This window comes from Mytilus trossulus, chromosome 6 (genome assembly GCF_036588685.1).
Source record: "Mytilus trossulus isolate FHL-02 chromosome 6, PNRI_Mtr1.1.1.hap1, whole genome shotgun sequence".
Classification (NCBI taxonomy): domain Eukaryota; kingdom Metazoa; phylum Mollusca; class Bivalvia; order Mytilida; family Mytilidae; genus Mytilus; species Mytilus trossulus.
In genome coordinates, this window is record NC_086378.1 from 32093368 (window position 1) to 32165456 (window position 72089).

General features: G+C 33.1%; 5 protein-coding genes across 8 annotated transcripts in view; 1 reads left to right on the top strand and 4 right to left on the bottom strand.

Moving 5' to 3' along the window:
• The first annotated feature begins 3245 nt into the window (after positions 1-3245).
• Positions 3246-25478, top strand: LOC134721128 (iroquois-class homeodomain protein irx-5-like). 4 transcript variants are annotated; one of them, XM_063583888.1, is made up of 7 exons: positions 3246-3398; positions 3494-3540; positions 16688-16889; positions 21514-21723; positions 22932-23059; positions 23278-23651; positions 23980-25478. In XM_063583888.1, the coding sequence occupies exons 3-7, from the start codon at positions 16887-16889 to the stop codon at positions 24456-24458; spliced, it is 1194 nt and encodes a 397-aa protein (XP_063439958.1). In that variant the 5' UTR covers positions 3246-3398; positions 3494-3540; positions 16688-16886; the 3' UTR covers positions 24459-25478. The 4 variants fall into 4 exon arrangements, with proteins under 4 accessions (XP_063439958.1, XP_063439959.1, XP_063439957.1 ...); XM_063583889.1 differs by lacking the exon at positions 3494-3540 and having other exon boundaries at positions 3249-3398; XM_063583887.1 differs by lacking the exons at positions 3246-3398; positions 3494-3540; positions 16688-16889 and adding an exon at positions 19521-20088.
• Positions 13033-15180, bottom strand: LOC134721127 (sex peptide receptor-like). The gene has a single exon (XM_063583886.1). It carries the CDS (start codon positions 14968-14970, stop codon positions 13735-13737), a length of 1236 nt encoding a protein of 411 aa, XP_063439956.1. The 5' UTR covers positions 14971-15180; the 3' UTR covers positions 13033-13734.
• An 18899-nt stretch (positions 25479-44377) lies between the features above and the next one.
• Positions 44378-45151, bottom strand: LOC134722495 (uncharacterized). Its single transcript, XM_063586116.1, has one exon. The coding sequence runs from the start codon at positions 45149-45151 to the stop codon at positions 44378-44380; it is 774 nt and encodes a 257-aa protein (XP_063442186.1).
• Positions 45152-54836: 9685 nt separating this feature from the next.
• Positions 54837-57397, bottom strand: LOC134723326 (Iroquois homeobox protein 6a-like). The gene is made up of 5 exons (XM_063586946.1): positions 57234-57397; positions 56562-56843; positions 56061-56167; positions 55460-55782; positions 54837-55195 (listed from the first exon to the last, which is right to left on the bottom strand). Exons 1-5 carry the CDS (start codon positions 57264-57266, stop codon positions 54969-54971), a joined length of 972 nt encoding a protein of 323 aa, XP_063443016.1. The 5' UTR covers positions 57267-57397; the 3' UTR covers positions 54837-54968.
• Positions 57398-70770: 13373 nt separating this feature from the next.
• Positions 70771-72089, bottom strand: part of LOC134723327 (iroquois-class homeodomain protein irx-4-A-like) — a 3288-nt gene continuing 1969 nt past the window's right edge. The window contains exons 4-5 of the mRNA XM_063586947.1: positions 71784-72089; positions 70771-71338 (exon numbers count right to left, since the gene is read on the bottom strand). The exon at positions 71784-72089 is cut by the window's right edge and continues 17 nt beyond it. Of these exons, the coding sequence (XP_063443017.1) occupies positions 70941-71338; positions 71784-72089 (704 nt within the window). The 3' untranslated portion in view covers positions 70771-70940. The remainder of the gene's footprint in view (positions 71339-71783) is intronic.

The following is a 72089-nucleotide window of genomic DNA, read 5'->3' on the forward strand; positions in this document are numbered from 1 at the left end:
TAATTTTAATATTTTGGACTTCAAAGACGCTGTTGTTTTTTTTGTCGATTTCAAACATACCTTTAATTGGAATTGAATTCGAATCAAATTCGCTTATCGCGTTCACACACTCTTCGTTTTAATTCGAATTAAATAATTCGCATTAGAAATACGTTTTTGTTAATCCGAATTAAAAGTCAACTTTGTTAGGACAGTAAAGCGAATTCGACGCGCATTCCAAGTCGAATTAGAATTGACGTTAGGACGTTAAACGTTTCGAATGCGATTTAAACTAATTCGAATTAGTTAATGCGAATCGAATTCGAATCAGTTAATGCAAATCGAATTCGAATTACGTGTGAACTCAGCATAATACTAAGTTGCCAATTGAAACAGGAAGATGGCAAAACGTGATCAGAGAAAACCGCTTTTGCAGTCTATGTTACAAATTCGACAGATAGGTGACGAATATCATTATATATTTAAATGCAATTTCTTCCATCAAAAACGAAAAGAGTCTTTAACTGCATATTTTACAAAACGACAAAATACAGATAAATTCTCTGAAGTTATGTCAAGTACAAGAAAACCAGTTCTGAAGAAGCTTTGTTCCTTGATAAAAAATATTGATACTTGTGTTTGTACTCCTGTCTTGTAACTTTTCAATTTGTAACCTCTCTCGCTTGTTGTGTACATATTGTAAATGTTTATTGTCGTATTTGATTATAGCTCTTCATCTTTTATATAAGCTTTGGATTTCAAATATTTTGACTACGAGCATCACTGAAGAGACATGTTTTGTCGAAATGCGCATCTGGTGCAACAAAATTGGTACCGTTGATTTTATTATCTCTGTACCGATGTAATGCATTGGCTTTATGAGAATAAAGATACGAAGCAAAAAAAGAAACTACGGAGACAAATTTAACCAAACTTGATCACAAACGTCAATAGGGTATCTAGTTTTAAAAATGTGCTCATTGATAGAACACATATAAATAAAGACTTACTTGATAGTATGCATAGTTATTACTTGAATTTACTTTTCTTATGTACATCATAATCAACTTTAACCTTTGTAGACTTTGCAAACATTTTTTTTAATCGTTATTTAGCTACAAATTCGAGAATGATAACCTTTGAAGATTGTTTAGATGCTATCGATGCATTGTCATCGCAGCTTTATTCAATATTTACTTTGTAGAATGCTCGAATCTAGTTTTCCGGGGTAATGTCCCTTTGAGCTTAGCATGTTTGCCTTGCATATCACTTCCCCTGTTATCAGTTATCATACGATATAATTTTTAATTCTGAACTTAGTTTGATTTTTTGATAAATATGATGTTTATTAGAAATAAAGGAAAGGGAACATTTGTGATTAAGTAAAACATTTTTTTATTGGGAAAATTACTATTATGAAATCAGATCGAGTAAAATTTAATGGTCCCTAACAAAATGCATACCCCCTCTCCTTCATAAAATAATGGTCAGTACCTTTGTTGGCATTTTCACTTGTTATCTAAATTGACGATATAAGCTATACATATATTTATTTATTTTTTTCTCTGATTATTAATGGTGTCTTTACACCAAATTCGTTGGGTGTTGGATGTATAGTGACTGATATTTTAGTCTTATATGCATGATTTTTGTTGTGAGGAATGTATAAATTTCCAATCACGTCCGGTCTGTTTTTTTTCTGCTGGGTGTCGATCTGATGAGTTATTTACACCTTGTTTGACTGATTCTTAAAGTGTATAATTATGTGGTACTGTTTCACCACTTTCCCATGTTATGATTGAGAGGGTTTATGGCCAGCAATCATTCGAGCCACACCACTTTCTTTATATGCCTGTTCCAAACAGGAACCTCTCAACGAAATGCCTGTTCCAAGCAGACTTGAAACCTTCAACGAGATACCATATAACAATGGTTTAACAACTATACAAGTTAGCATAAGCACGCGGCCTTCAACAATGGACAGTCACAAAAATCATCAGCTATAAAAGGTCCCGAAATGATAAATAGTATACAATTCAAACGAGAAAATTAACGGCTTGATTTAAGTAAAAAAAAAACAACAATAAACGAAAAACAAACGTCGGATATACAACAAAAGACAACCACTGAATAACATGCTCATACATACTGTGACCGGTTTAACATGTAAGCGGGCGCACAACCCATCCTAACCTGAGACAGCGTTGTAACAGTACAACATATATGACTAAACTATATAATTAAACAGTTTAAAAGGGCTCGTCTCATCAGATCAATGACAGGACGGTTATTTTTAACATTCTTACAACAAAACAGATATTACATATAGATATAAGAGGATTCGCTGTTACTGACAACTTTAGTTCAAATCCAATAGCAACTACTAGACATTTATCTAAGACTAAAGTATCAATCTATACACATCCAACATCTAATGGATTTAGTGTAAAACTTAAGGCGTCATTAACAGTCAAGAAAAATATGAACTAATGCCATGCTTTTCTCTCTTTTTCTTTTGCTATTTCTAAAACTTGTTTATCGTTTATTGTTTTGCATATATATATAGTTAGAACTTGTGTTGTGCCGTTGCATCGCAGTCTCAAATTAGGGAGGGTTAGTGAATTCAAAAAAAGTTAATTCCCGCCACATTATATATGAGCTTGTAATTTAGTGTTGCATATCACATTTGATTTTCGTTTATTGTTTTGGACCTAGTTAATAAGGCCTTTATTTCTCTCTGGTCTGAAATGATTTACATTTGCCTGCTATTTTGGGGTATTTTATAGCTTCTATACGGTATGGGTTTTGCTAATGGTTGTATTGTGCTATACCGGTACCAGTTAATCTTTGGGTCATTTAGTCTCTTGTTGAGATTTGTCTAGTTGGCAATCATATCACATCTATTTATTTTTTTGTAGGCAATGGACACTATGCAAAATTCAGGATCTGTCAAAAAATATATATATGTTCACCTGGATTTTCTAGAAGCAGATGACCAAACGTTTAAGATATTTGACATTTTCAGTTGTTGTCTCATATTATAGGAAGTACTAAGCTACATTCGTCACGTGACGTCAATCGTCTTTGGATCTTCACTCTTATCAAGTCGAACTTTTGGGCTGTTTTGAATGGGTTTCCTCTTTCCTGTTCAAATTAAACAAAGGAAAAGGAAATGACATGTTGTTTTTCTGGATGTTTATTTTGTTCAGTGTAATATCTTGTCCGGATATGGAGGGAAAGAAGAGTGTACTTTTAAAAACAAACAAACATATTTCTTTTCGATGTGAGTCAAAGCTCCGTGTTGAAGGCCGTACCTTGACCTAAAATGGTTTACTTTTATATATTGTTACTTGGATGGAGAGTTGTCTCATTGGCCATCATACCACATCTTCCTATATCTATGTACCTTTAGCAGAATGGTAGGTCTGATATATATCATAAAACTTTAAAAATATGTAAATCTTATAGTAGAATAACCCATGCATTGTTTTGTAATTTCGTTCTATTTTCTCAGGTTAATCACGGCGTAATTTTCACCAAGCCGGGCTTCTGCTGATTCTGGTAAAACTGTATATATAAAGTGTGAAAACAGATTTGGCGAAAAAATTAAGGTTTTAAAAGTTAAACTGGAACCAGAAATCCCGTTTCTTCGGTCAAGTAATAGATTTCGCGCAAATTTTTTTTTCTTTCGCTGTTTTGTATATAATTCTAGAAGATAGTTTTGATATCATTCGTAAGTGTATGCTTTCTGATTAAGGAGAGTTCTAAAAAATATTTACCTGTTTACTGAAGCTTAATAAGGACCGAGATATCATAATTTGTTTTGAATTTTGTAATTCATTCCCTGACTAATTCAAATTGTTATTACGCATTTGAAAAAAAACGAAATTTTGAATGTGCAATGCTGCGTTGCGTGTGTGAGAGAGGGGTTTCGGCTATGTCTGGCTTCAACTTCAAAACTTAAATTTAAAAACAAAAAGATCATGGTATCCTCTTTCGGATGATACCAAGACCTTGTTGATAAATATTCCGTATACAAATTACAAATAATACACGATGGTCTTGAAGTCTATAATAACGTGTTATAGTGTTCTGATATTTGTCTTTGTAAATCAGTACTTCTTTTGTTTTGTCTATTGTTGTCAGTATCTATTCGACGTGGCTCGGTACTTATACATCCCATTATTGTGCTATGGTTAATTTTTGTAATGTTGTCCTTTGTTTTAGCTTATGTGCTTTGTCTATATGCTTTTTTGTTTTTCTTTGTTTTGTTTTGTTTGTTTTTTTTGGGTTTTTTTTGGGTTTTTTTTCTCTGCTTTATAATGATTAAAAATATAACACAGTCATGACAATGTTGACTGCTGTATACCTATACCGTCTGGTTTTTTTTTGTTCACACATCGTTGTCGATATAATAACCAAGTCAGGAATATGACTGTTATCAATTCCTTTGATGTGCTTGGACTTTTGATTTTGCCATTTGATTAAGAACTTTCCATTTTGATTTTTGCTATTTTACTTTTTTCATATACGAGATAAGTAGGATTGTTTTCAATAAAGATACTATATTTTTATTATGAAAGTAACTTGAAACTTGAAAATTCTAATGCAACAACGTTTGTAACGTTCATTTTGATTGGATAACGTCACTTATTTACATGGCATCAATTGACAATTGATGCTATGGGACGTACGCGCAAGCGCAGACGGCATATGACAGATTTTAAATACATGTTTAAACGTTGTTTTCTGTCAGTTTCATTAGAATGGAGATAACATTATTGTATTTTAAGCTCCGACGGCATCAATTGGGGATTTGATGGTTGCAAATACCCGTTTACTGTCTCCGCTAACGCGTCGCCAGTAAACTTAATTTGCAACCATCAAATCCCCAATTGATGCCGTCGGAGCTTAAAATACAATACAGTTATCTCCTAATTGTATGTCTTATCAAAGACCACAACTGGGTAGTGTGAATACTAACAAAACAAATTATGATGCATGGATTGTCAAATACAATTTATATAACTTTCATAAGACATGTAAGAGAATGACATAATTTTATAGGATTTCAACAAGTGCAAAAGTTAACATACATTGTTCTTTACTTGAAGTGTTAAGTATTAAATGTGGATGGCAAATCAGAAGTTGCTGATATTCTAGTGTATATACTGCTTTGTCTACAACAAATTAGCCTTGTCGTATTTTACTATTCTAACTTTTGCATTATTTTTTAGTAATTTTTGTTAAACGCTGCATATGGTTACATTATGGTATGATTACAATTTACAATGTTCGGGGTGTATATATACGCAGCCACGTCCAAACTAACTTGACTCCTAAATCGTTAAAGGAGTAAGTCCGGTAAGAACCGATTTTGGCCTCAAATTTCAGGTTCATCTGACGAAAGATTTTCACCACTTTTTAAAAATTTAAGTGTCTATTTCATTTGAATCAATTAGTTAAATGAAAGATTTTAACTGATTAAGTCATTAAAAGCGATCCGGTTCAAGCTCAAATATGAAAAATCTACCAAATATGCAAAAAAATGTCACTTTTCAGATGGTTTTTGTCAAAACGAAAGTGGCCGCATCCGTGTTCATCCTTAACCTTTATATAGGTTATGTTTTATCATAAAATACAACTTACATTTAAATATTAAGGATGAAAACGAATGCGGCCACTTTCGTTTTACACGGAAACCGTCTAAAATTTAACTAAAATGATTGAATTTTGAAGATTTCAGTAATTTAGCATGACTTAATGGTGCTACAACCCGATATATGTGCATTGTATTGTCAAAAACAGCCCATATTTATGTAGCAGAAGCATTCAACTGTCCAATTAATAACTAAAAGTTTACATTTTAACAATTTTGTAAAACTGTTATATTTTGGGGCCAACAAAGGGTCTTACCGGACCTACTCCTTTAACTAAAATGCTAGAATTGTGAAGATTTCAGTAATTTAGCATGACTTAATGGTCCTTGTACCCGATATATATGCATTGTATTGTCAAAAACAGCCCATATTTATGACGCAGAATCACGCTACTGTCCAATAAATAACTAAAAGTTTACATTTTAACTATTTTGTAAATCTGATATATTTGGGGGCCAAAAAGGGGTCTTACTGGACCTACTCCTTTCTCAATTGAATTGTTTCATATTTTTCATTTCGAAGCCTTTTATGTTTTTTCTCATTGTTGTAGGCCGTACGGTTGTATATAAATATACTATAACATAATATGTTTATAAATACATGCACAGACACGTGCTCATATTTAATAAATGTCCTTTTGAACCTACCCTTAAAGTAATGGATAAATATAAGATGGATGGATAGATGGAATGGTATTTAACGTCAAGTGACAAATACTTCAGACAAACTGTCAGGTCTTGAATTTTAAATATATTTAAACTGCACTATTTCACAAGGTCAGAGTCCACACGAAGCTATACACGGACACATTATCGGACTCCGACTTGACCGGTCTTGCTAATGCTCCGAGATGTCGTGAGTTCAGAGAACAAATATCAGGAGTAAATACGTTAGTTTTGCCGGTCGCTCATCGAACGACCTACCCTATTAGAGCGAATATATTGCGTAGATATATATTGCTCGGTAAATGTCATTCAATGCATGTACAGGTTTGTATGTTATCTGCCAATGTAGTCCATCAAATTCGTTTAGGTTTTTTTCGTTTTGCCTCAATGCTGTTCGGAGACACATCCCTTAGTTTACGATGTATAATACTTTATTAATCTAAATGTGCACGTTTTAATTAGAGGTGTGATTCATTTGTTGTTTTATAACTAGCATTAAAAATTTCAAATTCAATGTGCAAGACTTTATTGAAATATTAACTATATTTTTTGTTGTTGAATAATAATTGAATGTAGTTATACAAAAATGTGTAAAAATTCATTTGTTGTTTTAAAACTAGCATTTAAACAAATGTGCAAGACCATATTAACTATATTGTTTTGGTTGAATAATAATTGAACGTAATTATACAAAAATGTGTAAAAAATAGAATTACTAATAAGGAAAATTGATCTCTACTTAAGCATGATTTTTTTTGTTCTGAGGGAACATGTTGGATCGTATATATTTGTTGCCCACGTCGTCAGCAATTTTTAAAAGATGTCATGTTGTATTTTATAGTAGAACTTCAATTATTTTGGTCAACTGTACATGACTATTTTCACAACGGAACAGTTACGACAAGAATCAGTTCAAATATTAAAAAGGGTACTTCTGTGCCCCATAATTGCTTTTATAAAGGATACTTCTATAACTTTATTACAGTTTAAATGATTTGAGACTTACTTGGAAAAATCTAACTATTTAATTACAAATGGCAAATGGTTCTTTGGTTAACATTTTCACTGTATATAGATTAAAACATGAATTAATTTGTTATTTAACATGTTCGGTACGATGAAGCTGAGATAATTGTTTAAAATGTCTTTGTGAGAAATTGTGAAAAGTTAAAAAAAATAACATCATGTTACTTGATAAAAAAAAGTAGTGAATGGGTCAAAGCATGTCAAATAAGCTTCAATACAAATCGACATGAGCTTGCAATTAGCCTTTGATCTCTATTTTCTTCTTTTTTCTTTTCCTTTTTTTTTTTACAGATAAATTGTCAAAAACTAGAGAAAAGTAGCATGGAATATCAAATAAAACTTCTTGGATTTTCGAGACATATAAATATATTTATGTCATAATACACTATATGTTTTATAACCATTATGATTATATACAAACGGTATTTTTGCGGCTAAATTGAAAAGAGCATCCATTTGATATTCTTTGGCATTCAATGTTGATGTTAGTGTGTATTTTTGATTTCAAATTCTCAGTCCTGCACTAATGAAGGTTTTTTTTTCTTCATTTCACGTAAACCTAAACCATTTCTTTAAGCGATATTTTAACATTTATATTGACATTTCTTATTTGATAGAGGATGTCACACAGAATACATTCAAAGTTATGGCAAGCCTTTTTACTATTTATTCAAAGTTAAAGATATCTCATATAATATATGAGATATAATATATAAGATACTGTGGATTCATTTATTTTCGTGGGTACCAATTTTCGTGGATTGGTGAAAACTTGCATTTCCGTAAGTATTAGATTTCGTGGTTTTGCCTATCACTGCATACGAAGCCTATATAAATTTTGTTTTCGTTGAATAATTAAATTCGTGGTTCACCTATACTTACGAAACCCACGAAAATTGGCATTCAACGAATATTAATGAATTCACAGTATCTTATATAATTTAATTTTCATATGATATCTAATATGATTATAAGTATAAGATATCTTCTAAAGTTTATAAGATATAATCTAAAGTTTATAAGATATAAACTAAAGTTTATAAGATATAATCTAAAGTTTATTACTAGTATATATTTTATAAAATGCTTTGGACGCACCCAATGTGTATAGTGTTATTTTCGGTTTGTGATCTATGTCGGCCCGAAATCCATTTTTACAATTAAATATCTGATGATGTTGATACAACCCTCGCATGATCGGTATACAAATCTGGAGCACTCATTCTAACTTACATTAACATTTTATCGCATAAATGAATGCAAACAAATAGAAAAGCTGCGCTCAGACGTAAAACTATAATCTTCAAATGCGCTAACTGTTTTATGCTTAAATGTACCTAAATTAAAAGAGAATGTTCCGCTATTTACAGAATATAGTTATGTAGCAATTAACATCAAGCTTTTAAAAAGGTGTGGTTGTTCAAAGTATTGGAAAGTTCTGTGTTTTAAAGCAGATTCCATTGAGTGTGTAGCCAAAGGTAATATCTTTGGTTAGCTTGCTTGTTAGATTCAAACCGTGAAGTCATTGTTAGGTTATGTAAACTATCCTACTTTAAGAATAGAATAGTCTGACCGAAAACCGATCGATCTGTCGGTTGGACTATGCTACTTCGAAAGAAGGGTACTACACCTGACCTAATAATGACTTCACGGTTCAGCTAACAAGCAAGCTAACCAAATATATTACCTTTCGCTACACATTAAATGGAATCCGCTGTAAGCATGGCTGTCTTTTGACCTAATGGTAAGTATGATATGTTTGCATGTTTGAAATTTCGGCCGAAATTTCTGCATTATGTATGTCAATAGTTGGCTAACGGGAATCAAAGAGAGAACATGTACAGGATACGTTAAAAAAAATGTACTGCTATAATTTAAAATATTGCCTACCATAAAAAAAATATTCTTGTATATAATTTGGCAACAAGTTAAAGAAATCGAAATTTGAATGAAGTACATGTTATTTTTATATGAACATGCAATATCATTAATTCTTTTTGAAGGTTTTTATTTTATTGATTCATATATAATTGTACTTCAAAATTCTACATCAAGGGCTACACTATACAACCGAAAATCATTTTACCGGTCATTAAACATTTCTGTTTTAATATCTTTGAATATATATCTTTGTCAAACCGAGATAGTAAATTTTGTTTTTAATGCGTGTTAAGATTTTCTTTTCCGTTTCTTTTTCTGCATCGATACATCACTTTGTACAATAATTGTGTAATCTTCTAACATGCAAACTAAATACCATATCGGATTATTGCATATTAGGTTAATAATAGAAATATTAAGTATAATCGCATCCAAACTGACTCACTATAAAGAAACAATCTTTTAAATAAGAGTGTATACAAGGAATATATATTGATTTAAAAATGCATTCGGAGGTAGAGGTGGGTCTATTTCGTATATTTAATTTTGAGTAAAAATAAAATAAATTTCATAACCGTATAAATGTAATAACAAGTTATTAATAACTAAACAACTGTTGTGAGGTTTTTGTATTTAAAAAAAAAATGATAATTAGATACAAATTTACCAATAAGTAACCTGTTAAACGTGTAATTTTACAAATTGTTAATTATTCTTAATGCATAAAAAAAATTGTGGAGGATGCAATGTTTAAATTTATTCACGTGTAACAGTCCCATCTGTTACGCGTTAAAATGGTGTATACTCAGTTACATTGTAAAATCAATGTTTGACAGATGTTTGGATCTGACATTTGAACTTCCATTATGTGAAACATTGTCGAGAGTAGAAGGGTAAGTTGTTGGGTCTTTAATATTGTATTTTTTGTAAAACATGTAAGAAAATGTCGATTAAGATTTACTTGTTTTCTTACGTTTCTTCATAATTTAATCTGTGTCTATATGATCCTATATAAGTGTGTTTTGCTAGTAACTGATCAATACGCACGTGTTTGTCAAAGTATTTTTGGCTTCGAGGGTTTTTGGTACTGGTTTTAGCATCTGTTGTCGGTACGATAGGCTTCCATGGTATCAATCTGTAAGTTTGCTTTATTAATCTCATTGTCATAGAATGCACAGATAAATTTGGATATCGGAAGATTGATTGTTGAACGTTTCATCTAACGTTAATATATTTCTATTTCTATTTTTATGAACTGGTCGATAAAGCATGTGTTATCAAAGCAAAAAAGTGAGCTTTTTATATAAAAATTAGTTTGTAAACTTTTGATTATCGGCTTTTTCTATTCAAGCATTAAGCAAGCGATAATAGATCAGCTTATATATATTTACAAGTTCAAAACGCAGCTCTTGACATTGTTGGGTTGAATTCAAGGCATTACTGAACAATATTTTAATGAAACGTTCCAACTAATGTAATGCAAAAACAAAAAAATAAACTTTTTAGGGTATTCCTTCCTACCTTATTTATAACGTTTCAAACTTCCCACCAAAAAGTTCCAAATGGAAGTTTTGGTTGTAAATTGTGACATTTGTCATGTGGTGACTAAAAACTTTACTCAAGGTAATTTTATCGTAAAGGAAAAAAAGCGAACAAAAATATATACATACCTTCTTTATTATTGTAAAGGAGGAAACGATCCACACACTTTTTTTCCATGTTAAGCCTTATCATGTTTTGCAATGTAAGCACGTTTCGGCATTTTGTGTTATTTTCTATTACTATGATGCCTCAGTAGCATGTAAGTACTAAGATACGTTAGACAATCTTATTAAAATAAATTCTCATCACTTGCTCCTCGATTTTTTTTATGTCACCGTGTGAGCCCCGGCGACATAAAAAAAATCGAGGAGCAAGTGATGAGAACTTATTTTAATAAGATTGATACGTTAGATTACAGTATATTGATAATCAGTGAACTGGCTGTATTAGACTTGCAATGAGTGGTGATATTTTTGGCTTCGTGTTGAAAGCCACACTGTGACTTTGGGATGTAAAACAGTAACAAAAGCGCCATTCATTTGCTTTTTGTGTGTTTTTTTGCTTTGTATTGCTGTGTATGTTCAGGGCTGATTCTGTGTCATGAACGGATAGCCCAAATCTTTTGATTTTCTATTTCTTCAATGCAGTCTAATTGATACGAATACTAAGTCAACTGTTCCCTCATTTAAATAATTTTCTCACGAAGTATCATCAGCTTTTATTGAATTTGGCATCTTAATTTTTGTCTATGCTTGGTTGATAAAATAGACGATCACTGTTCTACATGCCAAAAGGTTTAGTATGCAACTGTGTGTGCAGTCTTTCAATCAATATTTTACGGTTCAGGGAAGAAATGCGCTATTTTTCTTGTTTACACTGAATTTAAATTTAATTTACAAAAAAGATAACAGTCTTAATGTATGGATATATTTCCTTGCATTCGATTAACCGTTGCACACAAATGATGAACTTCTATAAGATAAATAATCTATATATTAAATATGTTAAATATGTAAATAGACATTCAACATTTGTTACGACTATTTATAAAGACAGATGCATGGTATTTAATCCTAATTAGTTCACGTAGGAATTTATATGAACCTAATTATATGTTGACTAAAAAGGTAAGAAACTGCAGGTCTTTGTATTTTGGAATTATCAGATGAAATGTTCAGAAATATAAGATAAAAGTATTGCAACGTGAAAATATAAAGCTGTAGGTTTTTAGAAGGACTAAGATGTTCTCTTTAAAATATTTCTACTTTGATATTTTGTAAAATAAAAAACCCAATAAAACATACATTAATATTTTATAGCTGTCCTATTATTGTTCATGTCCTATTATCGTTTATGTCCTTTTCTGTCTATGTCTTTTTACTGTTCATGTCCTTTGCTTTTCAAACTTGGTAACGATACTCATTTATTAATGTTAATATACTATTTTGTATTTGTTTTTATATCTATGAGTTTTGCTTCAATATTTAAATTCAGAACTGAAAAGCATGTAGATATAATTGATCTAATGATTTATAGTTTAGTAATTATAAGGGATCAACATTTTTTTGCTAAAATATTAAAATTACTATTAGTAATCATTTTAGCGCCCGGTTTCTTTGCTAATTATTATAAAAATTAATTGATATTGGACGTTGTCGAACATACAACTTGATTCAATTTAGCACATATCTAAATAATCTTTGTAAAATGCCAGAACTAATCTAAGTGTATGTGTAGCATTGTAAAATGCAAGAATGACTCTTATGATATGTGTAATAAATTTTAATATCATAATAAATAAAACACAATTTTTTTTCTGACCGACTGATTATAATGCTAGTTTCTTTTATAATATTTACTTCTACGTCCTATGCACAACTATCTACAGTGTACCAATATTTTCTTCTTCAAAATGATAGACGTTTAACTTTAAATCATTTTTCATTCAATCAATCAATCTATCAAAATGATTGATTATACTTTTGACAAGGTAGTTCACTTCGAGTCGTTGACTGAAAGTTTTGCTTACAGAGATTCTCAGAATGTGGTCTATTGACGTCAACAAATTCAACCCGAGATTTATTTGAGGATATTTGCTTCTGAACTCCAAACTCTCAACTATTCTTGAATGAACCGTGAATATTAATTACTACGTTTTAGCCGAGACTACTATAACACATGGTATAGTAGTCTCAGGTTTGAGAGAGAAAAAAAATAACTGTTTACTGGTTTTATCATGGTTTTTTTCAATATCAAACACTTCACTGATCCTCATGTAATATTTATAGATTATCGTTGATCATCTCAACGAGAATGATTTTCTCGCTTGAGCTGGTACAGCGAAAGTGAGAAAAGCAAGCGAGTTGAGACGACCAATGATAATCTATTTATCGCTATTTTACCTATGACGACGTTGTCAATTTCATCATGTTCATGTCAATTTCGTTAGCAACGCCACGTGGCCTCCTTAGTTTCTAGTGATAATTATTCCATCTCAAGCGAGTAGCATGATATGAAAATTATCACAAAAAAAGATCAAACGAAAAATGCACAAAATAGCGATAATAATTATTATATATATTTACTGCTCAAATAACAACCAATACGGGGTAATATGCAAAGTAACTTACACAAAAAATCATCATCATGACAATTACATTAATATAAAATAATATATTACACAAACAACACAACAAACTTTTATTAGTCCTTAGTTAAAATCTAAGCTTCATTTATAAAACAGAAAAAGGAACTTCCTTATACCGTTTTATAAATGAAGCTTAGATTTTAATTGGTTGCATGTAGTTGGATTTAGAACATATTTCACACTAATCGTATTGTCAAAGAATCTTTACATTGCGATTTTAAATCATTTAAATGGGTTAAATCAATTTTTTACAATTTCTGCCCCTTTGTGTTTGTGAAAAAAGTTTGTATTCACAATTATAAAACCGTTTAAAAATAAAATAGTCTATATTTTGTCATTTCTTTGGTCTTTGCAATGGTTTAAATGAATCGGTTTCCGTTATGAAATTGCTCGAAATCATCGTTGTTCTCGTAGACGACGCAAACTGTCTTTTACGAACAGACGAACACGTGTCATAAAAAGCTGACCGGAACTGTGAACTCATCAGAAAGAAGATCCAAAAGTTACAATGGTAACTGAACAACGACAATAGATTTCCCCATGTATCCCAGTGATCGTCTTCGTCGGCAGTTAAAACTTCTCTTATTCTATCCGTTGCTAGTTCATAGGCATAAATGCAAAATGCAATAGTATCTTGCAATTCTGATACTAAAAATATTGTCAGAATAATAAATACAAGTCCATTAAGTCTTTTCATTTGAGCAGACGATCTATTTCTGTCATGCAAATCTGCAGCTATTCCTCGATTCCGGCGTTGTAGCTTTCTCGCGAGAAGTATTGTTGTTATAAATAGAACTATACAGGGCAAAAATCTGGCAACAAATCCGCTTATGATATAGCTCACCATTACTGATGTTTGCGTTACTCCATACCTCGTTCCCAATACACAACCTTCATAAAGAAAAGCACTTCCGTTCTTTATAGAAAACGGAACAATTTCCACTGAAACGGCTTCATATATATAGACGACGATACCGACTATCACAGAAACTAGTACCGCCATTATTGATGCTTTAATGGAACATAAAGATCTAGCACGGAAAGGATAGCAAATGCAGACAAAACGTTGAATGCCCAAAAGCGCTGTAATCCAGTTTGAAGAAGATCGCGCCATTTCTTCCATGATGTGAAGCACACGCTTTAAAATACACCATGTATATTCAACTGGGTCCCTGTAATGTTCCAGTAGATGGAAGTATATGTGATAGACCGCGACTGCCAAACATATCGCTGAATTAGAGCAAGCAAGCGATGATAGCAAAAATGTCGTCTGCGAACGCATCTTTTTCTTCGCAAATACGTAAATTACCATAATGTTTACTAAAATTGTCAAGAGCGATATTCCAGAATATAAATAAGCAAAAATAGGAACCTGCCATTTCTTTGTTACCATTTGATATGGCCGATCAAAGTAGTAGTAGTAGTAATAGTCGCCTGTTGTCTCGCTGTAATTCCCATCAAATTCTGTAGAGGTGTAATTCCCGCCAAATTCTGTAGATTTGTTTAAATGTAATATTTTTAGGAATGTTGAATTACTCTTCGGTTCATCAAATTGTATTTTCGAGTTCATTTTATTCCTCTACCCAATAAGTTATCACTTAAGTATGTCCTATAAGTGCTATTAGTTCCATTAAAAGAATAATGCATACCAATTTTTCGTCAGAGACAGCGAGACAACTACGAGATAAGTTATATCATGTATTCAGGTTACTTTACAACTGAAGTCAGGACATATATTTTTCAATTCGGATGGTTGAGGGTGTTATGAGTAGTAGCTTACTCAGCGAAATGTGTCATCAAAATACATTCGTATTCGGTGAATGTGGTCGTTTTATAAAATTATTCTGACATTTAAAGCCAATATTGAAATAGCAATTTTTCTAGTTTATTTGGGATCATGTTGATGATAAATGGGATATTTCAAGCACTGCTGAAATCTGACATTGCTTATTTGATCTTTTACTTTATTGTACTTGAAAGGTGTAGTATGACATTTTCTGTGTGTATCAACAACTATTAGCGGACGTGTCAGGAAATTGTCGTAATGACTTCTATCATCAAAACACTTAATAATCGGAAAATAAAAATGTTTCAATGATACTTATCGCTACTTATTAACGACGTAAAATATTGACAAAAGAAGAAAAACGAATTTTATCAATTAAGAACATTTCTACAGCTACGGTCATATGACGCATTCCCTTGGCCTGTTAAATTTACAGAATTGTATCCCTAAACCAAATTTTTAGACTAACTAAAAAAATTTGCGTTAATAAAAGCGTTATAACCGCAGATTAATAAATGTGAAATCTACGATAAAAATGCCATACCCGCAAAAATTATATCTCGATTTCAAAGTCGATCAGCCCTCCAGCGGGAAAATAATCAATCATATCAGGCAAGTCATTTAACTCGTAAAAGTCCATCCGAGGTGGGTGACGTTTTGTCATAATGATTTATACTGATTGTTAAAGTAGTTGTTTTACGTGCGGTGGTGGTTTTACTTTTTGCAGTAAATTTATTTACTGTAAATGATATCTTTGTTTTATTTACAATAAATTTTTAAGTCTTATTGTCTATTCTTCGTATATTAGTTTTAAATTTAAAATTAAATATGTTTGTCAATGTTGGTATTCTGTATATCATTTAAATTAGCGTTAGGTAGCCTAGGTTATTTCGACTGAATTTAATTTCACACGGGCCTGGTAGAATAAGTTCTTCTGTCTTTTTTTATTTATTTTTAGAAATTTTCAATATCACATTTTCATATTTGAGCTTTGTACAACACTCTGTTGTATTTCTAAATAGCTTTATCATAAACCCCTTAACAGCTGTTTTGAAGTTTGACCAAATTGGAGACCCCCTTTTTGTTCCTGAAAAGGTTTAATGATAAAGAAAACTTCAATCATATACACAACGATATTAAAGGTAGATATCTACTTTATTTCGGATAACCTATTTTACTTTATTGTTTATACGGTTGAGATTGTGACAATCGAGATGAACGTTTTAACAAAAAAAAAGACTTTTTTATATAAATACTAGTATATAAAAAAACAAATTTTCAATATGTTACCAAGATTTTCGTTATGAACAGAAATGAATAGGTGCTGCCTAATTAACATTCTGAATTTTGAATATATACTGATTCATAGATATACATAATTTGGTGAATCTGGTGATCTAAGGAGGGTGATCCTTTTGAGTACATTGAATTCGTGTTTGGATTCTGAACCCTTTGGTGAAACAAAATTATTTAAGTTACCAGACCTCTTTTCTTTTTTCAGGTTGAGGACTGAAGCATGATACTGGAAAACAGCTTCCACTTAGATCATTGATAACTATACGCATACATGTATATGCTGTTATCCAAGCAGTAGAAGATATTTGACGCAAATAAGTATAGTTAAACGGAACCGGTATCCAGTTTCTGAAAACTGATATACAGATTATTACCAGTTGGCCTGTACCTGTAGACATTTCCCTATGGTAAGTTAGAAAATTTATCAAATTCCCTTTAAGCCTTTCCTGGTTTGCCGACCTGGATTAAGAATGATCGTTCGTGAAAGTAGTTCAAGGGCCAGTGGCCTGTACAAGGCTATCTTTGACGTTCTTAGGGGACTTTTTTTTTAAAGTATGATCTATAAGTTTAGTTCCTGAAATGTTTTTTTCCATCAAATTATTAAAATTAAAAAGAAGTGCGTGTTGACTCCAAAATCTTTAGGGAAATTTCCCGAAAACAAAATGAAAGTAATAAAACAAACCACAAATCATATAAAAATGACGCAAAAATTTACATCTAAATATATACTTTGTTGACAATATATGATTTCCAGTGTATAGAGTTAAATTTACTTTCAACACATTGCATTTGCACAGCTTATAATTATGTGCATGTACAGGTGTTAAGTTTATTTGTAAATTACGCATCGTATTATAATGTTTAAGCCTGTTAATAATTCTAAAATTAAAATTAAAGAGGAATTTTAATCAGATATGGCGCAAAATGAAAAATATCGACTGCAATCCAAACGTGTATTTCGTCCAACTGGAATTATTTAATATTTTCATTGAGATTAAAAAAAAATGAAAATACTTCCCTATTTTTAATTTTATGCACATATCTTTCTTTTAAACAATTTGTTTACGAAAAAAATTAATGAAGTATATGGCTGGGAGTTGTTCTTCAAATATTTCCTTTCAAAGGTTTCTAAATTCTAAGTTGTAATTTACTTAGTACATGACATTTTCTCCAAATTGTTTTCTTAGCTACTTGCATGTACATTTTTCATAGGAACAGTTTTTTTTTAATATAAAAAGGCACATAGGAAAATTTAATAGTCATTGCGTTGTTACTTATTTGAATGAGTTCCACGACAGGTAGCACTAGTGGAATTGTCGATAGAAAAAATGCATCCCCCCCTTTTGCTAGTGTATCTCTGTAAGTCTCCATTAAAGTTGGATATGCACGTCGCAATCTTTTGATTTCCTTCCAATAGTTTGTGGTTCCTTGGTGGTCCATGTTTTCTGTTCTTTGGTATATGGTTTTGAGTTGACCTGTGTATCTTCTTACTTAATCGTTACATTCTTAAATTAGTCCTGTTTAAAAGTGATATTTTGGCATAACTACATAAAAACATGGCCAAATATATTTTGCTCAAATTAATATTAAGAACAAGGAGTAGCTGACTTACTCAGTGAATATCATGAAAGATGTCACCTGAGTAACTCAATCGGGAAGCCACAATCACCTTTACCCCCCCCCCCCCCCCCCCAAAAAAAATGAAATAAAGAAAAACATTACAATGCAATATTGCTAGAATTAATATTCCATTTCGTAATTATCTAGGCGTAAATTTGATTAAAGCAATGCGTTTAGATTTTCGTTCCGACGGTCGCTGTATATAAAGAAGCAGATGAAATTTACATATATGAATACGAGGCTAGCAACATACACATTTGAAAACAAATATAACCATACATAAATAAAACTTTTTATGGACATAAACGTAAACATTTTTTTTATAAGAGAATGGTGAATGGTAACGTTTAGATGACTCATATATGAGGGGGTATGGACGGGGTCCTTCGTGTCTGTATTGTTTAATAATTTTCCATCCTTCATAACTTTGTCTATGATTTTCTAGTGTTTATATTTCAGCCCTCGTTATTTTCTTTTCTCTATTTTTGTGGTCCATTTTTCTTCAGAATAGGTCCAATAAAATCTTTTTGTAAACCTTCATAGCCCCTCATATTTATATTTTGATGGGTTGATAATAGCCGTCACTGAAATGGACATAATCGTTGTAGAAGTCAGCTGAAAACGGCAACTGCCAGGTATCGTAATATAACGAGAGACAAAAAATGCACATTACATATAATAAACAACTCTAATTGTGTAGGTAAATATTAAACCATTCATGTTATATGTAAAGTGTGTGCAAGTATACTAATATAGAATTAAAATGTCAAAACTTTTAATTATGTTAATTCAAAAATGTGTATTACTATCAACATGAAAAGAATTAAGATAAGTTTAAAGAATTCTATAATACATTTGAAACGCAATTCCATGAATATAACATTGCGGTTGAACAAAAATAAAGAGATTTATTTTCTGTTAAAAATTTCGTTTACGGTCTGTCATTTCAATTTAGCAAATCAGGAAACTGTCTCTCTTGAAACATTTGGATTTATGAAAAAAATGTAATACAGAGACTACATTAAAATTGTGTGTTTTAATTGTGTTCCCTTCATCTGAATATATTCTTTACTATTTAACGGAAATAAGTTTGCCAAATAAAAAAAAATGCGTATTAAAAATATTATATTTTTATTTAATAAGTTAATTACATGTAAATTTGTTTAGTTCACATTTGATTTAAATTGCACATCAAATAAGATTGCGAAAAAAATAAAACATATTAAACGATAAACTAACATGAAATGAAAGATCAGGAAACGGAAGGTCGTTTTTATAAACTTATTTCCTTCTAATCTTTGTAAAGATCGCATAATCCGTCGTAATGTCATTTATAACCCTGACATGCAGACAATAAGTTTTTTAAAACAAAAAAACATAAAATAAAATTATCAATAGCAATTTCCCATATTTAATCCTACGTTCCATACCGTTGACAGCTAAAAAGCGGCACATCTACAGTGACTTGAAATGGCCCTTAGCTAAAACAATACATCATGTTATGGTTGAGTTGTTTCTAAGCCCTGGGCTATCTTTTTCTACCGTTTATACATACACTGTCGTCTGAATGAGAGGTCCCAATGGCGAATAGTGAGGATTAGAAATTTGTTTACATGGGCCAATTACTTATCGCCTTTGCATTTTAATGAGGAGTATTTAACTTATTAATAACTCTGATTACTCTAATTAATATTTTGATTTGAGTGATAGTGACCTACATTCAGAGTAATTACTTAGTTGATGGAGATTTAAGTGAAAGAATTCGAGTTTAACCCATCATTTAAAGTCGTTCTCTCACCTCTAAACTATACACGTGTTACACAGTTATATTATAACGGGATTTTTAATAATAGAGTGGACAATTTCATTTTGGGGACTTATTCATACTGTGTATTGTGACAGTGAATTTTAAATTGAATGATGTATTTTGCGGATGAGACTAGAGTTATCCCACAAGGTGATTTACAAGACGGACAAAAACATATGGTACGTACTAGTATATTACGCGTATCTTTTAAAAGATGAAGCTTTCAATAAACTAAATTTACACATTTGGATAAATTCACGCATTTATTTTCTTTCCATAAATAAAAGTATCATGAAATAAATTTCACACAGGTGATAATGTTAAAAAAAGACATCAAATCGTTTTCAATTCTAAATGCGTATATGTCAAACAGTTGACCAGAAAAAAACGATGACACCGGTGTTTATGTAAAAATTGATAGATCCGGAAGCAATGAGTTATAGCTACTGATACATAAATATATACATATATATTTAGTGTTTCTACACTGGATAGGTCGCCGCCGTTAGTGGTGTTTCCGGCTTCTCTGAGTAATTGATATTAGTTGTTAACATTTTTCTGACTTCGCTGGTCAGTTTTTATTGCCAAGTGGAGACAAAGGTTTAGGTCATCAGGTAAGGGTCGTACGATTTATATTTTTTATAACGTAACTATTAACATACATGCATCAATGTCATCCCGAGTAATTGCTCTTCCTTGTATAAAACTTGTGTACACTTAAAAGGTATTAACCCACATTTATATATATGTATGTATGTATATAAGTGCATGGTAGGTTATGACGATTTTAAGGGCGAAGACCTCTCTGATGAAATGATATTTATAAAATGTACATGTATTATCGAAACAGTAGCTAGAGTTTTTATTGTAGACTGAAACGAATTGTTTTGATGTTTTCGTCAACCGCAAAATATGCATGTGCATAATAATGATGTGTATATTTTTACCATGCATGAAATGTAATTATAATATGCCAGCAGTAGTCATAAGGCGCAATAGATCGTAAACACATGGATAGTTCTATTCTTCTTTTTTTTTAAATTCGCGAATATATACAATTCGCTCACCACCGCATTTTTCAACATGCATACATATATAGTATCATAATATCAATTTGGTCCATCTAGTAACTTTTACTAGTTAGTATTGACTGTTTCTGGTCCCAGCTTTGAATAAATAATCATTAAAACAACTTTGCTTTAAAAGTCCAAACGCCTGCTTCTACATGTATCTATTGGTACATCTTTTATAAGAAAAAACAGACTACCGGTATATAGGACAGACTGTTCAAGACAGACCGTGACAGTGATACAATGATACTATTTATTTGTATACAATCATGCGTTATTTATTATGTCAAAACGGACCTTTATACTACTTATTTTGTAATCCAGGAAAAGGAATTTAGGATATATCGATTGATAAGCGATTGTTAACGAATTATTAACTAAGAACCCGGATATATTAACCCATTTGCGAAATATTTCCATGGGGACCATCAGTCATGTCCAAATAGTGTCTGAATTATTTGAGACGCATCCTTTAACCAGTGCAGGGAAATACCCAAAGAGTTCATAAATTAGAATTAACTGATATATTTTCAGATATGCCAGAACCCTTCCTGTCCAACAGTTGTTGAACCATTTACCAACCGGTTGATTTGCCAGTGCTACAACACTCTACCGGACCATCAACCGGTACCTGTGACGTCTATGCAACAGAATCCGGATATCAGCAACGGGGAACCAGCTCTCTATAACTCGGCATATCTAAGAGTTAACTCGCCAGAAAGAAAAGGTGTTCGTCCCCTACAGGTAAATAAAGATATAACAAATTTAGATAAGAAACAATTCAGTGATAAGTAAATGTCCTACTAGTCTTAAATACACCTTTATATGTTCCTTTTGCAAAGGTATGTGCTTCAGTTTTCCGAACTTGAATTTTATACCTATCTAAGATACCATTTTTTTAATGATACATCCTAAATTTATTTAAAAACAGTCTACCAAATTAAAGTTCTGTTTTAAATATGTTTCAAATAAACAATCAACAGTCACGAGAAGATACGCAGAATTTTTGCACTGAATTGTCAACCAGTAATGTGTCAGAGAACGTACTTTTGATTGATAAGCGAAAAGGTCACGCATTACATCACAAGGCGAATCCAACCGGCTTTTGTTTATAGTCTCTCTAATGAAAAGAAATATTATGCAGGAGGAGATATACATAATTTTCACGGTCCAATGCATTCGTGGTAAATTTAATGTGAAGTTAGAAATAAAACAGTCCCGTTTTATGGTACAGTGAAGGCGAGGTTTTCCTTCAGACGCCTTTAGTATAATTGTTTAATATTTAGTTTGTCAAAGTTAACTTACATGAAGGAATTTTGTTAGTTTTCATCACACGAACCGGCCAGCATTTGTACTGTTAAAGTAGGATAGAGTCAAGAATTTGATAAAAACAATGGGGGGGGGGGGGGGGGGGGGGGAGCGGGCGTTATTTCCCGAAATGATAAACTGTTCCTACCTAGACCATGCTTTTTCTAACAATTTTATGTATACATTTTTTTTCACCAAATTATAATGCGGTGCCCCTTAACTCACCGAACCCGTCACTATATACATGTATATTGTGTTTGTTTTTTGTGTTGCTTGGTTGCTGTCTTGTTGAAATATAACCGTATCTCCTTTGATGCATAACTTCTTGTTCATTATACATTGTATTAATATCTATAACGTCTCCATGATTGAGAGTTTAGATAGTCATTGAGGTCAGATTGATATAGATAAAATGGTTTCCGAAAGGTTCAAAATGACCATTGCTTTTGATAAATTTAGTTTCAACTTTTTATTATTTATATATTTGCCTCATAAAAGCCGCCTTTAGGTACTATAAACAACCAGTTACTATAGAATGAACTTTGTATCAATGTTGTATTATATAATATAAACAATCCACATGCAAAATTGTGATGGTATATACTTTTACTAGTACTAATTCAAACACTCCTTCCTTTTAACAGGGAAGACCAGAATCAAGTCTTGAAAGTTTAGCCATGCTAAGTTCAGGATTCAATCCCGGTGGAGCACCGAAGACCACCCCAAACTTTGATTCACTCATCAAGCCACAAGTCCACGACTATATAAACATGTAAGTTTTATTTGAATCGTCATTTACAAATGTTTAAAAGTCTGTTGTACTTATATTCATCATTATTAATTTTTAGAGTAATTGAAAATTTCTGTGAAAAATTGTCACAAGTTATTAATTCAATGCTTATGGAGTTTTGATACTGGAATAAAATAAAACCCTGAAATTTTTTCATAGTGAAAAGATGTTTTTTAATAACAAACGTTTTATTTTTACAGGCAAAAAACCACATATGATGTTAATCCAGGTAAAAAAGTTGATACTAGACACGCAACTGGTGTATTGAAAGCATGGCTACGAGAACACAGGAAAAGTCCATATCCTTCCAAACAGGAAAAAATAATGTTTACACAAATAACCAAGATGACAATGACACAAGTATGCACATGGTTTGCCAATGCTAGGCGGCGAATGAAGAAAGAAAATTCGGAAGAAGGTGGCTCATCAGACAACAACAGTGATTCGGGCGCTTCCGGTGACGAAGACGAGGATGGCACAGATAGTCGAACTGATACGTCATCACAAGACTCAAGAAAATCCATGCCAGCTATGCCAGTTATGCCATCTATGCCATCTATGCCTTCTATGCCAGGTACATATTTTAATATAACAAAGTGTCTTTTATATATAAGGATGACTGCACAATCTAGTGATCTTAACTTGTAGAAAACATAAAATGTATATCACTTTATTTGTATATTTTACAAAACTTACGTTTTCTGCAAAAATACTAGTACACTGGGCTGTCAAAGTAGCAAGACCAAGTGCGATATTAAATGAAATATCTTATACCTAAAATATGTATCAAAATTCGTAACTAATTAACTAACTAACTAATGAATGGTTAGGCTTCTGCAAATATCTAGTTCTCACATGAATATATTTTGCCATTCTGAAATGTTTTTTATCTTCTTTTTTAGCAACAACAATGGGAACAATTTCTACAAACACAAAAGATTCTCGCTTACCGGGTTTCGATACTTTTATGTCTTCAATGAAGAAACAGTTAATAAATCCACAGCCTCCTGTCTACAACCCGCCATGTCAGCAAGTAAACCCCATGGCAGTCAGTCATCACTATGGCAACGAACAAGTCATGAACGGAGGGATGAATAATTTCAACCAAGAAAACTATTACGTGCCATATAGTAGTTATTGTGACACTGACGCTAACCTTTATCAGCATAATTATTACGAACCTCAGTTTAATGCGCAGCATTCAGGATTTACAATGTATGATAACCCGGATGACAAAATTTCAGCAGGGTACCAGCAGAGCTACAACAACTTCGAGACTCATACAACAACAGACCCTGCGAGCGGGAAAACAAAAATTTGGTCCATATCAGAGTTGATAGGTTCAGCCATGAATATAAACAATCAGATAGAAATAGAATGAAAAGTTTCGCATATGGATTTTTACATGTCTCACAATTTTGGCCTTCTAGTCCTTCACGGTCAGCCATTGGTGTTCAAATATCGAGTTGTAACATTGCATTTCTTTGATGTTCCGAAAGATGGTGCAACGAGTCATATGCTTATTTGCATAATGCATTATGTTAATGTTAGTGCAGAAAAATGCCGAGACTATCGAGTCGTTTAGGCTTGACAATTCCTGTTCAAATATGAATGGTAATTCATAACATTAATGTATAAAATTTCGATTTTGATTAGTATTAATATGGTCTCTTTCATTTAGGTTTCATGTACAACTTCCATTGACCACGTGGTGATCATTTGAATATTCATAATCATGACATAATTTAAGGTTTCCAATATTTTCTTTTTGAAATTATGGACGTATTTTATTTTTTAGATGAAACAGTTGAAATTGTTATAGATAGAAGATGTCTTTGTGTTTGAAATGTTACGTTTATATATTTTTTTTTAATTTATCTGTAAAACATTCCACATTTTCGTATTTCCTAAAAAGAAATTCATTGTTATCAGTATTACGTTTTAATTTAAAAAGATATTTTTAAAATATTTTTAAGACATTGCAGATATTTAAATAAGTCTGTTGATATTATATGGTGCTTTTGAGATTGGTAGGTGCTAACTATGAAATTAATTTGTTGTTGGTTAAATAACATTGGTAATTATTATTTTCATGTTTTTTATTTGTAAATTGTATGAATGGATTGTAGGGGCATTATCTCATTCTCCCGTGCAGAGTTATCGGTCCCTGATCTCTCTCAAGAGCGAGTACAATGACCGATAACTATGAATGAGAGATTGGCATTATCTTGGAATGGTTCCTTGGTGTCGCAGCATTTGTCATTGACTGATTGAGTAATGAGAGTTTATATTGTTTTATTCTGTAATTTGTAATTGATTATGACAACATTGTTTTAGTGCACATGTATGTAAAGAAAGATGAAATGAATTTTATTTATTAATAAACTTATGAGAACTTTTATTTTTAGTTTAGTGTGGCAATACAATCTAACATTATTCAAGGATCTGGACGGGGTTTAAAAAAATAGAGAATGATAGAAGAAAAAATAGGGTGCTTCAATATCATGAATTGAGAAAAATGTACAAAAACAAAACCAAATAAAAAATAGAAAACGTAATAGTGAGAAAAAAACAGAGAAAAATGCCCTAAACATGAAAGATTAAAGAATAATGAACCCCAATCCTCATGTTTTTTATGCTCAAAATAAGCATTTGTTACGTACACGATTGTATTGATATTAGAAGAGATATGGATTATATATGTCAGCACTAAGAAAAAAACACAAATAAAAACAGTTGATAAATCAGAGGATATTTATGGGCTAATTTTCTTTAATACCCAAAACGCGAAGCAAACACTTGGAATACTGGCCTTTCTTCTCTTTTACTTGAACATCTCGTGTTCTTCCAGTGATTAATTCACCCTATGAAAATGTAACGGGGTTTTATGATCTCAAATGTTAATATTTTGGCTTTTTAAAATGAAACCTTTTGCTTAGCATCATGGAAGAGGATTTTCCCAGTAAAACCGGACATGCAGACGATAAGCCACGTTAACCTCTAAATGATTGGATACAGCATTTGCTTAAGAACTGTTGTTGAAATTCCAATTTTTTTCTCTCTCAGTTTTTCCACATACTTTCACTTTTCCATAGATTGATCTTTTATTTACTGTTTTTTTTATTTCGGTTTGCAGCTGCTGGTGTCTCATTTAATGTACACATAGTCATAGTCTGATAATAGATATAGGAAGATGTGGTATGAGTGCCACTGAGACAACTCTCCATCCAAGTAACGATTTATAAAAGTAAACCATTATAGGTCAAGGGTCGGGCTTCAACACGGAGCTTTTGCTCACACCGAACAGCAAGCTATAAAGGACCCAAAAAATGTCTAGTGTAAAACCAATCTAACGGGAAAACCAAAAGTCTAATCTATATAAAAACGAAAAACGAGAAACACTTATGAACCACATAACCAGACTGCACATCAGATTCTTAACTTAGTTTATTTAGAAAGACCATTTTTCATGATCTATTGATCATACTTGTTACGGTTTGTACGGAACACATGCATTATATTTGCAGTTTATTGCCAAGACGGTTGGAAATATTACAGTTGCAGATCAAGTTAAGAAATAGTTTTCTGGTACCGGAGTTTCCTTTATTTCCTAAATGGTGAGTTCCAGTTGGTTTTTTAGAAGGTTTCAATTCGATAACCACTATCCACAGTACGACAACGCTCAATTTGTATTGCGTTGGTGTAGTTAGTGAAGGGTTTTGCAAACTTTATCCATATAATTAATGTAAAATGACAAAATATGAAAGATTTCAAATGGAAAATACCAACAGCCTGATATGTTTTAACAATAACGTAAAAACAAAAATGAAAACATTAACCAACGACGACCACTGAATTACATGCTCCTTTATTGTGACACTACGAACGTGATGTGTAGTTAATAGATATAGGTTGATGTGGTATGAGTGCCAATGAGAAAATTCTCCATCCAAGTCACAATTTATAAAAGTATAAAGGTACAGTATTCAACACTGAGCCTAGGCTCATACCGAACAGCAAGCTAAAAAGGGACCAAAACATTACTAGTGTAAAACCATTCAAAGAGGAAAACCAAAAGTCTAATCTATAAAAGAAACGATTAATGAGAGCCACTTATGCACCACATAAACAATCGAAAACTACTGAACATTTGATTCCTGACTTAAGACAGATGCCCACAATTGAAGCGGGATTAAACGTTTTAATGGTACCGAACCTTCTCCCTTATCTGAAATGGTAGTGTAACATTACAACATAGAAAGACACACTATAACATATCAATTGGGATGGCTTTACTCAATCAAAAAACATAGTAACACAAATTAACACACAATAAACGAATAAATTTGATATATGATATAATGTTAATACAAAGATAATAACAACAAGGGATGAACAAGTAAAGTAAACGTATTATATACAGCTGTGAAATGCTAAACAATTTCAGAAAATATCAATTTTGTAAAATTAGTCATATTATACACAGGTAAATGAAAATAAGTTAGTTGTTATGTATACTTCTTCTTCTGTCTTTAGGAATACACATGTTTGTAAGTGCTCGGTCCTTCTCTGAACAGAGACTGTGGTGTAACCAGAATTGATCAAGTTGCTTGCAAGCTTATTTCAAAGCGCGTACACTGCAACGAACTGCGCAAAAGGTTTATCTCTTTATTTTACTACTGGTCATTTTATGAAGAACACCCCTTCGACTATCCCATTCCTGTCTAGTTGGTGTAGTCTAGCCGCTTTAACAAGAATTTGAAGATACACAATTATTGAGAAAATTTGACAATGTAAAATGAAAAATGCATACTCTCACTACACCAATATTGATGATTTTTTTATTATTTTATATATTTAACGAGAAGTTAAAATATATCGCCACTTTCTCAAATATTATATCTAAGTACCGAGGAAGTCATTCTTGTATTGTTTTCGTTGCCATTTGTTTCACATTTATTCAAAGTCAACACTTATAAACGTTTGTTTATCCTTCTTTCCTTGTGTGTTTGACCTTGCCACCAACAATTGTTAATATCAAAGATAGGCCACATCAAACGAATTACATTTTTTTAAAAGGCGAAGAAGAAGATAGTGTATATATATATATGTTGCACTTTCGCGATTTTAATTTTCTCCCTATAATTAATTATGTAATGAGCAAACACAAATTTGTTTAGGACGGAATTCATATATTGAAAAGTACACTTTTTTTTCACCTCTACGAAGTAACGTAATTTTTCTCTTTAAGTAGTTATTTTCCATGTTTTGCGATTTCGAACTCAAAAAACTAAAAAATAACTTTCTTTGACCTTAAAATAATAAATCCGGAACACTGAATTTTCGTCAACGAACGATCGTCAGTGACGGAAGTACTTCCGTTTAAAGGAAACTTAAGATCGCAAACGTCTAATATTACTTTATCAAGAAAATCATCTTAACATTAAAGTGAGAGGATTGGCATGAGGGACGTACTACGGAAAATCATAAAAATTGTTCAAAATCATTTGATCATTACATCGTTTAATTTTTTAGAGCAAACTAGTCTTTTGATTGCATTTGCATCTATTCTCGTAACTTTGAGCAGCCTGTTTTATATTCTAAACCTTACTTGCATACATGTGCCGTACAGTTGTTCAAATCACGCCTTTTCCCGGTGCTTTGCTATTGCGCAAACTAGCATATCATATCCGCTAAAAACATCTTCAAAGACTAAGTGCGCAAAACAATCTTTTAAGTGCGCCCGTGAAACTTATAAATCTTATATGCGCAAATTATACAGTATAAACAAAGAGGTGCCTTCTTGGTATACACAATAGATCTATAGTGAAATAGGACTGAATGATAAAGTTAGAACATAGTTTTGATAGCGAAATACAACACATCCTTAAGGTGGTACCCAACACGTTGACTAATACCAATTTGGCTCGTTTAGCTGATTTTACAGAGTTGTCTCCCTGTGGTGTTTAGCACCACCTTAATATTTTAATCACATTCACATCAATAAACCAATGGAAAAAAAATATAAGGCAGTATTTTTTTTTTACAATGCTGACATTCTACTTTTTTAATGTTCTTAAGAGTGGTTGACTGTATCATTCAATGTTTTATATAGGTGCCTCGCTGGACGAGTGGTCTAAGTAGTTTTTACTGTAAACACTAGCAAAGCAACACTGAGGTTGTGAGTTTGAACCACGCTCGTGCAGGTGCGCTCGACTCAAATCTAAATTGACTAGGATTGCCAATTTTCCTAACGAAGATCGGTGGTTTCCTCTGGGCACTCCGGCTTCCTCCACCAATAATAAAGGGCTGCGCTTTAGCGCATGATACGCCCGTTGCTCTTTTAACTTGTCTTTTATGCTTTTAATGAATTTATATGATCAACTAGAAATAGTCTGAACCCTGTCAAATACCCCCCCCCCCCAAAAAAAAAAAAAAACCAAACAAATCAATAAAAATGCACAAAAAAATTGGCACTTTTAAGGTCAATAGATATAAACAATTTATCAAAGTTGCATAACATTTTGTGAAAGTGTTAGTTATTGTCCCAAAATTGGAAAATCCCCCCTTTTTAATCATAAAAATTCATAACACGGAAATGTAAATTCTGAAATTTATAAAAATTGAAAGGGAGCTTACATCAATAGATATAAACAATTTACCAAAGTTTCATGGACAATTGTGAAAGCCTTTTTGAGTTATTGTCCGAAGTGTTAAAAATCCCCCTTTTTTTATGAATAAACCCCCATAAATCCAAAACTTAAAATGTGAAATTTATAAAAATTGAAAGGGAGCTTACATCAATAGATATAAACAATTCACCAAAGTTTCATGGCCATTGGTGAAAGCCTTTTTGAGTTATTGTCCGAAGTGTTGAAAATCCCCCCTTTTTTTTTTATGAATAAAGCCCCATAAACCCAAAACTTAAAATCTGAAATTAAAAAAAAACGAAATGGAGCTTACGTCAATAGAAATAAACAATTCACTTAAGTTTCATGGAAATAGGTAAAAGTGTGTTTGAGTTATTGTTCGAAGAGTGGACGACAGACAGACCGTGACGGACGGACGGACGGACAGACGGACAACGGTTTACCATAATACGTCCCGTCTAACAGACGACGGGCGTATAAAAACGGGCCGCCACGACATAGCCTAAAAGCGGTACTTAAAAACTTTTAAAGTGGCGTTAAAACACCAAAAATCAACAACAACAAAAATAAAAAATAAAAATCAATGTTTTATAATGGTTTTGCTGTCCACATCTTTTATGATTATAACTTTCAGTTTCAGTTATGGTACATCTATAATTTGTCTGTGTTTTTTGAAACATATAAGATACACTTGCAATTAGGTCTTAAAATATACAGATTTATTTCTTTTTCTAAGTCTCCGAATAAATCATGTCCGTTTTATCACCTCTTCATTTGAACACTACAATTTTACACCTCAGTTTTGTATGAGATATGAGTATGAATACTCTACTTGAACATTTCTTAAACGAGCCCCGTAAACGGTATAATGGATACAACTTAAATTTCAAAGTTTGTTCTATTTTTCTTGTAAATTGGCGCAATAGCAGTATATATATAAGAAATTATTAAAAGATACTAACGGTTTCAATTCATCACTTTTACTAGTACTTTCACTGCTTTCACAGATGTATATATATTTTAGCGCAAATGAAATACATCATATTAAAAAAAAATGCCTTCATACAATCATCGACAGACCGTGCCGCCCTTATTTCCGACTGTCGACATTGCAGAGCGTCAACATTAACAGTAAACACAATCCATTGTATTACAACGGAAATCGGAACTGCACACATAAATCTGATATACACAATAACAAAAACAATTGTTTTGAATGACAATCGGTAGCACATATCGTCACTATTTTGTCATTTCAATGACCTATCAATCAAATTGCATCATCAGTGATACTTACCTATAATAAAATATAATATAATACACATACACAATAGGCCTTTATTTTGCATGTTCAATATGTATTAAACTAATAATAGCATACATTAAATGTTGTTTTTCATTTTGCTCAATCTATAGGATACTAGAAGTCCGAGATTACTCTGACGTCCAACGGCTGTTTTGCCAGACAAGCTGGGGCCGTGGGACGACCCCGTTTTGTCTTGCAAAACAGCCGTTGGACGTCGGAGTAATATCGGGACGGCCCCGTCTTGTCTTGCAAAACAGCCGTTGGACGTCGGAGTAATCTCGGACTATATATAGGACAGATGAGATGAGCAATATAAATAGATCAGAATTAACTTTTTGTGTGTTGATAGGAATTTTCTGTAAGTCTATTCATTGAATGCAAATACTAGATGTATAAGCACTAACCGGCTATAAGAATGATTTTTTAATGTGTAAATAAAATGGTTTTACTAAAAATATAATGTTTAGAGTTAACTAAAGAAATATAAGATCTTTTATTTTCGCATATTGTTTCTATGTGCTAGATATTGTCTTTCTGTACTAGTCATATATATATACGTTGTATAACATGAAATACCGTAAAGGAGTCCCGAATTCGTTTTCTTTTTTTAGACTAGTTGTAACTAAGTGCGCACATTTTAGGATAACTTGTTTTTTAACGGTTGCACAATAATTTCATTACATTTTCGCGTGTAACAAACATATTTTCTACCGAAGTTGCAAGGGCTGTATACGCCAGTCAAGGTCGTTAAAAACTTCTATTTGTTGTACAATATATTCACTGTGTAGAACGCCACATGCGGGACATGCGGGGTGTCGGCTAAGTTTGACACGGGCACAGGCACTTGTCTCGGGAAAAAAAATCCTATATACCTTATTATAACATATAGGATTTTTTTTCTGAGACAAGTGCCTGTGAACACAGGGTGGCAATTTCGAAGCGAAGAAAAAATTTCAAAGTAAGTTCAAGTTTCCGAATGTCTTTTTTTATAATTCGTAGTACCATATAATGTATTGCACGGAAGGAACTGAAACATAATATACTTCTTGCAAACAGAAGCAATCGTTTTCAGTGCTCTGCTTCCTCAAACACCTCTCCCTAGTATTTTGTGTTGCAGATTTTGAGGCTTCATATGCAAATTTCTGGACGACTTTAGACGACTCTTCTCGTATCATCTATATGTTCGGAGGACGTATTTTTCAACAGACTGTCGGCATTCCAATGGGAACTAACTGTGTCCCTCTACTTGCCGACTTATTTCTTTATTATTATGAGGCTGACTTCCTGCAGGAACTTCTTAGGAAGAAAGATAAGAATTTAGCAATATCATTTAACTCTACTTTCCGCTATATAGATGATGTTATTTCACTAAATAATTCAACATTTGGTGACTATGTGGAACGCATCTATCCAATTGAACTAGAGATAAAGGATACTACAGATACAGTTAAGTCGGCTTCATATCTTGACTTACATCTAGAAATTGACAATGAGGGTCGGTTGAAAACAAAACTTTACGACAAAAGGGATGATTTCAGCTTTCCAATTGTGAACTTTTCATTTCTAAGTAGCAACATTCCAGCAGCACCTGCATACGGGGTATATATTTCCCAACTGATACGATATTCCCGTGCTTGCATTTCCTACCATGATTTTCTTGATAGAGGGTTGCTGCTCACAAGGAAGCTATAAGACCAAGAGTTTCAAATGGTGAAGTTGAAATCATCCCTTCGTAAATTTTACGGACGCCATCACGAGTTGGTTGACCGTTAAGTAATAACCGTTTCACAAACGATATCGGATATGCCCCTTACGTCGTAACTACAATCCCCTTCGCTTTCATGAATGTGACCTACCGAATTAGACTATTTTCCGGATTTGTTATCACATAAGCAACACGACGGGTGCCACATATGGAGCAGGATCTGCTTACCTTTCCGGAGCACCTGATATGACCCCTAGTTTTTGGTGGGGTTCGTGTTGTTTATTCTTTAGTTTTCTATGTTGTGTCATGTGTACTATTGTTTGTGTGTTTGTCTTTTTTCATTTTTAGCCATGGCGTTGTGAGTTTATTTTAGATTTATGAGTTTGACTGTCCCTTTGGTATCTTTCGTCCCTCTTTTATATAGAATGGAATTCCTATTATGGAATTTAACAAAATTACAATTAATTGATTAAAACCTAGTTTTTCATCAAAATATTAAGTGTCGCTCGAGGTGTTTGATTTTGCGCATCAAGGGGTAGAGGCTTATATAAAAAATGGAATAGATGTGAATATAAATCGGTCTTTATAAATCTGATACTTTTTAGTTCAAACACATCTACTATATATATTATGATAACACATTACAAACTGATTTCATAAAAAAGTACAAGCATTAGCCTTTCAAAAAGGGCTAGTAGACTCTTAGCTGATGAAAATAGAAAGTGCTCTCGCTTTGTAAATTAATTCATTTACTAGAATAGCCACGTGCATCAATCAACAAATTTTACCACACACGTGAGGTCACACGTTATGAAGCAGTATATATCGTTTAACGTTGTTGTTTACTCCAGAAGAGATTCGACTATTTATAGATAAAAGTTACATGTGTAAAATCTAATTTCTAAAATAGAGAGGACAAATCCGATACTCTTCGGGCTTGAAGGACATTTACAAGGTTTGGATTGTCCTAACCAATCAATGAACTTTGATTATTCACGTCTCTTAATATCTTCCAATCAGGTAGCAAGAAAAATTCACGCACTAACTGTCCATCGTTCAATTCTTACTAGGAGTCGATAAAAAATGACTTGAAAATGACTCAAAACATTTTGTTACAAAGCTGGACCATTTAGGTCAATTTTTTAAAATTTTCCGTTACCTGATGCAAATGATTCATTCATACACATTACACTCCTCAATTTGAGAATCGACTAAGCTCTCCATCAATGTATTTATATTCTACCAAGGGGATGTTTATATTAAGAGTATGCTTTAAATAATGATGGGAAGGTTTTAAATATCAGTAGCAATATGTTTTCTCTCCAGTTCTATTAACATTTTCGAAATTTTCCTTTGACTAATGCAGACGCTTCTCACACATTACACATCTCAATTCGAGAATCGACTTAGCTCTCCATCCAGTCGCAATAGGTTGTAAACATTTTCGAAATTTTCCTTTGACCGATGCAGACGATTCGCACTTATTACACATCTCGTTTCGAGAACCGACTAAGCTCTCTATCATGGTATTTCTATTTCCATGTTAAAAACATGCTTTAAATAATGATGGAAAGGTTGCAAATATCAGTCGCAATATGTTTCTCTCCAGTTCAATAAACATATCATTTGATTTTTCAAAATTATGAAATGACCCTACACCATCGATTAGACCTGACTGTATATAATGAACCAATCGTTCCCAACCCAGGAGATAGTGAAATGGAAGGGGGATTCCAACCATATGTCTCATTTAAATGCATTGATCGTCCCAAAAAAGTCCCCCGAATCAAACTTCCATCGAGGATGCCATTAGGTGGACACGATTCTGGAACCGAAGCCTGGAAATGAGTGGGAGTTAAGTTGGGGGCGGTTATTTAGATTGGTGCGGGAACCAGATGGCGAGGGAATTAGAAAAGGATGATTTATGCTTCACCAAAAAAATAATAGAAAGGGGGAGGCAAGTGGGAATCATTCCATGTTCAACCCCTCAATAACAGGAGTCAGTTTATTAAGTCAATTTATTAATAAATAATTCCCTTTTTTATTTTGGATTTTCTGCAATTACTTAACCACGGTCAGATTTACAGTTTCATAGAAAGTAGTACCATTAACTCTTAACCAAACATGAGATAAACTTACAAAATAATGATTCAAGATATCAGCTTTATCTATTTTTAAACGCCTGTGTTTAAGACAGGACGAATTATGGTATACCGTCGTCTGACCGTCTTTCTGTCGTCAACATGTCGTAATACAATAACTACAACCTGTGTTTTAGACGGGACGAATTAAATCATTATATGACGTTGTCTGACCGTTTCTCTGTCGTCAACATGTCGTACATAACTACAACCTGCTTTCACGATTTTCCATAAATCTTCGGTGAATTGTTTGTATCTATGGATGTAAGCTCCCTCTCGATTTTTAGAAATTGCAGATTTAACTGCCGTCTTGGATAAAAAAAAAGGGGGGTATAGTATTAAGAAAATCAATAACATGTTGTTTTATTTACTTTGTAAACAATGAATTTAACTGAACAAAGTTAATTATTTGTATCGTTAGATTTGCTCTTAACATGCATGAAATATTTGCAACTGTGCATCAAGCATTCAACCAATAAAAGTTAGTGTATGTGTTGATAATTATTATGCTAAATATGGACAACTGACGACTTCGAACAAACCAATGCTAATGAATAATCACTTAATCAATAGTAGGAGCACTTAGAAAACTTGCACAAGTCTACTAGAAAATGACAAGATAAAACAAATGTATAATTAATGATTCAAGATTTCAGCTTTATGCATCTTCGCTAGGCAAGGATAGAGAGCGGGAGTGGATCGCAACTTTTGGCTAGCGAAGATGAGCTTTATGCTGTCATAAACATATTTGCAAACACAGATCTGGGAAAGATACGGGAATTTCTCGCTGCATTAGAGACCTGTTGTTAACCTTCTGCTGTTGTCTGATATATGGTCGGGCTGTTGTCTCTTTGACACATTCCCCATTTCCATTCTCATTACATATATTATTATTCCAGCAAATATAAATAGAACATAGAAAATAGCTTATTTTATTGTGGATTAATATCAAGTTGGTCTGTATTTTTATATATGGAAAATACTTTCGAAAAATACACTTTTAAAGTTGAAACATTTGTAGTAAAAAGAAACCTTTGTATTTCGTTATTCAAACACACCTTCTCTGTTGGTATTATTCGTTACAAAGGTATTTCACCAAGTATTATGTACCCTAGTGTTGATTCAATGATAAAGATAAGGACATTTTTATAGAAAATTAACAGCCTTTCTCTTTGTACTCTCATATTTTGGCAATTCGGTGCTTGGTAGATATAGCATTATTGCATGCAGTGCTATAGCAACAAGTTTAGATCTTAAATATAGACCACTTCAAGTACACCTTCTCGGGTACGCTCGACTACTCAGTACGAGGTAATTTGTAATGTAAAGGTTGTTTTGGACTTTTTGTAAATTCTAGCACATCATAGAAAAACAAGTGAGTAATATTTGTTTAAAATTTTATAACAAAAATCTATCCATAAAGTCTGGATTTGTTACACAAATCTTTGATTCATCTGCCAATCAATCACCTTTTTCTATAATGCAATGAAACAATTAATGAATGACAATAATTTATTTTGATTTTATTGAACCATAAAACTAATTTTTGGCTCTTCACATTGAATAATCCGCGAAGTGGATTATGTAAAATGTGAAGAGTCAAAAATTAGTTTTATGGTTCAATAAAATCAAAATAAATTATTGCCATTCATTATAAATAAATTTCTATAAAAAATAAGGCTCAAAGAACTTTTAATATTATTTATCTTGACAATAACAACATACACACATGTTGGCGTATGAATACACAACGTCAGAGTGGGCGTGTTGCCATCAAAATTGATAACATTGAAAATAAAACGAATAATTTTAACCAATCAGAAGACAGTAAATACACCAAATTTATTTATTAAACAATAATTCTTTGCACGAAGTTTCCCTTTGGTATATGAAGAAAATGTCCTATCTCTGTTATACATTATATTTGCTGTTTTGACACTATTGCAGTTTGAAAATTTCGCAATTCACATGTCCACTTCAATTGAAAATAAAAATACTCGTATTTGAAATAATCACATTCGTAATGTCGGCTATAAGAAGATCTAAGAGCTGTTGTACAAAAAAAAACCTCGTTTACAAAGAATTCCATTATTTTAAAGTTGTTTTGCCAAATTTTTTTTCCAGTTAAAGGGGCGAAAATGTAAAATTCATGTCCGGCATTTGTTTCACTCATATTATCAAACTAAGTTTTTATGTTTAAAAACATTTTGAAGATAAAAAACGCTAAAAAATGTACAAAACATACTTTTCCGTTTATTCTTTTACATAAATTAGGCAGTTAGTTTTCTCGTCTGACTTATTTTGTCTGAAACCTGTATATTATGAATGAGTTTTTGTGGATCGAATCAGTCTACCAAATAATTTCTCTTTGTTTTACTTTCAATGTTGATATTCTTTTCCTTTTGATAGCTGAAAACATCAAATGTATGCGTAAGACATTCATAGCCTAAGAAGTCAAATTGGTGGTCACATGAGTGTTTCAATCAGGTCGAATTTTGCACTAGGAAGTAAACAATTCATCAGCGATGCTTCAAATTGTTTTTAAGGAGTACTTTTTTTTAAATTTTAGTTTTTGATAAAAATGAACCAAACTGGCTGCAAAAAGTGAAATATTATTTACTATTTGACTTTCATTAATGATGGAACAAACCGAAAAAAAATGTTTTGATTTTTCGTTTTATCTTGTAGCTAATTTCCCTATAAAATTGACATAGGCGGATCCAGGGGGCGAGTGGCCGGGCCCCCTTTTGGTGGGAAAAATTTGGTTGATAATATAAGGAATCACTGAAGCATGACTGGAGCGCCCCCCCCCCCCTTTTAGGTCAGTCAGCCCCCCTCTTTATGAAAAGTTCTGGATCCGCAACTGATTGACATTCTCCAACATTAACGTTCGCGGATTTTTTGTCTGGTTGTGAAAAAAAGATAATCTTTAAATGTTAATAGTGTTAGCGGAAATCAACGGTCTACTAGATAAAATCACAAACCTGACAACTCTGTGAATTCATATATTTTCGTGCATGGATATTTAATTATAGATAATGTGTTGAATATCACATTTGTGGTTAACATGAAACAACAAAATCAACGAAAGTTGGTATCCGACGAATAATGCTGAATTAAAAGGCTATAAAAAGACATTACAAGAAGAAAGAATACAACCAAGTGCAGTTGTCTTGAATTCAACAATAAAAAAAATGTTAATCATGACTGAAGCATCACAAATATGGTGAACAAATGGACCAACCAAAGATGATAGGAAACAACAAGGGCTGATATTATTCAACACAGTTTTTGAGATATATTTAAGCCACTTTTAGTTCATTAGAAAAATCCTTATAATATAAATTAAAATTTTCGATATTAATGTTCAGTTGATATTTCTACAGTTCAGTAATTACTATTATAACAAGTGAACTAATTTTGACATGCATTGTGCAATTAGCCGTATATTTGTTACGTTATATATATATAATATCAATGACTGAAGGATTATAACAGTTAACACCCTTTATTTCATCTCATTTAACAAAATTTGCGCATACAAAATGTAAGAAGTTTTATAGCTAACTGAACATAAAAAGGGTCAAGAATATTGAAAAAGTGATATGCAAATAAAAACCAAAAAAACGTTGGTTCTTCATACAGGTATATATTGCAAATTGTAAAATTTTAAAAGACCGGTAAAATATGACATTTTTTTTGCCATAAAAGGAATAGATTTTCCATCAAAGCGTTGTACTCTGACCTAATGAAGGTTAACTGAAGGGACGAGTACCAACCTTTCCCAGACAATGGTAGACAATGGCGTCCTCCCCGATGTACTGTGGTATCCACAGCCCTGAAGGAGTAGAACTGCTGTACTGTCATATCCATTTTGACTCTTTGTGATATTGATAATTCTCATGTGGATGGGAAACAGTCGTATGCAGAGCATTCACTGGGAGAGGAGTTGGGGTAATGGATAGGAGTACGGGTTAACGGAAAGCAGTACTGGTTAAGGGATAAGAGTACGGGTTAAGGGATGGAGGACGGGTTTATGGATAGGGGTACGGGTTGGAGTACGGGTTAAGTTGGTCAATGGTACAGGTTAAGGGTTGGAGTACGGGTTAAGGGTATGGGTTGGAGTACATGTTAAGGGTATGGGTTGGAGTACGGGTTAAGGGTATGGGTTGGAGTACGGGTTAAGGGTATGGGTTGGAGTACGGGTTAAGGGTATGGGTTGGAGTAAGGGTTTAGGGTGTGGGTTGCAGTACAGGTTTAGAGATAGGAGTATGGGTTTAAGGGATAGGCGTACGGGTTTAAGGGATAGGAGTACGAGGTATCGGAGTACGGGTTTAAGGATAGGAGTACGGGTTTAAGGGATGGGAGTGTGTGAGTGCGACAGTTGTGTGAGAGAGAAAATGCGGAGAGATTTTGAGTGGGAGAAGTGGGGAAAAAACTGTGAGTGGGAGAGGGAGAGAGTGTGAGTGGGAGAGAGTGAGACTGGAAAGAGTGTGAGTGGGGGAGGGAAAGAGTGTGAGTGGGAGAGAGTGAGACTGGAAAGAATGTGAGTGGGAGAGAGAGACTGGAAAGAGTGTGAGTGGGGGAGGGAGAGTGTGAGTGGGAGAGAGTGAGACTGGAAAGAGTGTGAGTGGGAGAGGGAGAGACTGAGAGAAAGCGATTGTGAATGGGTGTGAGAGGGAGAAACTGTGGAGGAGGGAGAGGGAGAGAGAGTGGAAGAGGAGTGTGTGAGAGAGAGAGTGTGGAGTGTAAGGAAGTGGTGGAGATAGAGAGAAAGAGGTAGAAGAGTGTGAGATGGAATGTGAGACAGGAGGACAGTGTGTGTATGTATGACAGGAGGAGAGTGTGTAAGTGTATGTACTACAGGAGGAGACTGTGTGAGAGAGGATTGACTAAGTGTGTGGGTGTGTTTTGGAGATAGGGAAGAGAGAAGCGAGAGAATTTCTGAGTGTGAGACAGAAGAGTGTGTGTGTGTGAGAGAAAGTACCGAGTGGGTGGGTGTGAGAGGGAGAGAAGAGCGAATTTATATATTTTTATATAAACTATGTATATATAGAGCTTGGTTGAAAGTATGTTAACTGTTGTAGAATGATTTTTTATACAACATATTATGTCTGGAGAATTTCAGAAAGGTTTCAAACTGAGTTATAGGCACTTGGAGATAGAACAATAAATTTAAGCCCTCTCCCTTTTATCTAAAGTCTGTTATTGTTTTTACTTTTTGTTAAATTCCATGATGATTTTCGCGTTGCTGTATAAGATAAGATATATTAATCTAATCAAGAACCCATAAAGGGCATCATTTTACAACACAATATGATTGGAAAAAGCAAAACAGAAAATGCTATGAACATACATATAAATTATAATATAGATAAAGTGTATTTGCTATTAACTATCAATTTCAAGTTTCTTCTCCACGGCGATCACTGTTGTATTATATAGAGAGTCTCTATATATTAAAGCATTAAAATCATAGTTACAGGCAAATTAACGCGAAAATAATTGTCCTGTCCCCGAGTAATTATGAAAATTATGTTTAAAGAGAGGAGTGAAGGGGGTATCTGCACGTAAGAACGCGAAATAAAATTGCCATTTCACGATGAACGATCAATTAAAAATTTCTTGCACGTTGATCTTTTAATCGATTTCACGAAACACGGTGAATAACGAACTTTTTTCACGGCTACACGTGAAAAAAAAAGTGACAAAACACGTTGCACGAAAATAACCCTTTACCCCCTCTTTTAAAGTTTAAAATCGGAAGTCTCGGGTATGATTTAAAAGTCGGTTTGATGACGGAAACAATATCCTGACGCCTTTTTCTTCTTTTTTTTCTCACAAAATAACCCAAACTGAATAAATATAAGAATGGATGCCAAATGCGACTATGCATAGTACCTTTAGGACACAGAGGCATAATTTCATGATTGGAAATACGTTGATGGTATAAAAAATCATGAGATTTCCGAATGCAATTAGTTTCTATCCGGGTTCTTTGCCGGTTCGAAACCATGGTAGCTGGTTCAACATCCGGGTTGTAAAGTTAGTTATAGCAACCCAAATTATTGGTTCTATCCTGGTTCTTTTCTAATGTTTCCGTTTAACTTTGAGAAGATATCCGCAAGTATCCGAATAAAATGATAAAGTGGATCAAAGACGCTTATCTTGTTTACATGACAATACATATCTCAATTAAGAGTGTAAAGAAATACAACATACAAGGTATTGCCAAATTACAAAAAAAGTGTAATAATATAAACACACTCCATGGTAAATTCAAAAGGGAGAAGTCCATAATAACGAACGAGCGAAAAACAAACATGTATAACAACGGAATTTATTCATTGGTTACATAAACTTAATATATATACAAATTTCATCTTTATAAATATATAATCAAGAATAATATAATTTATAATATTCTATATGTATATATGTTCAATGGACCGCGACATTGAGGTGCAAACTCTAACTTGGCATTTACATTAAAAAGATCGTTCATAGGGAACATTTGTGTTTAAAGTATCAAGTTGATTGGACATCAACTCCATCAAAAACTACCTTGACCAAAAACTTTAAACTGAAGCAGGACAGGCGGACGAACGCAACACCTGACTAACGAACGGACACACAGACCGAAACAACATAATGTCTCTAGGTGGGGCATAAAAATAATGTTATGATATATCCTATACAACCAAATGATCTTAAAGTGATAGCTTTCAAATAAACGAGTCTTGCTGGCAACGTTCGCTTTGATACTGCCATGAATTGTCTGCCAGAGGAATTCGTTATTGAAATTATTCATTATTAACAAATAACCATTACGTTACGCTTTAGCTAGGGATCTGATTGCCTAATTTTGATAGATAGATATTTCTCAAGGCTCCGTGTTGAATTCCGTACTTTGACCTATAGCCTCATTTGCACTCATACCATATCTTCTTATATATCTATATATGAAAATTTACTAATGCAAAAATAAAGATTAAAAGTAATTGAACTCAGTGTCCCCCATGTGATATCATAGTAAGCTGTACACATGCACATGATAGAGGATGGGGTTTAAAGACTATAGTGTAGATGGTTGGTGATAAAGTAGAATAACGCTAAAAAAAATATACGAAAACAACCAAACAGACAATGATGGCCTGAAGTTTTAAAAATACAGAAATAAATACTCCTATCAAGGTCCTCGTGCAAGACCGGCTTCGAATCTTCCAATGCAGAGAAATCTGCCCGTGCCTGCTTTCAGTTAAAAAAAACATCATTCAAGCTGAAACAGTATACAACCAAAGTTCTTAAGCTTTTAATCAATATAAATAAATAAGTATTGCAACAATTATAAGGTTAGTGGCGCAAAACGTCTCTCTGTCAAAAAAAGAAAAAAAAACCACTTATGACCACCAAATTATCAATAAAAAATAACTAACATATTCATTGTTCAAATGTAAGCCCTTGTTTTCTTAAAAAATCGAAATCTTTAAAAGAACATCATGAATTTAAACAGTAAGTCGCAGGCCATGGATATCATTTGACTGATCTTCGATAACACTAGTATTGAATTGTTTTACATTGTCATCTCGGGGCCTTTTATAGCTGACTATGCGGTATGGGCTTTGGTCATTGTTGAAGGCCCTACGGTGACCTATAGTTGTTAATTTCTGTGTCATTTTGGTCTCTTGTCGGGAGTTGTCTCATTGGCAATAATACCACATCTTCTTTATTATAGTTACAATGTTTCATAAAATTGTTGCGTTACTTTCAGTATTACTAGAACCAACAGACACTAGAACACACAGGCATCTACTCGCTTTAAAATAAATGTTCCTTCTTACTAACAATAGGACCGACTTCCTAAAATGTAGAACTTTCCCCTTCCGACTCCTTTTTTGTTTGTTTCAGAAAATTGACAATTACTGTTCTCTACAAAATTGAACATTAAATTTTAGAAATTATGTAAATTGTTGTAACCACAAAAAAAGTAATGTAAATGTTTAATTTTTATTTTTGGCACTGTTTGTAAATATTTATTTGTACTTTACCGTAGTATTTCGCGCATGAGCAGCAGTTGGTTATCACCAAATTTTTGATGGATTTCGGAACAAGAGTAACTTTATGTATAAAATCTATACTTTTTAATTCTGTGTCATTTGGTCTCTTGTGGAGAGTTGTCTTGTTGGCAGTTATACCACATCTCCTTATTTTAGTAGCACATATGTTAAACAAAATAGTTCCTATGCATAGCTGTATTTTTGTCAATATGGCTGTGAAATATGATAGATTTGACTCCAAAAAGAAGAGCCATGCATCTTTTTGAAATCTTCAAAGATTGGGAACCTGCTAAATTAAATCTAAAATTTTGCAAGTATGTACTTGGTGTCTTCAAAAATTGCACAAATATTGGACTTATATCAGAGCTAGGTAGATTTCCTTTATATATTAACATAGTAATTCAAATGTTTATGTATTGGCACCGCCTTGAAAACTCGCCCACTGATCTCTTAAATGATGCTCATATTGAAAGCTGCTCTGATAAAGCTGTGGCTAATCAATCGTGGTATGCAAACATAAAGTTTTTTAGTGAAAAACTTGGTTTAAATTTAGCACTTTATAAAAAACTCAGTAAAAATAAATTAAAATTTTTTACTTAGAAAATGTATCAAAACTGATTTTTTTTAACATATTAATAAAAAAAGATGATCACAGCAACTACTTTAAATTTAAACATAATTTCACTTTTGAAGATTACTTCAATATTAAGAACAGAGATAAGAGAGTTTTACTAACTAGATTTAGAATAAGCAATCATTGTCTCCGCATAGAGAGAGGCCGTTACGAACGAAAAATTGATGAACATGGAAAAAATATTACACTGCCAAGATCAGAGAGAACATGCCAGTTTTGTTCAATGAACTCGGTTGAAGACAAAGAACATTTTTTATTTAAATGTACCCTTTATAATAAGGAAAGAAAAAACTTTCTGGATGAACTCTTTACAAAATACCCATATTTATCCCAAATATCCGATAGTAATCTGCTTATTTGGTTTATGTCAAACGATAGCCTTCATTTTAATTCTAAAGTATGTGAATTGCTATCCTCATTTATCACATTGAGAAACTAAATATTGGCTTAACTGAAACTTATAAAACTTATTTATAGTCTTCACCAGATCATTGTCACATTATACTTGAATTGTTCTTTTCTGGGCAGTAAGAGTTATCCTTCGTTCCATATATATTCCAATTATATATGTATATGCCTCTATTATTGCTGTTGTTACTAATTATGTAAATCAATTGTATCTGATTTTGGGCAGAATCAATTTGCGCCAATTGCAGTTTTGAAAAGGTATTAATTGCGCCACTCTCTTTTATTTTGATGGTATTAATTGCGCCAATAAATGAAATGAAATTGCGCCACATTTACCTGTTAATATTTTTTACCTATATTATACCTGTGCATGTTTTACCTATATCTACCTACCTAAGTCTACCTAAGTGTTTCCAAACGCAGGAGATCAGTTTGCTCCTCTATATTTGGCTCTGGTTCATCGTCACTAACTACACTTGTGCTACTTCCGGTGTTATAGGTGTATTCAGTGTCAAAGTTATATATCATTGGGTGTTCTTTCCAATGCCTGTCTAGGCGATTTCCAAAAATCTTTACATTCTTTGCGGTCACTACGATGTCTGGTAGGCTGTTCCATACTTCCACTACTCTGTTAGTAAAGTAGTATTTTCTTATGTCTAGTCTGCTTCTATATTTTACTAATTTCATAGAGTTGCCTCTTGTTGTCGAGCTGGTATTACGAGTAAATAGACCTTCTGTCACTTTTGAGTAATATACACCTGTTGTTATCTTGTATGTTTCTATCATGTCGCCTCTTAGCCTTCTAAATTTTAGAGTTGGAATTTTCAGAATTTTTAAGCGTTCCTCGTATGACAAATCTTTAAGGTTGGGTAACATCTTTGTAGCTCTACGTTGTACATTTTCAATTATCTCAATATCTTTCTTTTTGTGGGGGTTCCATACACTACTAGCATATTCAAGATGAGGACGGGCTAACGCCTTAAATAGTAGGCAGAAGCTTTTATAATCTAAATATTTAAAAGTTCTTCTAATAATCCCAACTAGTTGCTTTGCTTTGTTGACTTGTGTCTGTATGTGTTTATCAAACTTTAGCTTTGAATCTATAGTTACTCCTACATCTTTCTCTGATTGAACTGTTTCTAGTGTGATTTCAGATCCATCGTATGTCGACATTTTATAAGTGCTATCTTGCCATAATTGGATTTGGTAGAAATTTGAAGTACTTTACATTTGTCCGGATGAAAACGTAAAAGCCATTTTTCGCTCCACTTAAACATACTATTTATGTCGTTTTGCATTATGATGTTGTCACTATCGTTGTTTATAGCTCTAAATAGTTTAGTGTCATCAGCAAACATGTATACATCAGACTCTGCACATGACGGCAAATCGTTGATAAATATAACAAACAAAATTGGGCCCAAAACTGATCCTTGCGGAATACCACTAGTAACATCGTGCCATTTTGAAAAGTTTCCATTAATTTGTACTCTTTGTTGGCGGTCACTAAGAAAGTTTTTGATCCAATTACATGTTTGTAAGCTCATGCCATATGATCTAAGTTTGTTGATAAGTCGTCTATGCGGGACTTTGTCAAACGCCTTCATAAAATCGTTGTAAACTGCATCTATTGACCCACCACTATCTAAAATACTGGTCCAGTGATCTAGGACTTTTAATAGTTGTAATGAGGTTGATCTACCTCCAATAAAACCAAATTGTCTATCGCTGAAAAGATTGTAACGGTTCATATGGTCTACGATTTTCTTTCTAATAAGTTTCTCCATCAGCTTGCATATAATGCTAGTCAGGCTTACAGGTCTGTAGTTTGAAGCTAGTTTCTTGTCACCTTTCTTAAAGAGAGCTGTAATTTGGCCAATTTTCCAATCTTTAGGTACCGTACCAGTTTTGAATGAGCTATTGAAAATCATGGTTAGTGGGGTGTCTATTATATCAGCTAGTTCAAATAATACATTTGGATGTACCTGATCAGGTCCTGGTGATTTTGAAGTATTTAAGTTTTTAAGAAGTTTGTTGATTTCTTTAATATTAAAGTTATCATTGCTAGATTCTTCAACATATGATATATTTTCAATAAATGTATCATCATCATCGTCCTCTACTGTAAAAACTACTCAAGACAAAACAAGACAAAACAAGACAAATACTTTATGAAAGTCTTACCACTTGTTACATATAAGATATACAGCTTTTTAAAACACAAGATAACAACACGAGTCACTCTATACAGAGTTTTGAGAGACTATAAAGCAATTTTTCTTAAAATTATAATACAAGTACAAGTCAACTATCACGAGTATGAAATACATTTTCGCTTGATGACAATTTCATTGCAGATTTTGGCAGTATAGAATACCACATTTTCATTTGTAAAAAGAAGTATAATTATTTCATTATCAGTCTCCAGAAATTAGAACGTCAAATTTTGAGATCTGCGAGCATGAGAAAAGCACCCAATATCTTTTCAAAGCGACCTTCTAAAATAATAAATTAAGAGAACTTCAAAATTGAACAAGAAAATAAAAAAAAAAAGAATGATTAACCTAAAAAAACAAGCAGAATTTCAGAACATTGGATGATATTGGTGTTGTTACAAACAAAGATGATGACTTTGTATTGTGTAACGATCCACAAAGCAGGATAATTTTATTAGGATGCGAGGCTATTTTCTGTACAATGTCAGAGGGATTTTTTTCTGATGGTTCTTAGTCAAGCATTTAGTTGTTATATAAAAATAAATAAAATTGGCGCAATTAGAGGATTATTCGTTATTGGCGCAAATGATACCTATAGTTTTGAAAATTAGGTGGCGCAAAAGAAGTATTGGCGCTATTAAGTTGTGGCGCAAATGAGTTACTTTTTGGCGCAAAAAGATATCGCCCCTGATTTTATGCCCTTTATGGGCCCTGTAATTTGGGAAATAAAAATATTCTATTCTATTCTATTCTATACTAAAAGTAATTAAAAATAAAGATTTTGATATACAATGAAGGCAACTGACTCTCCTCATAAAAAAAAATTACATTTGTATCTGTACTTTTATTTGTATTTGTATTTTTTCATTTACATGTTGTAATTTTAAATCAATCATCCTTAATCAGAACGATAGTTGTATGTGTGAGTGTATGCGAGTGGGAGAGAAAGGTCTTTTATTTTTACTTTATGTGATTACAAGCTTGTTATGAGCCCTATGATTAGGAAATAAAATATCTTTATCTTTATCTTTATCTTTAATCTTTAATAGCGAGTATATTTGGTTAGTTGGTGTATCAAATGATAGCTTGGGAACTTAGACTCACTGTAGAACCCTTGTTGAAAGATTTATTCATTTTGAAAAATAAAGAAGTGTATGAGATTCTGGTAGAAGGGCACATTTGACCTGTTGTTCAGATCAGAAGTTCCTGTTTTTGTATTATCAAACTTCCGGGAGCCAGAACACTCTAATATGCAATTAAAGGTATGTTGATTTTTTCATCATCAATTTTCAAAAGGTACAGTTTTGACATGAAATAATTATTTATCTTAAGACAAAGTAGCCATTAATGCTTGAAATTGCAGAATTTAACATATAAAGCAATGGGGCTATGAATTAATGGTTTTATAACTTATAGGGACAGAAGAATTCGGTCTACAAATTTGTTTTTACTCTGGGTTTTGTTGGCCCTGAAAAATATCTTTATTATAAGGATATAAAGGTAAATAAAAATTAGGAGACAAGTGACTTTGGTTGAACTTTATACGTAAAGTGATTGAAATTAGTCAGTTCACACACAGTTACTTTTTCATCAGGTAACTTTCCTATTAGATATTCATAGCATCACTCAATTTATGTCAACATAATGATAATATTACCGGTCTAACAGACAATAGGTCAAAATCTAGATCGTTGTCTGTCGACATTTTTTAACTGAGGTTTGAAATTTATAAATACGGCAAATTCGGATCGAATCGAAATACATGAACAGATCGACAAACTGTCAACAACATTTGAATCATTTAATACTACAGAACTAGCTGCTGATAAAATTGCAAAAGGTGATCTTGTTTTGAATAGACACATAAAACTCCAACTATCAAATACATTTAATTTAGACAGAACAATATTTACACAGAAAAGACCATAACAGTTTTATTTGTTTAAAACGCCTAAAGTTATAATTTTGGTACTTTGCGAACGGCACGGAAAGGAACGAAGCGGAACGTGCAAAGGGGCACTTAGATGATCTTAGATTAATCTGAAATATTAACCATCCTTGCTTTTTATCAATATTTCGCCACTTTTCGGAGTTTGGAGTATTGATTTTCAAGCTCATTATTAATAATAATATATTTGATTACCGGAAATTACGATGATAAATAAAACAAATATGCTCAAATAACCTTAAGTGCATGGATCCTTTGATAGTACGATTTTGTTTATGTCTTGATCAGTCTTGTTAATAAGTTCGAATGATAGCACGGTATTGATTTGGTGGCGATTTCATGATATTGGCCCTATATATTATGATCATATATATACTGCATAGTGTTATGAAATGGTCCACTTTCAGTAGGTATGGTCCATTTCACACCGAACGGTAAACAGTCCAGTTATATATAGATGTCCGTCAGTCTGTCAACCAGTCTTACATTAATTAGGCTGTTATATATAATTTATATATAACAGCCTGGTTAAGATCACTTTTGTCCTTTTTAAATAACTGAATTGGTATATGTAAATATATGATGCATATGGATGTTTTTAGATTTTGGTGTCATTGATATATATAGGTCTGTATGAATAATGATAGTGGACTTTTCCTAGACTGATTTTATTTACAGATCGTTACACTAGCCTAGCAAAGCTGAGGTTGTTATAACGAAGGTTTTGGTGTGCTTCTCTCTTGTTTTTTGCCACCAAAATAAAGTGGTCGCAGCGCCGATATATATCCAATAGTGCGTAAAGTGGCGTTAAACACTAACAATCAGACAATCAATCATAAATTAAACTTTATTTTTTATCTTCACAGTGTCAGATAACAACAGTATTTAAGATATTCTTGGTAAAGTTACGATCTAGGTCTTGTGTAGTCATCTATATGATAGTCATTTCCCCTTATAAGTGAGTTATGTCTTGACTTGTAAAAAGAACTAGATTGTGTTGTTACATTTACATACAGATACATTAGTAAACTCGTTTTAAAACTGGTGAGATAAACAAGTTACAGTTAAAACTGACAAAAAATAAAAGCACTTAAACGCATGCAACTTTTTTTTTGTAAAATTCTTGAGTGAACACAGACTAGCTAGAGGGCCGTTAGTTTGGATTTGCTGAATGTAGTCCAGATTCGATGGATTCAGGGTCGGATCCTGTCATTTTAAAAGGGAGGTTCAAATCCATGATAAAGGGGCTTGGTTTCAATTATATGTTCCCTTCAAAAGCATTGATTGTAAAAAAAAGGTGAGGTTTCCAACCCTCCTGAATACGCGATACCATGAGTACTTTTATAAATAGCAAGGCTATATTTCCTTTTATTGGAACGTTTGCTTTCAATGATTTTTTTTTACGACAGATATCAGTAAGCGGAAACGGAACGTTACGAATCATTCGGCTTCATAATCGATATCTCACATACTAGGGAAGCAATTGTAAGACAGCAAAATATAACGACTGAATTATATCGGTTAAGCTGGGGTCACACATTCATGATTTTACTACCGTTCTTGACAGAACCATTCCCGATTAAAATTTGTCAAAATTCTCATCAAGATCATGTAAATCTTGGATGGAAATTCAAACTTTGATCAAAATTTGTTAAACAAATAATCTAATCACGACAACAATCAGATATTGTTCAGGAAGCGTCGATATTCAACCGTTTCTAAGCGAATTTATCCCGATAATCCCGTTCTCAGTCCGCTTCTAAGGTTAAATCTAATTGGAATCTTTCGCCAGGTAAAATTCGACCGAGTCTGTTACGACTGCGTCCCGATTCTACCGAATGTAATCTGACAGAGATCAGACAGTGGCCAGACAGTGAACCGACGCTGGTGGAAGTTATCCGTTCGAAAACTGTCGGGATAATCGGTATGAGCAGTTACTATCGGAACTTTATCCTAAAACGGCCCGCTCTATCGCATTGCAAACGGCTTTGTCTGGTGTCAGTCGTATTGTATTCTGTAATTGTCGGGACTTTGACGTGGGAAAAATTGACGAATTTCGTATTAATAACGGGACTGTTCCGGAACGGTTTCGGCAAAAACGTTCGCAACCGACAAGATCTGGATGCAATCTGGACTCAATCGGCAGAAAAACAGCAATGAAAAATTTCTCCAGATCATTCCCGTTCTGGGACACTGGACACCGTCCAGAATACACATAACATTGTTAGGATTTTGATCCGATACAGCAGAATCTGTCACGACATAGGCACGATTGTAACCCGATTAGACTAAATCGACTGAGTTTCCCCAACTGTCGGGGTGCTGCGCCGAACTATTCGGACCCTTCCCAACGACCGTAGGAATCTGTTACGAACTTAAACGACTGCGTTCAGACAATGATAGGACATTCCAGATAATTGAGGATATTAATCCGACTTTTTCACTTTTCGCGTCGTATCGTTGTCTGATCTCAAACGGGAGCAATAATCGGCAATGTGTGAACCCCGCATTAGACAATCGACAAAAGTTAACAAGTTCTTATCAACGGGAGATAATCGTATTTGATAAACCATGTTCAATCGACCATACATCCGACACTTATGTTAACTAAGTATACATTTCTCAATAAAAAAGAAAGAGCCGAGTCAGACATAATTTTTTTGCGAAATATATCATCACATAAAAACAGGAGAAGTCAATACAAAAGACAGACTAGTAGTCTGACTACCATATGAGGGTCTATATGGGGTCCTTCGTTTTTTTATTTTTTTATTTAGTAGGCCATTCATTGTCCTCTATTCTTTTTTTTATCTTGCCTAATTATCTTTATTTTGTTTGGGTTTTTTTCTGCATTTTTTGTTTATTATTCTCTATCCTGTAAACCTCACCTAGCCATTCATTATGACCCCACATAACACACGACATATACAGAACTTTAAAACCGCCACTACAAAATTACTTTAAAGAGAGCTATTTCCAACTTTTTTGACATTCCAATTAGAGAGCAATACAGTTCGGTGTAAACTACTATCAAGGAAAATATGAGTCTTCTTTCAAGAAAACAATATTAACTCGGAGTATTCTCTTATTAACATTGAAACTTCTTAAATAGGTGTTGTCCAGAAATGAAATGTCTTTAAAAATTAACCATGTGTATTTTTAAATTATTAAAAAAAACAAAAAAACTGCAAATTTAAAAAAAATTAGTGCTTCATATATATGTTTCGGTATTTCGCAAGATACATGTATATGCTATTGCTTAGAGTTAATTGTTGGTGCTGTTTTTCAATTATTTATTGCATGCTGCATGCCTTGTTTTATTTGTTAGTAATTACATTAGATGTATGTTTCATTATAATACGTTATTCTGATTGGCTAATTGCACATCACATGTTATTCCGTAAGCAGTTGCATGAGACAATAACATTTCATTCATGATGACACGAGGTCCGACAATAAAGTGCACAGGTGAATTTAAAAATTTAAAATCGTGTTTTTATAATCCTAGCTAAAAAATGTAATTATAAGTATTGAATGCTTCTTTTTGTAACTTTATAGGGTTGTAAAAGCGTTGACCGTGCGTACATTTTTAGAATGAAGCGCTTCCGCGCTTCATACAAAATGTACTTCGGTCAACGCTTTTACACCCCAATAAATTTACAAAAAGAAGCATTCAATTCTTAATTGCATATGTTTTTTCTATATTCGGTGAAAAGCTCATTAGAGCTTATGTTTGTACTGTTTGTCAATATGCCGAATCCAAATAAAGTTTTAATTACTTACTTACTGACAGTAGAAGTTATTGCCCTTCACTGAAGACTTTTCTACTATTACCTTGAAAACTATTAGATAGGAAGAACTGTGAGCAGCAGAAATGACCAGCTATACAAGATCTAAAAATGTAGAAAGTGAAAACAGCAAAACATATCAGCAAATATGTCAATATGATTGAAACTATTGACCGACACCTTTCAGAAGAAATTGTCCATATTTCATAAAAGACGAGTTTTACTTACATTGGATCGTTTATTTTTTATCTCTTAAACTATTAAAAAGAAAGAAAAAATAAAAATACAAAAAATAATTATATATAACGAGATCTTCAAAAATGACAACATGACCAAATTTTACTTATTGTCGTTAAATTTTACTTATTGTCATTAAATTTAAACATAAAAAGCTGTTGGATGCTTGCTAATGCAAGGATCAATTTCCCATCCACGCAGTTTCCTAAGAACGTAAATTCCAAATGAAGAAATTCAACATGAAAGCAACATAAATAAAATTAATTCCATGAATTAAAAAAGTCATAAAAATTTAAAGAAATGTTTGTAGTAAGAGGGATAACTCAATTTGATATTAACAGAGTGATCATTTCAAGTGTTAATACTGTGCGCGTGTTAATATTCTAATCCTGTAGTATTTCTAGATTTTGCAACGACAATCAATTGTTTTATATAGTTCATTTTTAGTTGTTTTTTCTTGATATACTACCAATAGTAAAAGATTAAAACCAGTGTCAAGCGCTTAGGTTAATTTACCATCCGCATATCTTGAAGTACCGAGAAGAAAGAAGAAAAAAGTGGTGATACTTCCATTTGACTGGAGATTTACAGCCAAACAGCCAAACAAATCTCTCACTTTAAACCTCTAGCTGATAAAAGAATCATGCTTCTATTACTGATTCTCTGCGTCTTCAATTAAATAGAACTTTTGAACTATGATATTTTATAGATTTTTTCTACAATATTTGTTGATGAAATTAACATGGGCTTTCTCTTCGTAATCACATCATATGCTTTGTCAATTTAAAGACTAAACCCCGTCACCAGGCCCCATTCCAATAAAAAAAACACCACCCAAAACATCGACAGTTTACAGTGAAAAGCAAAATGATATATCCAATGAATTATTATTATAAAAAGAGTATGATGAATACCGATTGTCTCCCTTCCATCTTGATAGAATTTATTTTATCAGTATCTATTAAAATGTTTATGTTTATAGTGCCCTCGCCACTTGGTCTCTGATTGATGGCTCATGTGCCAATATATCACATCTCCTTATTTTTCTAGTTTTGATTGATACATTGGTGTTTGCGTAAGCGTTCAATGGGGTAAACAACTATCAATGAGTTATATCTTACAAAAGGGAGATGTCTTTATTGTATTGACACTAGTAGCTGAGGGACTAACTCAGTTTCTGTTGTAAATAAAAAAAAAAAGATGTGATGTGATTGTCAATGAGACCACTACTAACAAGAGACCAGATGACACAGAAATTAACAACTATAAATCACCGTACGGCCTTTAACAATGAGCAAAGCCAGTATTGAACAATCAGCTTTAAAAGGCTTTGTTGTACATTCCAAAAACAAAAAGTCACTTAATACAGGTCTATTTAGCACTCACAGTTACTGATAGCTAGTTCAAAGCCAATAACAACTAATAAAAAAATCATGCATCTACTTGAAAGACTAAATTAGACTGTACCGAGGAGCGTTTTCGGGTGAAGGAGGGGACGTGATAGAAACTTCATTAGAAGTGTTGTTTTTTTTAAATTTAATTTCATTGTTGTACATGTGCATTTAATCAGTATGCACCACGTTTTAAGTAGTATTAGTTTTTTCTTAAATTTGTCGTATGTCTCAATACAAAATAAGCAAAAAATAGAAACACTAAATTGCGTACACTCAAGCATAATAGAAATCAAATAACACTGACTTTTCCTTCATTAACTTTGTTTTTTGTGCTTTTTTTTTGGGGTGGGGGAGGGGACGATAAGGCGAGATAAATATCTCATGACAAAATATCGATAACCATATTGTTTTCTTTTCCTCCGGAATATTTGTTCTTGGTCTAAAATTCCTTTTACCTAATATTTTGATGTTTTTTAAGTACAAAGTTATTCATTGGAAGACCGGTTGCAGCGGATTTTACAGTTCGTTTTGTTGTGCTGCTACACTTATTTCCCCAAATCAAAGGGAGTTAAAAACTTACAAACACGTTTAACCCCGCTACATTATATAAGTGCCTGTCCAAAGTTAGAAGCCTGTATGGCAGTGGTTGTTGTTGGTTTATTTCTACGGCAAATTTATAGGGGAACAGAGGGCCAGCCCTCCTTTATGTGAGAAAAATTTGGTTAATTGTATATAGGATCACTGAAGTATGACTGGAGCGGTCCCTCCTAGGCAGTCAGTGGGCCCCCTATTATTAAAATGTCTTGATTCGCCAGTCTCTTTTTTTTCAGTAAACTGTTTAATTACAAATCGAGCTGTAAGTTTACTCATTTGAATTGTTTTATGTTAGGGCCTTTATAATCGACTATATATACGGTATGGGGTTTCTCATATTGTTGGAAGGCCAATAATTGCCTCAATCCACTTCAACTTTGGTGGATAGTAGTTTCATTTGAAATCATATTTGCATCTCCTAATTTTATCGAGTAGTTTGGCCTTGCATAATTGGCACATAATTATATCAACATTTTGTTTGTCTGTACGTTTGTATTCTTTGACCATGTTGTGTACAAAACTGACAGATGGATACTCTATAGTACGAAGTTGCTGTTCAATGTTAAATTAAATAAATCCTTTTCTTGAAAACACAGGGGAAAAGTTTGAAATACAAAATTGTTGCTGTGATAAAGCGCAAATTGTGTGTCTTTGAACATATATTAATTAAATACAAACACATTCAGTTATACTTTTATTTATATAGCACTATAAAATATCCTGAAAGACAAATCACATATCACGTTTCAAAATTATGAACACTCATATAGTCTTATTGCACTGTAATTGAATAACCCAAAAGTCTTTAACAATCTAGCTCAAAATACTGGACATTGACCATATCTTTGTCTTTTTCGGCTGCTCCACACATTTATCTTGTGTTACAGTACCAGGTTTTGTTATTGAATTATCCTCCTTTGATTCTGATGCTATGACCGATTCGCTTTTCATCAATGGTTGATGAATTTTCATTAACTCGTCTCTTTCTTGGAGGTAGCTTGGGAAATTAAGCTGTGGTGGTGGTGGTAGACATGTTGTACCTAAAAATAAAATACAATGATGTAATCATACAACGAAAACAAAAACCAAACAACTAATTTAACGCCGCTCATTAAACAACATTTTCACACATTGTATTTTGAGTATTTTTCATTATTTAGGACTTACATCCCTATACAAATTAATTCCCAATTTTTTTCTTTTAAAAACAAATTGTTTAGTATTCTAAACATGTCAACATAAAAAGATATTGAAGAATTCACAACTGCATGCTTATCAGGGTATATCGAAGATTTATTACTAACCTGTCCTCGATTGTAGGCTATCGATTGAAGTCGGAGATTTACTGCAGCTGCTTTTGTCGTCATCATCGGATATATCGCTTATGGCTCCATCTGATGTGTCTCCTTTATCTTTTTGTTGTTTCATACGACGCCTTGCATTTGCGAACCAATTAGAAATCTGCGTCATAGTCATGCGCGTTGAGAAGGCTAACATGACCTTTTCTGTTTTGGTTGGGTATGGGTTCTTCCGGTGTTCTCTCAACCACGTTTTTAAAACTCTGCTACTCTGTTTTGTTGCCGGTATATCGTTTCCGTTAACTTGATTACTCAATTGTTGAAAGTTCCTAAAATGTAAATTAGATTTGTTTGAGTTATTAATTTTTAAGATCTTTCCTTTGATATTGTTATTGCTTATAATAATTGATAAAATTCTAGTTCGACATTTTTAAATTGTTATTTTGTTTAATTATTTGATTCTAAATTAAAAAAAAAAAATCTTGTTCTTTTATGGTATCTTTAACACCAGTCTTTTTTTTAAATCAGAATTGAAAACAATGATTATTATGCTCACACCAAAAATAAACGCATAGTAGTTGCCTAATGAATGATAAATAGTAATTACCAGAAATCGTTGACTTGGCTTCTCAATAACTGGTCCATCTGAGCCGTTTGGGCATATGGAATTCCTTGGTGGCCACTGTACATGGACAAATCTGCACTTGAAATACTCTGAAATTATAAAAAACAACTCAATGAAATATAGCCAATGGTATACTTTAGTATATGCATGAGTTTAGTCAAAGAAGATGAATTGATGTCCAGCTTTATCTTTTGTTATTTAAAAAGTACTTCATCTTCATGCATAATGTTAGCTGCAGAACCGTAGCTCTTATGTCCTTATGTTATTTTTTGACTATTTGCGGACCTAAGAGCTACGGTTCCGCAGCTAGCATAATGTTGCTTATTATAAATATAGAATATGAAAATTTGGTAACCAATAAAGCAAATATAAAGCGTATAAAAAATAACCCGATATGTTGGGTAATTGTCAAAAGCATAGCTTCCTAAAAAAATAAATCAATCAAAAATAGACTTTTTTTCTATAAACAATATAAACACATACCGGTGACATTTGTGGGTAAATACTCTGCATCATTCCATATGCGTCATAACTTGGTGCGTACCCTTGGTATGATGGGTAATGTAGCGAGGATTGAGGTACTGTCTGGTTTTCTCCGTACGGCATGGAACCAAGGTATGAAGGTGGCGATCCCTGTGGTGAGACGCCTGGCAAAGATGAAGTCATCCTTGAAATAGGACTTGTTGTTTGTGCTTGGTAACACCTGCACATGACGGCATTCCTATGAGGATCAAATACTTTGGCACAATATCTGTCCAGGCAAACCTACAATGATGAAATATTTACTTATAGAATTGCTTCATTTCAAACCATTTCAAATGGGGGGAAAATATCAATCAATACTCAATACAAATTCATAGAAAGTTATGATTTCAACAAAACAATTTGAAAATATCTTGGAAAATGTGCGCATCATCTTTTAAATATTTCAATATTTAGAACCTCTTTTAGATGACTGTTAATCAATTATTTTTAATAGAAATCTCAAATGTATGTACCGGTTTTTTTTAAATTATTTTAAAGTTTAAATGATATAAAAAGATGAAAAAGTTCAATATTATATTAAATTGGTAAAAAACATATTTTGTTAAAAAAATCATTTAGTTCACTTTTAATATAAATAAATCATAAACAAAATATATGAATTAAACTTACCATAGGAGATTCAAAACTTTCTTGGTATGACATATTTATATATTAATGTAAGTACTAGATGTTTGCTGTTTGAACGACAAGTTGGAATGATGCTTGAAATCAAAACTGAAAATTATTTATACCTAATACTCAAGTTGCAATTGCAATAAACGGAAAATGGCAACAATTATGTAAAACTGATAAAATCAGAAAAGGACATAAATCACTTATTATTTACATGGCGTTAATTGCAATCATCATCTCGCAACTGCATTTCGATATGTAGGAACTAAATTTAAGCTTGAGGCATGAAAAACAACCATGTTCGATTTATAATTTTCAAAAATTTAAACAATGATATTTTTTAAAAACAATATCATGTTACACCCTTAGGAATTAAGGGAAGTGAGACCCTTGTAAATGTCAAAAAATTTATGGTTTAAATCTCACTTAAAATTTGATAAAACTAGATTAAAATCTTGTGCGATTTAATTTTTATTCAAATTTTGTCACATAGTTTTTCATATACATGTCAGCATTAATCTATTTCAATTTAATTGCGTGTCAAGAAAAATATAAAATAATGAAGATAACATCTAAAAAATTAAAAATATTTAACAGAAATTTAAAATATTTTCTTTTTCAAAATAAAAATGATATCATGTAAAACATTTAATTGTATTATTTATTTGTGTTTACATCATGTACCACAAACAAATAATATGGTAAATGCTTAGTTAAATTACAAATTTAAATTAATTGGTTCACATGGAATAAAAAAAATAATTTAAAAACGAATATTTTGCTTAAAGAATGTGTTATCAAAATTGAACACGAAAATAACAGCAAAAAGAATATTCATTGTTTCAGTGGTCTTGATGGGCATCATGGCATTTATACACACAAATCAATACACGCCGATTTTGTAACAAACAAAAATTGAAATGAAATAGTACATGTTCATATAGATTACTACATGTATGTCTTTTAAGCACCTGCCCTTGGTAGCTCCTGTATTTGGATAACTACATACTAATCTTATTTATGTGCTTCAGCCACAAGGAGGACTATAATATAGTTATTCTTTTTTAAGTATTAGATTAAGCTTGTGTTGTAAAATGTTTAAATTTTTCAGATTTCTGTGAAGAGACTTGACTTAAGCACCTGCCCTTGGTGACTCCTGCATATGATCAACAAACCTATTTGCTCATATGCATCAGCCACGAGGAAGGACTTAACTCAAAGTTTTTTTTGTTTTTTTTCTATATATAATGGATGTCATACTGCTTCTGGTGCATGGTCAATACTCACTAAACATACAGGTTTCGATATGTGACATTTTATCATCGTATATCAGTTTTTGTACCTTCAAGAATGAGCAAAATTTGACCATCATGTGACCGCAGGGTTAATTATAAAAGGTTCCTAAATGACAAAATGATCCAAAATGAGAACCTCCCAACAAAGAAAATCAACGTGTATGACGAACCAATCATTGAAACGACAAAAAACAAATAAAAATCAGTTGGAAATGGTTTTATCAATCAGATTCGCACGAAGTTAAAAAAAACCAACATAAGTAACAAAGACAAAAAACATAATGTTCCTGATGTTGTCATTTTGAGACAGATTTAAACAAGATCTCCTTGTTTCTGAGACGGAGTCCCTGTATTTCAATCGTATTTCTGTAATTTGCGCAAGTTTTAAAAATCAAATAACACAGTTTTTAAACTAAAAGACACTAAGTGCCAAGAGCACTAAGACGTTACGCACGATACTGGTGTCACTTCTTACTTTGACGTGTATTAACATTTGGATGGCGAATATGTACTTCAGATAATAAAAAAAATGCACATTTTTTCATATTTCTTCTGGTTCTTAGCTTTCTTTTTATCAATCTTTCTTTTCTTCTTATTTTTTTTTTCTTCTCGTGCTTTTTTCTCCTTAGATTCCTGAGCCTCCTTTCCTTTCAATCTCCCTGGCCTCCATTTTTTTCTTTCCTTTTTGATTCTTTTTCTTTCAGTTTTCTTTTCTTCTCAGATTCCAGTGCTTCCATTTTTTCTGTTTTCTTTGCTGCTTTGAAGAGTTCTTTGATCCCAACCTTGTAATCATTGACCTGTTCAGCAGATACTTTGTTTTTATCCGTTTCATTTATTTTAAGTTTGTCTTCTGTCATCTGAAATCAAAAAAGGTATACAGCTTCCATCACTGATTTGTTGCTAACTTAATGCATGCAGTATCAAGCATAAAGCATACCGCAGTATCAAGCATAAAGCATACTGCAGTATCAAGCATAAAGCATACTGCAGTAACATCCATTAAGCATACCGCAGTATCAAGCATAAAGCATACTGCAGTAAAATTCATAAAGCATACCGCAGTATCAAGCATAAAGCATACTGCAGTAACATCCATAAAGCATACTGCAGTATCAAGCATAAAGCATACTGTAGTAACATCCATATATAAAGCATAACGCAGTATCAAGCATAAAGCATACTGCAGTAATATCCATAAAGCATACCGCAGTATCAAGAATACAGCATACTGCAGTAACATACATAAAGCATACCGCAGTATCAAGCATAAAGCATACCGCAATATTAAGCATAAAGCATACTGCAGTTACAAGCATAAAGCATACTGCAGTATCAAGTATAAATTAGTTAGCATCATTTACTTCAGCTTTAGCACATATACTGGATACTTCTATGGTATTTTTTGTCTTTGGTGGTCTATTTAGATTTTTTTCACATTTATTTACTATTCCGTATTGAAGATTTCCCTACATACGTTGCTTCTTATAAACAAGGATATGTAGCATGATTGCATATGGGACAACTATCATTCAGATACAAGAGAGCAAAGATGCAAAAAATCATATGTACTGCCTTAATGATGCTAGTACCCGATATATGTGCATTGTATTGTCACAAACAGCCTATATTTATGTAGTAGAAGCATTCTTCTTTCCAATAAATAGCTAACAGATTACATTTTCACAATTTTGTGGAACTGCTATATTTTAGGGCCAAAAAGGGGTTACTGAACCTACTCCTTTGACATTAAAAATCTCAAAACTTCGTTTTAAGCATATAAAATGCGCACAGTCAAACAACATAGTTTCTTCTATGCAGAAATGGTTATGTTTCGGTCTTGCTTTCATAAACTTTAAAAAATAATCAAACCCCCACCCCTTGGGCACCACCTCTAACAAAAATACAAATAAATACAAATAATATTAACAAAACTAAATCATCGCAAACATTGCCGTATGGTAGTGGATATTTTCTTTAGGTTTTAAGAAAATTCATTCAGTAGTTCAAAAGTTAAACGGAAACAAAGTGCGCATGGAGGAACACACAAATGGATACATGGACAGACACAACGATTACTAGTGGATGATGGGATAGTCGGATATTACGTAATCTTAATTGACCTATTTCCTTAAAAAAAGAAATTAATTGAAATGTTTGCTAAATCAGAGAATTGGAGATATTCATAAACTACCATTAATTATATTACTGGTGTCTTTTTTCAATCAATTTTGGCGGATATAACTTGATAGATTATTAGACTTAAGTCATGTCGTTACTGATGTTAATTAGAGCTCTGAGATTTCTATGTCTCGTTTTACATTGTATTGAGGAAACGCAGAACACTCACGAGTCCTTTCCTAACACGGATCCATTACCATAATGGCGCGAATTGTAATTGTACAGGATGATTGCGCTACCCAAAGGAGCACACCTCTAACCTCAACATGTCATATCGTTACTTTACCTCAAATCATTGTTCTGTTTGTTACATCAACTAAAACGCAGAAAAACGTGGTTAATACCAAATATAGAAAAGTCATGCTGTTAAGTATTGCAGTAAATGGCAAGTTGATCAAATTAAAAACAGCGGTACATCGAATTTATTTTACATTTGTGTTATTGAGTTGAAATGATGGATGAATTTTGAATACAGGATTAACTACAATTTCCCAGTACGACATCTTTATTACTTTTAAATCAAAACATGGGTAAATAGAACATGCAGAAATATATATCGCATGGTTATTAAAGAAACCATACAAGTATTTATCACTTTGAGGTTACATGAAACTCAATGTGTGGTAAAATTCATTACGAAATTGTAAAGTTTTTGAAATAATTAATATGGAATTAAAGAAATAGACCTAAATACAAACAAATAATTTAATCAAATATAATCAAGAGATTTAAACGAGATTTTACTTCAGCGCATCATCTTTTCCAGAACATCTGCACATAGATTACCAGTCTGACTGGTAAACTGTCTAGTGAAGTAGTGTCTGCTGTTATGCTTGCGAGATATTTCCCCATCTTCACCGTATACTGTTAACAGGGAAGACATTGAACCAGTCGTTGCATTGTTGATAAGGTTTAAAGATAAGCTTGGCGAACCATGCATACTTTCAATCATTAACAAACGTTATGGAATGACTCTCCTAGTGTTTGCAATATTATTATCATTGTTTTCGGGTAGAGTGGCATGTCTTCCTATTGACCGTGACCTTGTAAGCTAACACAGTTTTAACCATAGCATGTCGGTCTAGTTAAAATTTATGATTCATATTCATATCACATCTACATGTTCCCGCCCTGATATGTGTGTAATAGATCATTTGAGGTATCTAACCGTTAACACAAGTCCATCTGCATCCATCCATATTTGTCCTGATTTGTATGTTATATGTGTCACTAAACTGTTGACACAAGTCCATCCCAATCCATTCATAGTTGTCCTGATATGTATGTAATAGTTGTCACTGAACTGTGAACACCTGATCAATCGCAATCCATTCATATTTGTCCTGATATATATATGTAATATTTGTCACTGAACCGTTAACACCAGTCAATCTCCAACCATCCAAATTCGTTCTAATATGCATGTAATAATTGTAACTGATTATTTTCAACAGTCCGTTTCTTTTCATTTATATTCGTCTTGATATGAATGTAATATTAGTCACTGAACTATTAACACCGATAAAACTCCAGTAGTTCATATTTTTTTCCTGGATTGTATGTAATCGTTGCTGAATGCCGGAACTTCTCGTCTTCGTGCTGAAAGACGAGAAGAAATTCTAAAACAGGAAATTTTTGTCACTGAACAATAAACACAAATCCACCTCCATCAATCCATTTTTGTCCTTATATGCATGTAATAGTTGTCACTGAACCGTTTAAACAATTCCATCTCGATCTAGTCATATTCGTCTTTAATATACATGTAAAAGTTGTCGCTGAACCGTTTTCACAAGTCCTTCTCCTTATACTTATGTTCGTCCTGATATGTATTCGAAAAGTCGTCACTGAACCGTGAACACAAGTCCGTCTCCATCCATCCATATTCGTCCTGATATGCATGAAATAGTTGTCACTAAACCGTTAACACAAGTCCGATTCCATCCATCCATATTTGTCCTGATATGTATGTAATAGTAATCACCGAACCTTTAAAACAAGTCCGTCTCCATCCATCCATATTCGTCTTGATATGCATGTAATAGTTGTCACCGAACCGTTAACACAAGTCCGTCTCCATCGGTCCATATTCGTCCTGATATGCATGTAATAGTTGTCACTTAACCGTTAACACAAGTCCGTCTCCATCCATCCATATTTGTCCTGATATGAATGTAACAGTTGTCACTGAACCGTTGAAACCAGTCATTTTCACTGGACGCCCGAATTGTTAAAAAATCATATAAAGGAAATTTAGTAATTTGTGACACCTAAATAATCTTTTAGTCAATTATAACTAGGTCAGTCTTCTAAATTTAGAAACAGTCACATAAGACTACCGGTAAAGTAATAGCATATCGCATTATATGTTGTATCATAGCAAACTTTTGCAAAAAGACATGTTTTCAACATAAGTGCCCTTGAATCTTTTTCTTTTGTCCTATCGCACTTTATAAAACAAACAACCGTCGTACTTTAGCGTGAGACACCATCATACTTTAGCGTGAGACACCATCATACTTTAGCGTGAGACACCATCGTACTTTAGCGTGAGACACCATCGTCCTTTAGCGTGAGACACCATCGTACTTTAGCGTGAGACACCATCGTACTTTAGCGTGATACACCATCATACTTTAGCGTGAGACACCATCGTACTTTAGCGTGATACACCATCATACTTTAGCGTGAGACGCCATCATACTTTAGTCTGAGAAACCATCATACTTTAGCGTGAGACACTATTGTACTTTAGCGTGAGACACCATCGTACTTTAGCTTAGACCATCGCACTTTAGCATTCACTAAAGTACGATGGTATATCACGCTAGAGTGCAATGGACCAAACTGGTAAGATTCGGTGAATTAAAACATCGAGGTTTAAAACAACTAGTCTTTTTGCAGAATCTTAGACCATCGCACTTTAGTCTTTTTGTATGTTATAACATATGTGATAGGCTTTGTACTTTACCGTTAGGCTTAAGTGATGGTTTCTAAATTAAGAAGACCAACCACGCAATAATTGCTAAAAAGGTAATTTATGTTTCGCAAAATACTATATTTCATGTAAAATGAATATTCAACAGGCATGTAATAGCTCTTACTAGACCGTCACTGAACCGTTAATACCAGCCCGTCTCAATCTTTTCATATTTGGCATTGTGTGTATGCAATAGTTGTCACTAAACCGTTTACACCAGTTGATCTGAATTTACACATGTTCTTTTTGATATCAATAATATTGTTGTTACTGAACCTTTAATTCCAGTCCATCTCCATCTATAGATATTTCTCCTCACATGTTTGTAATATTTGTCACTGGACCGTAAATACGAATCAATCTTCATTCATTTATATTCGTCCTTGTATGCATGTGATGTTGTCACTAAACCATTTTCACCAATCCATCCCAATCCATACATTTTTGTGTATTATTTGTCACTGAACCGTTAACGCCAGTTAATCTCAATCCATATATAATCGTCCTGATATGTATGTAATAGTTGTCACTGAACCGTTAACACAAGTCTATCTCAATTTATTTATATTTGTCCTGATATGCATGTTATTGTTGTCATGGAATCGTTAACACCCGAAAATCTCCATGCATGCATAATCGTTCTGATATTCATTTAATAGTTGTCATCAAACTGCAAACACCTGTCCATCTCTTTCCATTTATATTCGTCCTGATATGCATGTTATAGTTGGCACTGTACTGTTATCACTAGTCAATCTCCATCCATCTATCTACGTCCTGGTATGCATGTAATAGTAATCACTGAACCATTACCACCAGCATATCCCCAGTCATCCATAGTATATGTATGTAATAGTTGTCATTGAGCCATATATACCAATCAATCTCCAACCATCCATATTCGTCATGACAATAATGGCTATGTACGTAATAGGTTACTTGACCGTTTATACCAGTCCATCTCAAGCCATCCATCTTCGACCTTAAATGCATGTTATAGTGGCCACTGAACCATTTATACCAGCCAATCTCCAACCATCAAACACACCAATCCATTCATTTTCCTCCTAGTATGCATGAAATAGTTGTCACTGAACCATTAACACCAGGCCATCTCCTTTCGTAGATATTTGTCTTGATATGCATGTCATACTTGTCACTGAACCGTTAATGCCATTCTTTCTCCATTCTTTCGCATTCCTCTTGAAAGGCATGTAATAGTTGTCACTGAACCGTTAACACAAGTTGATATATTTTTTTAACCATATTCGATCTGATATTTTACAAATATAGCCTTTGCATGAGGTCGAGACAATGATATAATATTGACCTGAAAGAAGTATATTGACTGAGGACGAAGTCCTAGGTCGATATACTTTTTTGGGTGATATATCCTGTATTGGTCCATCTCTATCAATTCATATTCGTCCTGATATGTAAGTAATAGTTGTCACTGAACTGTGAATGCCAGTTCCTCTCCACACAGTCATATTCGTCCTGATATGCATGTAATAGTTGTCACTGAACTGTTAATGCCAGTCCCTCTCAACCCACTCATGTTCGTCCTGATATGCAAGTAATAGTTGTCACTGAACTGCTAATGCAAGTCCCTCTCGACACATTCATGTTCGTCCTGATATGCAAGTAATAGTTGTCATTGAACCGTTAATGCCAGCCCCTCTCCACACAGTCATATTCGTCCTGATATGCAATTATAGTTGTCACTGAATCGTAAATGCCAGCCCCTCTCAACACAGTCATATTCGTCCTGATATTCAAGTAATAGTTGTCACTGAACTGTTAATGCCAGCCCCTCTCCAAAGTCATATTCGTCCTGATATGTTAGTAATAGTTGTCACTGAACTGTTAATGCCAGTCCCTCTCCACACAGTCATATTCGTCCTGATGTGCAATTATAGTTGTCACTGAACCGTTAATGCCAGATCCTCTCCACACAGTCATATTCGTCCTGATGTGCAATTATAGTTGTCACTGAACTGTTAATGCCAGCCCCTCTCCACACAGTCATATTCGTCCTTATATGCAAGTTATAGTTGTCACTGAACCGTTAATGCCAGATCCTCTCCACACAGTCATATTCGTCCTGATATGCAAGTAATAGTTGTCACTGAACCGTTAATGCCAGACCCTCTCCACACAGTCATATTTGGCCTGATATGCAAGTAATAGTTGTCACTGAACTGTTAATGCCAGCCCTCTCCAAAGTCATATTCGTCCTGATATGCAATTATAGTTGTCACTGAACCGTTAATGCCAGATCCTCTCCACACAGTCATATTCGTCCTGATATGCAATTATAGTTGTCACTGAAACGTTAATGCCAGCCCCTCTCCACACAGTCATATTCGTCCTTATATGCAAGTTATAGTTGTCACTGAACTGTTAATGCCAGCCCCTCTCCACACAGTCATATTCGTCCTCATATGCAAGTTATAGTTGTCACTGAACTGTTAATGCCAGTCCCTCTCCACACAGTCATATTCGTCCTGATATGCAAGTAATAGTTGTCACTGAACAGTTAATGCCAGCCCCTCTCCACACAGTCATGTTCGTCCTGATATGCAAGTAATAGTTGTCACTGAACCGTTAATGCCAGTCCCTCTCAACACACTCATGTTCGTCCTGATATGCAATTAATAGTTGTCACTGAACTGTTAATGCCAGCCCCTCTCAACACACCCATGTTCGTCCTGATATGCAAGTTATACATGTAGTTGTCACTAAACTGTTGATACCAGTCCCACTCCACACAGTCATGTTCGTCTTAGTCCCTCTCAGCACACTCATGTTCGTCCTGATAGGTAAGGATTAGTTGTCACTGAAATGTAAATGCCAGTCCCTCTCAACACACTTATGTTCGTCCTGATATGCAAGTAATAGTTGTCACTAACTGTTAATGTCAGCCCCTCTCAACACACTCATGTTCGTCCTGATATGCAAGTAATAGTTGTCACTGAACTGTTAATGCAAGCCCCTCTCAACACACTCATGTTTGTCCTGATATGCAAGTAATAGTTGTCACTGAACTGTTAACAAAAGTCCCTCTCCATTCAGTCATGTTCGTCCTGATATGCAAGTAATAGTTGTCACTGAACTGTTTATGGCAGTACCTCTCAACACACTCATGTTCGTCCTAACTCATGTAATATTTATCATTGAACCATTAACACAAGTTCCATCTCCGTATACTCTTATTCGTCCTGATATTCATGTTATAGTTACCACTGAACCGTAAACATTAGTTCATCTCTATATTATCAGAGTTGTTATTCTTATTATGTATTATTTGAGTTGGTTTTATTTAAGCGTTGGCAGTTATTAAAGGCGTGCTTGTATTTTTTTAAACTTAGTAATAGAATTTCTAGATAACTTAATACGTCTCAGCTCGAGTGTTTAATAAGACAAAAATACCAGAATAAAACCTATAGGCGATTCGCATTTTTAATATTATATAAGTACGTAAGATGAAAGGCACAAAGCAACATTATAATATTTATTTTTTTCTGTTTGTATCTTAAGGGTTTACAAATGGTAATTAGTTGAAATGTTCTTTACATTTTATTGCATGTTTACATTTACCTCTATATTAACATACAATCTGTTTTGTTGTCTAATACCGCCTTAAATGAACACTGCAGTAAAACAAAGAAAAGTCCCTGATAGGGATCTAATTTTAGGGGTAATCTTTGAACCGCACACTGATGTCACCTGATTAAGACGTGGAGTAAAAATTTAATCAGTTTGTTCATCAATATAACGGTCTTTCCTAGAGGTTTATGTCAGTTTTAAAACAAAAGATGATATTTAGTTTTTATAATGCGTAGGATAAAAATACCTAATTTGTTAACAGCTGGTTTTGGCAGTGAGCAATATATGCATGCAGGTGGGTCCGAAGACAACATCCGATCGAAGATTGTGCTTTATCTCTCTTTTTTATAAATTCAAAAAGCTAGTACAGATCCATTAAGGTGGTACCTAACTCTTGAACTAAAATTGATTTGGGTCTTTTAATTTTCTTTAAATTTTGACAAAGTATTTACTTTGACCCTTTGACAAAAATATAAAAATGTGAACAAATTTGAACCAACCGTTTTATCAGAAATATTACACTGGTTATATAGCAGTTTGACAAACACTAATTTTGATCATTGAGAAGCTTAATATTACCTTAACAACACAATGTAATTAAAACGTTTAGCTGATTTTACAGAGTTGTCTCCCTGTAGTGTTAGGTACCGCCTTAAATCAGGAAGCTGTGTATGCTTCAAATATGAAATATTTTATTAATACAAAATAGGCGAAAGATATTAAAGGAATATCAAAAACCCACAAGTCGAAGAAAATCTCACAACGTTATGGTGAAAACCGACGAAACCTAATGAAGAAAAATTCACAAAACAATACACATAAAGCTAAATATTAACATTAACATTAACCCCACCAACCAACATCCGGGGTGCTGCGGAAGGGTAAGCAGTTCTTACTCCACATGCGACATCCACGCGTTTTTACTATTTCATGATAGATAGTATTAACTTAGAAATTTTATGAACGAGCAAATACAGAAAGAAAAAAAAAACAAAATCAATCTGCAGTCCAATATTTATACGTTTAAGAAACAAAGGATTGTAGAATTGTTTTATTGCCAATCATATCCCATCATACTGTTTTATTCAAAAGTCGACGAAATACAAATATTTCAAAGGCCGAGTTTTGAAAGATGTTAATTAAGAAATAATTCATGGAAGCCATAGATTTGTTGGAAATTTACACATGGCCTGGGCCGTGATATTCGAATTTTATCCTGAGCGATAGCTACCGTCAAATCCAAAATTTACATTTCGTTACGAAGGAGATGCCATGTCGACTCGCTGAAATCAAATGCAATAGAATAGAAAACAAAACAAAACCTACCTCATAATTCCATTTTGATATAATGTTATACGAACTTCGATGGTTACAAAAAAAGGTTATATTTTTGTGGCATTGACTAATTAAAATATTGATTTTATACCACAACTTAAATTGGTATATTAATAGCTTTTAAAATCGTAACATGAATATCGGGCTTATTTTCATCCCTTAATGAACCCATGATAGTAGAGAAAGTGTTCCATGATGAAATTGACATTGCACTAAATATAGCTGTGTTACTATATGTAGGAAATAAACAAAACTAGTTGCAATATATTAATTCTTTTTATCATGCATCCGAATAAGAATAAAAGTTCTCTTGTCTTTTGTCATCTTTAATTACAGATGGTTGAGGGATGGTTACATACCTAGCCACGACCTGGCTGTGTTTTTGTTTGATGTAATATCTACCTTTTTCAACTGATTGTATAGTGTGGACTTGTTTTGTGCTGGTACCACTGACCCACTGACCCCACAAATTTCTGTATGTGCCTGTTCCAAGTCAGGATCATGTATTTCAGTTGTCGTTGATTCTCACACAATCTTATCATTTAATAAAAGTTTTCCTGTTTTGATAATTGATTGTTTGATAAATCTCATTGCTGTATTTTCTGCAACTCATATAAAGCCTTTTTCTCCAATGAGAAAAGTAAATATGCTAGATACACTTACTGGAGGTGTAATAAGATAATTAAAGCCATAAACTTTCCCCATGACAACAGGTGTGTATGTTTCGGAAATATATTCTAATGACGCATTGTAGGTATTCCTATGGGTACAGCTAGATTGGTACTTACATTTATCTTATTTCAGATCTTTTCAATTTCAATGAGTTTTATGATAATCATATTGCGTTTATAGAATCACTGGAGATTGTATATCTGTCTTCAAGATTTATCTGAAGTCGACCTAGGACAAAGGGATGTTGACATTTCTACTAATATTGGTATATACTTCTAATAAGGGACGACATCAAAAGATCAATGTAAGAAAACTAAATTCAAATAGTTTGGGGGAGGGGGTTAAAGTTGCTGTATTTTTTGTTTATCTGACATCGAATTTACATATATCCATATAGGTTGATAATTTGTTTTCAAATTAAGTAAGGGGGAGGTCAGTGAAAAACTATGTGAATTAATTTTTTTTATCCTTCATTGAACATTGATGTCTTCCCAATATGTATGAAATATTTAGAAAAACAAACAAACATATCACATCAGCGACTCATTTCACAAGAAAAACGTTCGATGTAAAACAAATCTTTTAAGTCATAAACAGTATAAACGTGTATCTTACGAATATTTTTAATCGAAAACGGTCGCTAGGTCTTTAACAAAGAAGAACAACGACATGTTCAGGGAATTATTATGTGCATTAAACGTAGTGGAGAAAAATGTTTCCATAACTATATCCGAAATCTTTAAAGGTCTTAAAAATGTTTGCCACTGGACATTATGCATTTAACAGCCAACTAATTCTAAATCATAACTGTAATCACCAGCCTTTAGTATTAGATATAATATTTATTTTAGGTTATTTCACCGATGGGTGAACAGTCAAACAGCAACAAGGCAGCCGATATTTTCCATTTTTCTAAGGGACATAACTCCAATCCATATTCAAACAGCGTCAATTTTCGAATTAATCCAAGATAATAGTCATGTCATAAACGCACTATTGAGTATAGTTTTTTTTTTATTTCATCTATTTAATTATTTATTTTTTTCTTGGGGAGGGGGGGGGGGTCCTAGGGCTTACTCCCAAAATATATTCAATCGGCGATGATTTTCGTATGTATTCTATATATTTCTGATTCAAAATATTGGCATAAATTTTATCAAAATCTAATGACAAATGTAGGTACACTATTAGTGCTAACAATGTTGATTTTTAATTCTTTTACATAAATAAGGAAATCAAAGTACTGAAGTACTGAACATCGGAAGACGGCAAATTCTTGTGGATGGTCAAAAGCACTTGTCATAGAAAAAGATCACATCTCTTTACCGTGAAACTGAGGTTTATGTACATAAATATCTCGATGTAAATAAATGACAAAAAAAGAATAAACATCAGTGTTATTTAAATGTATCTTCGACATAGATTTAAATAAATCTTAAAAAAACGGCACCTTCTAGACTTGAAGGCCACAACAAACCAAGTTTAATTATAAACATTAAATTTATTTCTTTAAAGCATTAATTCGCAATCATGTTACACATTTATTAATAATCGAGACAGTCACTTTCACATATACACATAGCACTGATCAAAATAAAACAAGTAATTTTCATTGTGTTCATTATGTTCTTTTGTTCATCCAATAATATTAGATATAGACCAGATTTTAGGCTTGCTGATAAGGGGAGGTAAGAACTTTGGTCTGTCAGGCATGCGCATATCTTTAATTCCACTGTCAAAACTGTTTGAAGCCGATGTACTACATGTATCATCATGTGATGTATCGCAGGTTTTCAATTCCTTTTCTTGAATACTATCGTTGTCCTCACTTTCATCAGAATTCCTGTCAGTATTGTTCGTTAATTCAGTCTTTTTGTCTTCTTTCGGATATTCTGGTAAATTGTTCATGTTGTGATCAATTGGTGTTGACGTAAGCGGCCGACTAGCATGAAATGAAAACGAGGCATAGCTGTAGATATCGTCTTTCGTCATGCCACTATATCCAGGAAGTTCTTGTTCTAATGTTGTATTTCCTGAAAAAAATAATGAATTATATTTATATATTTGTTAGATAAATTGTTCAACATCTTATAATTTTTATGTTATAATAGACATAAGAAAATGTGATATGAATGACTGTGCAAATGAGATATTTCTTCATCCAAGTCATATTAATTTGTAAAAGTAAACCATATATAGGTCACAGTACACGGAGCCTTAGCTCACACCAAAAAGCAAGCTATATAAAGGGCCATAAGTGTAAAACCATTCAAACGGGAAAACAATGTAAAATAATTGGAACTTAATAATTACAAAGAATAAAAGTATTGACAAAACAAATGAAGCTTACTTCAGACTAGTTAAACTAGGTATTCACTTGATTCTAAAAGTTGGTACTCTGAAGCTATGGAATTTCAGACCTTTTCGATTGCTTTTTTTCCCTTTTAAAATACACGACATAAGAATTATTGTATTTACCATTATTATTAAAATTTCTTTCTGATGTACCCATTGGCTCAGGTTTTGAGCTTTCTTCGTCATCACTTGACATACTGATGTTATCAAAACTGATATCTGATGAAAATTCTCCTTTGTGTTCTTTCTTGAGTCGCCTCCTTGCATTTGCAAACCATGTTGAAACTTGTGTGAGGGTCATGCGTGTGATAATTGCTAGCATAATCTTTTCTGCTTTGGTTGGATAAGGGTTTTTCTTGTGTTCTTTCAACCACGCCTTCAGAGCAGCAGTTGTTTCCCTTGTGGCATTTTTTCTTCTTCCGTTATTTG

Coding starts and splice junctions, on each gene's coding strand:
- LOC134721127 (XM_063583886.1), bottom strand. CDS start 14,970: ATGAACTCGAAAATACAATTTGATGAACCGAAGAGTAATTCAACATTC.
- LOC134721128 (XM_063583887.1), top strand. CDS start 20,020: ATGATGTATTTTGCGGATGAGACTAGAGTTATCCCACAAGGTGATTTA. Junction 23,060..23,277: donor GTCCACGACTATATAAACAT/GTAAGTTTTATT, acceptor TTATTTTTACAG/GCAAAAAACCACATATGATG. Junction 23,652..23,979: donor ATCTATGCCTTCTATGCCAG/GTACATATTTTA, acceptor CTTCTTTTTTAG/CAACAACAATGGGAACAATT.
- LOC134722495 (XM_063586116.1), bottom strand. CDS start 45,151: ATGTCGACATACGATGGATCTGAAATCACACTAGAAACAGTTCAATCA.
- LOC134723326 (XM_063586946.1), bottom strand. CDS start 57,266: ATGTCATACCAAGAAAGTTTTGAATCTCCTATG. Junction 56,844..57,233: donor AAAGTTTTGAATCTCCTATG/GTAAGTTTAATT, acceptor TCATCATTGTAG/GTTTGCCTGGACAGATATTG. Junction 55,783..56,060: donor AGCCAAGTCAACGATTTCTG/GTAATTACTATT, acceptor TTTACATTTTAG/GAACTTTCAACAATTGAGTA.